Raw genomic sequence first — 72,089 nt, forward strand, 5'->3', positions numbered from 1 at the left:
TCTCACACAACTGTGCTTTAATTTAATCATCACTTAACTGTGCTGATGCTAATGACAATTTGCATGCACTAACCATCAACTTAATGACAGAATTACAGTTGAGCTGCTTGGTACTCACCGACTTGATGTCTGCATAAAGGACGGCCGGTCAGGGAGGCAGGTAAAAAAGGGTCCAGCATCCATTGTCACATCACTTGACTTAATGAAGGGCAGAGACATGAAGAAGAAAATGCATCACAAGACAACAAGAAATTTAATTACTTCTTCTTCTACTACTACTACTACAGCTGAATTAAAGGCCCCCAAAAGTGCACTTGTTTAAGGACTTGTCAAGTACTCCAATGTCAGCTGGTAGCTGCCTGCAATGTGAAAGAGGGATGTAGTAGGAGTAGAGAATGGAAGAAGAAGATCCAAAAGGGTTGATGTGGGTGGGGCCCACATGCCAGCTGGGATCAAGCCCCCTCCCCCTACTGGCTAGATTCCACAGGGAGAAAGCACTGTGGGGCCCTGCTGTGATTAGGATATGGCAACAGATGAAACAATGATTGAGAGTGTGGAGGTGATTAGAGGGGATCCCATGATTAACACTGATCATGTTGTGTGCATCTAGGGGGATCTTGGTTGGAAATGCCAATGCTGGTAAAAGGAAGAAGTTATCTTTTCATTTCATTAGGTTGATGCATTATTGATGTAGTACTACCATTTTGTTGGTTCAAACACTTCAATTGTGTGTTGGTTGTAGGGGGGATTAGCTATGGTTATAGGAAGTGCACAATCGCCGACATGCCTATGAACTATATGGTATTAGTGACACAGGAAACACATGTTTTCCTTTTGCCGATCGATTATTTGGGAGAAGATAAAAATTATTGCATACTCCTCATAGTACATGTGCAGACTCTCTGCAGATATCAATGATGGATCAATTTCTCAAGAAGTCATAACAAAATGCAGATGATGATGGATCCATTTATTAAGACGTCATAACAAAATGCATATGGAGGCCATGGCATCGTTGCGGCTCAATTGGGTATATATCTTTAGTTTATTGATAACAAAAAATTTGCTCCAGTGACAAGGATCAACACAAAAATCTATGGCAAAAACTGGTGAAAGATGAAGTGAATGGGATATATATAACCATAGTAATATTGTCCCTCATCCTCTGATTGTCCCCAAGATTCTAAATCCATCCAGATTATAATGCGGATAACTTTTGACAACCAAAGGATTCTAAACTAACATAAACAACCACATCAAGAATACTAACGACATCGTCGATTATTGTTCAAAGAACATTTCTTGCATGCATGATGATTCCAGTACTCTTGATACAAAACAATGTCCACAAAAAAGGAAGGTGTTTTTCAAAATCCTCTCCAATCTCTACATACATAGTACATACATCCCCATGCATGCCAAATCCTACAAAGCCACTACCACTACTAACATCACTAGCACAATCCTCCTCTTTTTTTTTTCTACAGTTAGGGCATGCAACCAGCACACACAAAGGTCACACAGCTCCCCTGCCTTGCCATTTCCAGACATACTACACATATACTCCTCTGTCCTACAAGCATCACAACATCAAAACAAGTTCTTTGCCTAAACAATATGACACTGCATCTGGAAAAAGTTAAGCCTTGGAAAACCTTCTCCTTCCCTGTGCAGCTGGGCCCCACCTGCAGTGACAGACGGCAGAGGGGTAGAAAAGCGGAAAAAAAGATAGTGGCTTTTGTAGGATCAAGCCAAAGCCATGATCAAAGCCACACACACAGTCACACACAACATCCTCTTCTTTCTTCTTTGATGGCAATGATTGTGAGCTTGGGTTTGCTGCTGCTGGTGATGCTGATGCTGCAGGATGGGAGCAGAAAAGCGGAGTACACGTACGGCGGCTGGGCGTATGTACAGAAGGAGAGGTCGCCGCATTTATTATGGCTCGGCCTTCATGTGGTTTACTGTCGTCCCCTGCTGCTGCTGCCCCCCTGCGCCCAATTACCACCAACAGCGAAACTCAACAAACTTGGACAAACAAACCTACCGTACTGGAGTAGTATGACCACCACCACTCCACTACTGTAGTCCAGTAAAAAAAATAATCTTATTTTTGAACTTTTTTTAAAAAAAAAATTGAGTATTTTTAAAAATTCATGTATAATTTGTTAGGGATGTAAGGAGATGTGGTGGTTCGATTTCACTTACCGTAGAAGCCGTGAAGAGGAGGATGGTGCGGCAATGGCGAGGGAGAGGGTGCCATCGTTGCGATTGGACCGTCTTGGCTGAGTCCGGTGGTGGCTCCCATTTGCATAGCGGTGTGGAGGTCGAGCTCCCAGCAGTTGTAGACGGTGAATGGATCAGCAGTGGCGGGTGAGCCGGTGTAGGAGAACGCGGTGGTGGTGGTCGGATCGCTTGACGGGTATGCGGGTACTGGCATATGGCTCATCTGAAAATGATACCCCGAGTGCGGCGAATATAACATTTGCAAATTGAGGGACAATATCGTAATAGTACTCTGTGTCAACTGTCTCTCTAGATCAGATAAAAGTGTTTTCAGATGCTATACTTACATCTTTGGAAGGCATGTAATGGCTGTCAAAGTCCAGCTGAGGATTCATGGTCGCCAACTTCATGGACAAAAACTGTGAGACACACCAATGTCAAAATTTAGCTTTTGGGCTTAATTTCATACATAACTTCAAATAAGAGCTAGCTAGGACGACAGAAGGAGAACACAACAACATTTTTCTCCAACATATTTATTGTCATTAAAACAAGTTCATTTAGCACACTATTAAAGCAAATGCTTGCATTGGTACCTCGACCTGACGCTGCAGCGACTGCACATAGTTGATGATCTCGTCCAGCATGAGAGCCTTGCCGGTGATCTGCACACCGCAACATTCACATTTATTTGCTAACTAATTAACAAAACAAAAACAATAAACAATCATCTAGAAAAAAACTCAGCAATAAATTTTAAAAAGGTAAGAAAAGTTATCAACCAAATTTAAAATTCAACCCAAATTTGACCACCGGCGGTGGCATCACTACCGTGGCAATAATTGGGGCAACTAAAATAATCGTGCGCACCACCTAAACCACCAGGACCTTGCAATTGATTAGCCGGTTTGATTAGTTTAAGTACAGAGCAAGAGCCTCTCAGATTATTAACTAATCAATTATTATTATATCCTCTTGGACCACTGGGAGCTTAACTTAGGAGTACTACTAGTAGCTTACATGCATTACGGTCAAAATTACTACTGGCTGCATAGACTAACCACCGCAGTTAGTGCTCACACTTTCGGTACAAAAAAGATTATTATTTTTTTACTTAATTTTATCTATCCCAGTAGCAAAAAGTCCAACTCCTAGCTCTAGGCAATACTGAAACTAAAGTAATTGTATATATATTAAACTTAATTATTGCCACACAGGCAAGTCCGTTTTGTACGTTAGGTTACTATTCCCCCTTAATGCGCGTCCTCGAAAATACATTTTTGACCACTAATTTTCAGTACTGCCCCGTATAACGGAATTCTAATATTACAAATTAGTACAACTGCTTTTGATATTAATTAAACTCTAAAACTAGAATTTTAAATTTTGAGTGTAATTTGGAGCGGGAAAAAAAAGAAGCCACTTGTTTGGATACATGAATTTGGAGGAAATTTAAGAATGAGATTAGCCGCTGGAGTGTGTTTGTGTTCATACTACCTTGTTGCAGCCTGGCACGAGCGACTGCAGAAGCTTCATCCTCTCGCTTATCCTCTCCCTCCTCACCTACCAATATTAAACAAAACACAAAGCTAATTAAAATTTTAATAATAATTAAGCGTCCTTGCAACTCAATAAGTAGAGCAATTAGTAACACGGTGCGCAATTAGGGGGTGCCCTCGCATTGTGATTAATTTTGGGATTAGTGTAGTACTTGCAAAAAAGCTAATTAGGATTTAATTAATTAGGTGATTAATTACCCTCTCGGCGAGGCTATGGCTATCGGTGGCTTGCCCCCGCCTCGCCCTCACATGGATGTAGTCTTTGGCTGGCTCCGGCTTCTCCTCCGCCGCGTCGGCGTCGGCGTCGCCGTCGTCTCCGGCGCCGGCGGCGACCTTGGACCGCTTCGGGCTCGCGTTCGTCGTCGCCGTGGCCTGCATTGTGCATGGGGTTGGTGATCAGTGGAGATCGGAGAAGTGATGGAGAGCGGTGGTCGGAGTATGGTGTCGTACCGTGGGTAAGGATGAGGACGAGGCCTTGGGCTTCGCCGACGACTTGCGCTTCCGGGCGGCGGCGGCGGCGGAGGGCTTGGATGGTTGGTCGGCGGCGGCGGCGGTGGTGGGGTTCATGTCGGCCTCGGAGCTGTCCAATGCCGCGGCGGCGCCGCCGAGGGACTTGCTGCTGGAGACACGGGACAGCCTGCCGCCGGCGGCGGCGTAGCCACGGAACGGCGGCGGCGGGGCGGCGCGCGGCGGGGAGCTGAGCGGCGTGCTGTAGCAGGAGTTGTTGGCGCTGGCGCCGCCGTGGCTGCAGATGCTCCCAAGCCGGCCGATGAGGTCGCCGATGGCCGCCATCTCGTCGCCGCCGCCGCCGCCCTGCGGAGACGACACGAGGGAGCTGAGCGCGGAGTCGAACTCCGCCGCGGCCGCCGCCGGCGCCATCATCATCATCTGCTCGGCGGCCGCCACTGCCCACGGCGGCATCATCGTCATCGTCCCGTACGCCGCGGCGGGCAGCAACGCGCCCGCACCGCCCGTGCCGGCGCCGGACGAGGAGGTGGAGAAGTAGTCGCCGGCGGGGAAGAAGTGCTCGTCGGCCATCGTCGTCGTCGGCGGCGTGGGAGAGTGGAGGAGGAGAGAAGAGAGAGAGAGAGGAGAGGGGAGGGGAGGGGAGGAGGCGGTGGTTGACCGTTATATAAGAAAGGAAAAAGTCCGTTTTACTCCCCTCAAGTATGACCCTGGAGCAAATAACCCCCTAACCTTTAATTTGGTTTACTTAACCCCCTAGGTTCCCAAAACCGGATCACTATTCACCTTTCTAATTTAATGCAAACCGCTTTGCTGATGTGGCACATGGATTAGGTGGTTTTGCTTACTAGGTTGGATCCAACGTGGAGAATTTTCACTTGTAGCCAGGTTTTACTTGCCAGGTGATGAGGCTACAAGGAAATTTGCACTTGACGTGGAAAGTGATGACGTGAGGATTTTTCATATGTCAGTTTTGAGACTACTGGAAGATAGCAGCAAGGTAGCAGGAGCAAGGAAGCACACCAGCCTACATGCTAAATTAACGAGTTGACATTCAGACTATTTATAACAAGTTAGACTGAAAGGTAATACCAAAATTTGTTCACCCTAACCAGATTCAATAACTTAAACTCAATCTACCTTACATTACACCTACCATTTCCACCAAATATTTGACAAGTACTTTATTGAAAAATATGTAAAGTATTCCATAAAAACAACACGCCATATGCAACCAAATCTTCACTTCTTTGTTGTGTTTGTTCTTGCAACTTTCATCGTTTGTCCCTTCTTTGTTATTGACAAGCTGCTGCTCTGGGATGGCAAATCAATCTGCACCTTACATGAAAAAAAAGATCATATATTTTGGGCACCTTTATTGTGATGGAATATAGTCTGCAATGTAGTTGCAACTTACATGAACTTTTTGCTGCGAAGTTCCTGCAGCTACAGATGGCCTAAACCTTTTCTGCGGCCTGCTACATTCCTGAACCTGCATTCAATGTAGAGATCAGAATCACATATGTCAATACTCAACCACTTATATATGTAGCATGTAAATTACTTGCCTCTCTTGCTCTCTCTTGTACTGATATCTTTTTTCCTGAATTTCCTTTCATCGGACATGTTCTAATGTTATGGGTAGTTTGCTTGCACTGGCTACATCTTCCTTTAGTGCCAGTTTTGGATAACTTCTTCCCTTTTTTTGCTTCCAATGGATCCCTCCTCCTCTCTTTCCGTGGCCTTCCTGGCATCTTGACATAACCTGGTGGTCCTGGCTTTGGATGACCAGTAATTGGCCACTGCATCATACCCTCCATTGGCATCATGCAATGGTCATATATTTTGTTATACACCTCAACACTGTAGCAATCTGCTATGTAATCTTCAGGTTGCTTTGAGCTCACAAATAATGCAGTAATAGCATGTGCACAAGGAATACCTGCCAATTGCCAATACCTACAGGAACATGTTCTCTTCTCAAGGTCAACTGTGTATCTCTTATCCTTATCAGTGACCTCAAATCCATCTTTTCCATTCCAAATGGCTTCACAGTTTCCAGATAAGTCAATGTACTTGTTCAACTTCTTCAAGATATTTGGACATATCCTACCTAGCCATCCTTTTGCTTTGCTCCTGTTCTGTTGTATCCTGACATAAACCTTGGTCCTTATGCCCTCAAACATAGATATGATTGGATGTGCCCTGATGTCAATTATCCAATTATTGAAGCTCTCACACATATTGTTGTCTACACTATCACAATTGGACCCTATCCTAAACCAAGCTCTACTCCAGTGCATAGGTTCAGTGCTCATCATGTCCTTGGCACCAGCAGGAGTTAGCTGTGCAAGCTTGGCTCTACAAAAGTTGAAAAATGGTCTACAAGATGCCTTGGCACACTTCCAAAATGGCTTCTGGAATGCTTGATCCCTATACTTCTTCCTCCAATTAGCATAGATGTGTCTAGTGCACATCCTGTGCTCAATTTGTGGCAAAAATTCCTCAACTGCACTTACAAGTCCCTACATTGGTAAACGAAACACATGAGGATCAATATTCATGTATTTTTGTTGATCATATAAAAATAAGTAGATATCAAGGATGCATTACCTTTTGTTGATCAGAAATAATAACCCAACCAGCTCCATGAGGATCAATATTCAGATCTTTTTGAAGTAGTCCAATAAACCAACTCCAAGTGTCTTTTGTCTCTTTCTCGACTACTGCCCATGCTATTGGATACATTTGGTTGTTGGGGTCTCTTCCTAATGCACATAGCAGCTCACCATTGCAAGCACCTTTGAAAAAACAACCATCTAGTCCTATAACTTTTCTGCATCCAGCTAAAAAACCTTTCTTGCAAGCATCAAAACATACATACATTCTCTGGAAAACCGGCCAATTGTATTCATGATCCAAACAAATAGCCACCGTGCTACCAGGATTACTCCTAAGAATTTCTGCTTGGTACTCAAACACTTTAGAGTACTCACCTCTACATGCATCATAAATCCTTCTCATGACAATACCCTTAGCTCTCTTAACTTTCGAGATGGACACATCAGCAAACATATCCAGCCTCACTGTCTTCTTCAAACTTTGCAGTTTCCATGATGGATTAGACTTGATGATGTGCTCGTACTTATCAGCAATTCTTCGGCTAGTAACCAATCTGTTATCTCTTCTCTTAGGGCAATTGTGCACATCATTGAAGGTTTTCACCTGAAACCAATCACAGTTTGTTCCATTTGAGGCAAATATGAACCATGGACAATCTTTCCATGAACATCTAGCTCTGATCTTCTTAGCTTCATCCTTGGGGAATCTGATATGCCTGTTGGTTACAAGACCATACTTGATTACTGCTTCCTTAAACTTTGCTCTTCCTGCAAATGTCATGCCTATTTCAAACTTAGGTGTGTGTGCTTTGCTATCATACTTTGGAAATCTACTCTTCCTTCTTATTGCTTCACCATCTTCTGCATCATCATAAGAGGCTTCTTCACTTGAGTCCAGAAATGGTGTATCAGTGTCATCATCCAGTCCCTTATCATCTTGTTTATTTGGTGAGTCACTGACAAGAACAACGTTGTCACTGGTTACAGTAATAGTGGCACATGGATTCTTCTTAACCTTGTTGGCATGCTCTCTATTTTCTTGTGCTTCCTCATCATCTTCAGATCTCTCCTCATCATCTTCAGCTATACCATCTGTTTCACTAGAATCTTCAGCATCACTATGACTGTCATATTCTTCCTCAATGTCATCTTCAACATCACTGTCATCACTGACTCCATTGCTAAGCACAACATTATCATCTTCGTTGTGCTTGAGTATTTCAGCATATATTTCAGCTACATCACCCATGATTATGCATTGAGCCATATATAAGCATTCCTTATCATCTGATAGTGCTTTCAGGCCATTGTTTAGTTCAGCACCCGGAAATAACCAATGGAAAATCACTTCATCTTCTTCACTTAGTGAAACATGGTCTCCAAGGTATCCTCTGATCTCTGGCAATGCCACCTTGTCCCTCTCTATGTATGACATCTCAGTTTGACCACCATTATAAACCACAGAATATCCATCATAATCAAATTCCCCACCAAAGTGAAACCGGATACAAAGTACATCCAAATTATCCATTACACCTAACATGGCAACAATGAGATCATCAGTAAACTTATCTTAAAAAATGAAACATTAATCAAGCAGCAATTATCTACCAAATCCTAAACAACTCATCCCAAGATAAAATAAAAATCAACCAAAAAACAGTCCCTTATACAGTATGAAGTGAGATAGCTGATGAACAACAACTTATGAAGTGAGCCACCCTCGCCGGGCGTCGGCTGCCACCCATGCTACATCGTCGATGGCAATGATTTGCTCCATTTCAGCATTTCCACTAGGTATGATGCCTGCGGTGCATGTGCCATCGCTCGCGACGGCTTCAAGACGCACACGCCGAGCGCCGGCATCTGACGATGGATAATGAGCTCGCAAGAAAAAAAAACAGCAAGGGATAGCAACAACCTAACCCTCAGTAGTGCCCTACCACCAACGAAATCAACCAAAAAAATTTCATCAACCAACTGCCACACGCACTTATTATCCCCTTCTAGAACAACCCTAAACCTAAAGCATGCCAAGATCGAGTGGGGAGGAGGGAGGGAGGAAGGGAGGGAGGGGGAGGGACACACCACGGGGCTGCGATCTCACGGATCAGCACCGCCTATCTGAGACGATCATCACCTGGATTCTCCGCCGTCGGAAGGGAGAGAGGAGATGATGAGAGGACTTGTGAGGGAGAAGAGTCCAACGCATGGAGGAGAATACGACGTGTGATTAATCTCCCAGGTTCTCTTTCTCCACGTTAGATCCAACCTAGTAAGCAAAACCACCTAATCCATGTGCCACATCAGCAAAGCGGTTTGTATTAGATTAGAAAGGTGAATAGTGATCCGGTTTTAAGAATCTAGGGGGTTAAGTAAACCAAATTAAAGGTTAGGGGGTTATTTGCTCCAGGGTCATACTTGAGGGGAGTAAAACTGACTTTTTCCTTAAATTAATCTCATCTCTCGCTTTGAGAAATTTAACAAAAGCTATAGCTAGGTCATCAGGATGAACTTGAAAATTCCTGCAGGATCGACTAATTCTTCTCAATTGATCTGCCACACTCGAAGAACCATGAATCATGCCCAACAGAGACTGAATCAAATTAAGCGTTCAATGCGTACAATTGAGTGCGTAGCTGGCTAGCACGATACCAACAACAATTCCAAAGACTCCACAAACAAATTAAACTTAAAGATTTTTTTTAGAAAATATAACTATGTTCACATATATACATATTTGACTTGGACAAACTTACAATAAATAATTTGATACAGAATGAGTACTTTTGTTCAAAATGTAAGCATTTCGATCTCTTATCTATTTTAATTTGGACCAGAGGTATAGCTAACTCGAAATTAGCTAGCTCAGGCAACCAAGAAACACACCCAAACTTAAAAAACTCCCTATGGCAAAAATAGCATATATACACAGGTGGCTAGAGAGAATCCTGCTTTGCATATCTGCACACTGCACTTCAACGTACGACGGCGACGAGTTGATCAATGACGAAGACGGTGAAGGCGATGTTGCAGGTTGCTCCTTTTCGATCTTTGTGCATATTGTTTTTTAGCATTTTTAATTTGAAATATTAAAAATAAACCATCTAAAAATCTTATCTATCTATCTATCTATCTATTATATACTAAAAGTCCATGAAACTTCTTACAATCGCTCCTAAGCCGCCACATGGCATCTCTACAAACGCTCCTAGACTGCCAAGTGGCATTTAAAGCATCTAGCCATTGATTTTTATTTAATCTGGTGGACCCATATTTTTAACCGTTAGATCTAAAATACCAAATATATTTAATTCATCTTTAGAATTCAGAAAGCCACACGTCCACGTCGATCGATCGCTCGTGTACTTGTACGTTCATGCACGTATACTTCGTTAGTGTACGTCCTCCCCCCTCCCTTTCTTTTATTTTTTCTTTTTCTTTTTCACACTCATGAGATAAAAACCAAATAAATAATTTCAACCAAATAAATAGGGAGTAGCTAATCCTATAAGCACTTTACAACATTGTCTTAAATTTATCACTTAGGTATTAAAAACTTTAATATGTAGTATGCAATATACTTGGCCAATCCTAGCCTAAAATATCAATCGTATATCCTCACTGATCCCTATATATGAAAGTTATATATATATATCACTATTTACTAATCACCAAGTCATATTACTTACAAGGTATTCGTGTACAATGCACCTAACGGCCGGTTAGCTAATATCTAATGAGCACATATGTCATCAAACACTGAATATAAAGAGCAATTCTAAGTGTGTAACGATCAACAAATTATAGGTAAGTAGAGGATGCAACCAATCCACCGCAAACAATAGTTGACTACAGGTAGATTGTGACTATGAGTAATAGCATTTCTATACTCCTACAAACGCTTCTAAGATGTCATGTGATGCTCTAATTAGAACTAATCTAAGAAAAACTGTAAAATAAAATAAAAATAACTATTCATCGATTTACACTCAAAATCGGTGATCCATTATTTTTCAACCATCTATAATAATAGTCCCTCTGTCTAAAAACCATCTAATCCCTCCTTACGTACATACACAACTCCTATGTACATACCTACACAAGATATATAAAAAAGAAAAAAAAGAAGAGTGTGTATATGATTTGTCATATATGGTTGTTTTCTCTTTGTTTCCGGATTAAGGTGTTTTTCTAAATTGAGGATATATGTAGTGATCACTCCTTGCCACGGCACAGTCTCATGCCACCCTCTTCCCATCAAATTTTTAAAAATACTTTTTTTACTAACAATTTAAAAGGTAATCGCAGGAGCTCACATAAATGCGTGCAGACGCGCATTATGAATACAAATACGCAAACCCTATTTCTATGATAGACAAATATTTATCCAAAAAGAAAAAAAAGAAAAAAAACAAACGTCCATACGAGAAACTACGTTTCGCTAGAAAAAAACATACATATAACTACATTTATCTCTTTTTTTATGTCGTCCCCATCAAAATAGTGTTAACATTTAGCACAAATAATTTTAATAAATTTCATCGAATATTAATCCCCACAAACATGAATTGGTGAATTAGATGTATAATACACGAAAAAAATAAAAATATATATTAACTTGTATGTTTGCAAAGGATCACAGTTTGAGAAAAAAAAAATTACGTGGTCCTCACCATCGAAGCTATTAGATTTTTCGAAGTAGAGTCCAATGATCAACCCTGCTAATTTTTAAAAGAGAAAATTATATATATACCACTAAAATGTAGTACTATCGATTAACACCACAAACAAACTATGTATACTCTATATAATAAATCAACTCAAGACATAAAAAAAATATTTTCATCTACCTTATTTTAAACTGTCTACCTTATTTTAAATTGTTAGATCTGTATATTAAAAAAACCTACTGATCGATCAGGTCGTCAGACTGCGTATGTACAGCACATGTATCCAGTTCCCTCCTCACGGACTAAACGAACCCACTGGATCTCGCCTCTTTGTTTTCCTTACAACAATTAAGTTAACCACTGAATAAAAGATCCTAAAAATTACCCCGAAAAAATATCCACCATAATTTTTTAATAAAATTGGTAGACTAATTACTTCATACCATTAGACATCTAACGACTTTCTACCAACTTAATTATATTTCCCAACTTGTATACCAGGTCTATTTAAGCTAAATCAATCTATAAGGTACAAATAAATCCGTCTATGAATGAAGCTCTTTTTTATTACTATATATCTCCATCTTATAATGGATCCTAAAATTTTATACCCCCTCCATCCCAAAATATAACAACTTTTAGCACTTACGGTACATTACCACCAACATTCATGTCCCAACCAATCACAATCCTCCACCTTTCACTTTTCTCACATACACTTGATTTCTCAAACCAATATAACATCTCCCTATTAATTCTACCTACTTTCTTAATAATTGTATCCAACTCTAAAACTTCTTATATTCTGGGACGGAGGGAGTAGAAATCAAGGAGGAATGAAAAAAATACTAAGATACCCATCATTAAATAAGGCTCATTAAATAAGGGGTATGTAGAGAGTTAGAAATTGGTTAGAGTAATGTTGGATAAAAATTAAAAGAAGAATGGCTAGATGGAACGAGTAGTATTAATAATTCCTTATATTTTAGGATATAAAATTTAAATCCTTCGATTTATGGATGCAGGTAGTAGAAGTAAATAGAAGTACGTGAGTATTTGTTTAATTAGATAAAGAAGTCATATTATCATATTTTTAATAGAAAAATTCTTATATTAATATATCGTAAAATCTACAAAGGCATATTTTGTATACAAGAAAAAATATTACTTAAAAGTTTAAATTAAGATGCTAAATATTTTTAAAAATAAAAACATGTAGTATAAAAACGATATTTTCATATGAACCAGCTCCATTATTGCGACATATTTTTCTCATAAATTTAAGACGACATGATACAAGTAATTTTAGTTTACAATTTGTAACAGCCCATCCTTCAGAAGAAGGCAGCCCAGCCTCCATCCAATTGGCAAGCTTACTTATAAATATCACCTCACTTACACTTTTATTCTCGCTTCGCATAAAATAGTCAACCCAAAAATGATATGGTTGGAGGGACAATGCCTTACAAGTTGACTACACTCTTGCTTAAATAGTACTACTAAGCAAATCCTTTCAATAAAAAAACATAGACCACATCATAATTGCACTAGGATGTCTAAGACACCCCCTCAAAGGATCTGACATTCCCATCGGTCCAACTTACCTCTATAGTTACATATGCATATAGACAAATGTCCAAAAACATGTTCCCTCTTAACGCAATTCCCATCGGTCCAACTTACCTCTATAGTTAGATATGCATATAGACAAATGTCCAAAAACATGTTCCCTCTTAACGCACGCCCGTACGTCAAGTGATCGAAACAAACTTCCAAAACAATCCAAAAAAATATTGATAAACATAGATTTAGAAGAGTATAAAAATATTTTTTTTGAAAAAAAATCCTATACATAAACATTCATCACAAAATTTCAAACACCATTAAATAAGGTGCCAGCGCATTTGCGCGGACTACCTTCCTAGTTATATACTAAAAGTCCATTAAACTTCCTACAAACGCTCCTATATCGCCATGTGGCACTCTACAAACGCTCCTAAACCACCACGTGGTACTCTAAAAAAGTAGTAAAAAATAAAAAAATATCCTACCTTAATTTAAGTAAATTGGTGGGTCCAATAATATTCCAAAACATCAGATCTATCTTATAATTAAAAACGAATCCCAATTTCCTATCGTTTGTTTTGCCATGTACGTGTACGGCCTCCGCACGTACGATCTACACCCAACCTCCCTTTCCTTCTCTCTTGATTTTCTAAGAAACTCTCACTTTTTATGTATGGTAACTAAAAAGATGTCTAATCCCAACTTTATTTCTACTCGGTTAGACGCATAAATTAGATCATTCGTTGTAGTATAAAAAATTATGTAATTATAATAGGAAATCCCAGAAATTCCGAGAAAAATACAAAACATAACTAACCCTTAATTTTCACTTAAATCGGTAGACTACTTATTTTATACCACTAGATCAGATCTATTGAGAAAATAACGCTTTATTAACAAACCGAAACAAAATCCCGTGTACTTATAAATACATACTACTGTTCACTGTGTGAGATGTGTACGTACATACTCCTACTATTCGCCGAAAAAAATAGTTCTACTGTGTGAGATGTGCTTGGATGCCCCTAAGAAAAAACTACATGGATTTTAAAGAAGATGAATCGACTAGATTACAAGGCACCTAACATCCTAACACTACTATAGAAGATGTCGTATCTGCCAGTTCGTAAAGGATCATATGTGTCAGATTTTCATTGGCACCAATTTATCATTACCAATACCAGCAACCGACACCTATGAGAAAAATAGAACTCACCAACCACACCACCACTGCCATCATCCTCCTGGATCCATTGTCGGCTCCCTCAAGCCTAATTCCCTGCCGCCAACGTCTCCCGGATTTTACAGCGAAAACAAAGAGGCCAAGAGGGAGAGGGAGAGGGAGAGGGAGATGGGGAGGGAAGGCTGTCACCACACCATCGCCGCTGTCCCCATGCTGTACCTCCACCATCGCTGCACCGCCCCGACAAAACAACTTCCACCGTGTCCCCGCCGTCGCTGCACCATATCCCCGATGTCATTGCGCCGCGCCGAGGAAATGACTTCCGTTCTGTACCCTTGCCATCGCCACGCTGTGACGCGAAACATACGGCTGCCGCGCCATGCTAGCGAAACAGGAAGGGGAGGGTGAGAGAGGGATGTGACCGCATATGGGGGAGGGAGAAAGCGGAGGGGGCAGAGGGGATTTGGTGGAGGGGTGATGCACGGGGGTGGAGGACAGGGTGGATTATGATTCTTACCACCGAAATATTTTAGGGAAATTACTGGACAATTGAATTGAATAAATTTTCACCTTTCTTAAAAAAAAACTCATGTTATTGTTTTGATTAAAAAGAGACACGTGGGACTACATTGTAGCCCTTAATCTACATATTATCCAAATGTTAAAAAAAATTAGAAAGAAACTTAACATAAATTATACCGTCATAAATTAGTAAAAAGATGCGCCGTTAAATTAACTCGATCTATCACAAGAATATTTCTTTATTGGGATGATAACTCTAAAAAGAGAGATTTCCTATCTTTTCTAATTTCCTATCTTTTCTTTCAACTTAGGAGAAATACAATGGGGTTTAGTTCATTTTTAATTAAGTTAAGCCATTTAGTTATGTGAAGTCGAACAAATGTTTTATATGCCAACACGTAACACTTATACAAATGCTTCTAAACTTTCACATGATGGAAATGATTTTGTTGTTGTATTCCTTATGTATTATGCTTATTTTTATCATATAGATTAGTTTCATATATAAAGAGAGACTTAAATTTCAAGATAATGATAATAAATAATCGTGATTGGCCAGTGTAGATGTAATCGGGACAAAGTGATTTTAGTTTAATATGAGTGACATTCAATATATCAAAGTCTATAATCTATTTCATAGTATAGAATATTATTTTTCAATTTCCCTGATTATAACGTAATTTATTGTACTTATAACGAATACGATGAGGAAGGATTACTTTTAGCATTGTTTTTACGATCAATAAATAACATGCCCGCGCAGATGCGCGGGCTTCGTTCCTAGTTATTAAAATATATAAACCGATGGGCCATTCTTGCTGCACTATGATTTTTTATCAGTCGTACCAACTGAAATGGCATGGCTAGAAAGGTTTAAAACTAAATAATGTTTTCGAGGATTTATTTTAAAATTTTAAAATTTTTAAGAAATATAAAAAATCAAAGGTAACCGTTAAGTTATCAGCTTTATTGAGCCAAGATCGAGGAACCAGAGTGGTAAATAGGTTGAGTTTTTGTAAGAAAAGATAAAATAAAGTTTAAATTTTGAGTCAATGGACTGTATATGCGTGAGCTACGATAACAAATTTTGTTTTAAACCCATTTTGTGGGGAGGCACTATGATTCGATTATATATGGTTCTTGGATTTTTTTTTATGAAAGGTTGACAATATTGATTTGTACAACTGCTTGGTCTCTTGTACAACATGACGCTCGTAAATTGCAAAACTATCTGGTGCTATATGCAACTCAAACTGATGTACTGATCTCTGTTTGGAACGCATGCCAGGATACTTTATTTCTATAACATTTGATAATTAAATTGTATATATATCATTGTGAAAATTGTATGTTCCTAATTAGTAAGGCCAACAAGGACACATTTTCTGCGAATTTCGCATTACACATGCATGAACGCAGAGCGCTTTATACTGAAAAAGAATTAACAAATGCATAATAATTAATTGCAGTGATACATATATCGCTCGAGCTTTTTTACTGGAAAAGAATTAACAAATCCATATATCACAAAGTCTCAACATATATAGTTGCACAGTTCGTGCATCCATGATCATCCATATCTCGGAATGGAGCTAACTAGCTAGTAACCTTATCTAGCAGGAAGACGGCGGATGCTCGAGCCTTCACTACTGGTAATAGAATCATGGAAGCTCTTACGAAGCCTTGCTAAATTTTTTTTTGATAACATATATGCGTACGGAGGATATATATATATTCAGACTACTACTATTTCTTCGTGAATCTGTCCCTAATTAAACTAGATATAGCTAGCAGCAGGTGCCGCTGCCATTTCCGCCGGACTTGGAGCCGACGAGCATCTCCACCACCGTCCGTACGACGCCGCCGGCCTCCGGCATCAGCCACTCCTCCCCAGGCAGCGTCCTCGCCGCCGCCGCCAGCACGCCGGAGACATGCAGCAGCACCACCACCACCAGCACAAGCTTCGTCATCGTCGTCGTCGCCGCCGCCGCCGCCATCGCCGTTAATTGCTGTGTGTCGCGAAAAGGGGAGACAGATCGAGATGAAAGGTTTTCGCTAGCTAAGCCGAAATTAAGCGCTAAGTGAGATGTTAATTAGCTTAATCAATTGCATGGCGAGACGAAGCAGCTAGCTGCGTATTTATAGCCGGCCGGCCGCGGTTTGAGCTTAGTTTGAAGCTGTCAGAGTCTCTTCTGTAATGGAGACAATGTTTTGAAGTCAGCAAATGCGTACGTCTTTAATTATTATTATACAGCAAATGAGCAAATGCAGTAAATTAATTACGTGCTAGGTTTTGATTAAGCCGTTCCTTCCTGGATTCTGTTCAATTCGTTTCTCTTGATGCTGACCAAGAATTCGTACGTTGAGAGTGACTGCATGCTATTTTTCTTTTCTCCCACACGGATTTAAATTTGGATTTGGACCGAGGAATTATTCATCAAATTTAGAGAATTTTGATTTAGTACAAAATTAAAACGTGTATTATTTCCTCCGTTTAACAATGTAAGTCATTCTAGTATTTCTCACATTCATATTGATGTTAATGAATCTAGATAGATATATATGTCTAGATTCATTAACATCAATATGAATGTGAAAAATACCAAATGACTTACATCGTAAAACGGAGGGAGTACATTTTATAATGCATTGAGTCGTCATGTCTAAAAATCAATAACACCACATATTTAAAAAGGACGTATGACATGAATATTCTGGACATCGATCCCTGATTTACATGTGCCACTACATTTTGTAATTATATATTTATAAAAAAATGTATTTGTAGAATATATTTCTTAAAAAAATAATACATTGATGATTTCAGATTCTGAGGTTTAACCGCACGCAGTGACGCAGTGGAGTCAGACAGTGTCCATGTAGACCAATGACAACCCTCTATTTTGACCATAATAAGAAAAATATATATTAAGAGACCCATAAAAAAAACAAACCCTTAATTTTGATCAAGAAACCTCCTAAAAAAAATCAAACTAGCCGTTGGTTATATATACTAATTTCTCATTAATCTTGTTGATTTACAGAGGTTAATTGGTTCTACCAATTTCTTGCTGGCTATCGATGTGATCGAGTGCATACACAACAAATAAATATGTGTACTTGACTTGCACTATTTCTTGTTGAACAAATATTCATATTCTTTGGCTTGACCAGAATCAATTCATCAGAGCTAGCTAGACGCCGTAGAATTCAAAAGCTTGCGTCCATTTATTTCGTAATACTGGACCTTAATTACAAGTTCTGTGACCTTTCCTACAGTGACGCACTGGCGCTTTACTTAGCTAATTAGCCTACTAGCTTGATGCACAAGCAGGATTATGCAGGAAGTGCATGCCATGAACCATTCAAACTCTGAAGACTGAGTAGCTAGCTAAACCTAACTCGGAAGGCAGAGATGATTTTGTAGTTTCAGACACACGCCAACAAACGCGTGCGTGGAAAAACTGACCGAATTAATTAGTAAATTAATCTCTCGCGCGCTTTGAGAAGTTTAAACGAAGCTATGTATATGTAGGCAGATCAGGATGAACTTGAAAAGTCCCGCAGGATCGATGAATATAATTCTTCTTAATTTGTTGTTACACTTAAATTAAAGAATCATGCATGAATCATGTCCAACAGAGACTGAAACAAAGCGTTCAATGCGTACTATACAGAAAAAACGCTAAACATGAAAGGGGTTTATTAAGAGGAGTGAGGCTCGATCTTGGCTGACTACCTACCATCTTGTGATGTTTGCCAGAAGAGACCTTTGGATCTTTCTTAGTGCACCGTTCTCGCTATGCTATGACTTTTTTTATCGGTTATACCAATTAAAATGCCGTGGCTAAAAAGGTTTAGAACTGAATAATTTTTCAGAGGATTTATTTTTAAAATTTACTTTTAAAAAAATCATTAAGTTATCAACCGAGCCAGTACAGATAGGAACCACACTCGGTAAACAGGTTGAGTTTTTTTTTAAAAAAAAAAAGAAGTTAAGATTAAAGCTTAAATTTTGAGTCAATGATATGCGTGAGCTATACTATAACAAATTTGGTTTTAAGCCCATTTTGTGGAGAAGAAATATGATTCTATACGGTTCGTGGATTTTTTTTAAAGGTTGATGATGATTTCTACAGCTGCTTGGGCTTGTACATTCTACTAAAATTGTACAGCTGAAACTGGGATCTTAATTATACCATAACACACTCATAAATTGCAAAACTATCTGGTGCTATGCAACCGATCAAACTCAGACTGATGTATCGAGGTTTGTTTGGAACGCACACCATGCAGGACACTTTTTTATAAAGCATTTGATAATTGAATTGCATGTTCCGAAAATTGTGCGTTCCTAATTAATATGGCTGAAAATAACATTTTCTGCGTATTTCGCATATATACACATGCATTTAGTGAGCTTAATTGGTAATCCCTCCATCCCATAATATAAGGGATTTTGAGTTTTTGTTTGCACTGTTTGACTATTTATCTTATTCAAAAAATTTTGGAATTATTATTTATTTATTTTACTTACTTTATTACCTAAAGTATTTTAAGCATAACTTTTCGTTTTTTATATTTGCACAAATTTTATAATAAGACGAGTGGTTCAACAGTGTAAGTAAAAACTCAAAATCCCTTATATTATAAGACGAAGGGAATATAAAACAGAGGGAGTAGTACCTTAATAAATAACAGTATAATTAATAATATATAAAGAAAACACCGGATATGAGAACTTTTATATCAAAATTTGTTAGGAGGGGAGTGAGGCCCGAATTAACCTAGATCGGCTAGCCCATATCATGTAGTGCTAGCCGTAAGACCCCACGTCTATCCCCCATAATATATCATGGGGGAAGTCATTTCATCTTTGTAACAAAAAGGAATTGAGAATTAACTAACAAATCCATATATATATATAGACATCACAAGTTCTCCACTATCTATATACAGAAGTATCAAGCTGCTAGTAGCATGCATCATCTGCTAATTCGTCAGTTCGACCAGTTAGCACACAGCTCGTGCAAACCATGGTCCATCTTGGAACGACGGAGCTAGCAGCAATGGCCGCCACCACTTCCGTTGGACTTGGAGCCGACCAGCATCTCCACCACCGTCCGTACGACGACGCCGGCCTCCGGCATCAGCCACTCCTCCCCAGGCAGCGTCCTCGCCGCCGCCGCCAGCACGCCGGAGACATGCAGCAGCAGCACCACCACCAGCACAAGCTTCGTCACCGTCGTCGCCGCCGCCGCCATCGCCGTTAATTGCTGTGTCGCGCAAACGGGGAGACAGATCGAGATGAAAGCGGCTAAGCTAAGCTAAAATTAAGCGCTAAGAGAGATGTTAATTAGCTTAATCAATTGCATGGCGAGACGAAGCAGGTAGCTACGTATATATAGCCGGCCGGCCGCGGTTTGAGCTTAGGTTGAAGCTGTCAGATCAGTCTTCTGCAAATGGAGGCAAATGTTTTGAAGTCAGCAAATGCGTACGTGTTTAAATTTAATTATTATTATTATTATTATTATGCAGCATATAAACTCAGTCTAATTAATTACGTGCTAGGTTTTGATTAAGCAGTTCATTCCTGGATTCTGTTCAAATTCGTTTCTCTTGATGCTGACCAAGAATTCGTACGTTGAGATTGACTGCATGCTAAAAAATATTTTTCCTCCCACACGGGTTTAAATTTGGATTTGGACCGATGAATTATGCCCGGTCTTCAATATAATAGTTGAGTAGTGATATTGACTCGGTTTTACTTGACGCCGTAATATTTTGGGCGACGGTTTTTATTTTTTATTTTTTATTTTGTTAATTTTACGGTCGAAGAGTAGTCGAACTTACGTGCCTCGGTGTTCAGGTCAAAGGAAAAGGGCACTGTCATGTTCAGCATGTCATGGTCCATGGAAAGAAAGAATTAATCGAAGTAGTCATCAATTGCTGTCACCCTGGCATATGATGTGTCATTATCAGGGATCAACATTAAGCACTGTGTCGCACAAATTAATCCTGTGCTTTCGGAAGAGAAAAAAATAAGTAGCATAATATTTTGCAAACTAAATATTATATTATTATGTACCGTATATTGGTTATTTCTATACTTGAAAATTTCTGGCATCGATCTGTATCTACTATTTTCTAATTATATATTCATTCATGAAAAATATTTCCAAAAATAAATATTTAAGTTATTTTCATAGAGATTAACTAATACCATTTTCACATATTAAATAGAAGTTTTTTACTTGTTAAGGATTTCATATTTTGAAATTTGATTGACATAGTTGAAGAGTAGTAGTCCGTTTCGGCCCAGGAAAACTCTTATATTTTGGCCCAAGTGAGCAAACTAGCACCCATTCCAGGCCCTTCACTAGTCAAAAGATCCTACTGCCTGATCGACTAGTGTGGCATCAAATCAAACTTTGCCTTCTCTGAACGCGACTTTAATTTTGTATCGGTAACTGGCACCAAATTTGTAGGCAATTATTAGTCCCCTAAACTAAAACTTATAACTAAGCTTCCCCGCAAAGGAAAATCTTATAAATAAGCTGTTAGTCCCTAGTTTGATGATTGGTGACACCGGTTAATTAGGGATGCAAGTGAAATGGACAAGTGGAGTTTTTTTTTCGCTTATCGAAATTTTAGTTTCTCTCTTTCTTTATTCCTTAAAGAAAAGTTTTTTCTTTCAAGTTTTATACTAGGTAGGAAATTAACTATAAAGAGGATATTTACGTGGGTAGCGGGATTGGCGCTTACCGGTGCGCACCAAGTACATCAAGAAGAGGAGAGAGGACACTGAAATGCTGTAAAAGTGTAAAATTTGCATCTACTAACTATAATTAGATTTTATGAAAATAACAACAATAATTAGATGGATGACCTGAAGGAGAGGAACAACTAAACCTTTGAAGATAAAATCAGATTATTCACTCACCTCATGGCAGCTATCAGCTATGGCCTGACGAGGCTGAGCTTTGGGAAAAAGAGCAGGAGCGTCTCTGACTCTCAGGGGTTCAGACTTCAGACCAAAGTAGACCAGAACGTGTGAGAACTGACAAGGCGGACCCGAAAATCTCGCTGAAAGAAATTTGACGAGGCTAACGATTCGTCTTAAATTATTCAGCTATCACGCACTTGAATCATGCCTGCCAAACATGGTGGAATTCTGAAACTAAAAGGCGCACCGGCGCGTGTTGAATGTACCGTAGATAGGACGATACAACCAAGGCAACGACAATGCAAAAAGGAATCCTGAAATAAATTCAAAGACATGTTGGGTCTTTGGAAAAAAAATAAATAGAAACTCCTGAAATGTTGCAATATTCTGATGAGTTTGATGACTAGGATGATGAACGCGCGTGATGCTGTTAGCGCACTAATTGCAGCTTTTATTTCATCTTAAGAGTATACTGCCCGCTAAGTCTCACTATAAGTGTAATTCTAAATTTTTTTCTAAAATAAGTGCAATCCTAACATACTTATTATCATATCAATCAATATCATTTAAATTTATCTCCATCTTATTCTTAACTATGCTCTCGCTACAGGGGCGCTGATCCGCGACTGGTCGCGCGGCCGCGCACGCCCGTGATCAGCAGCCCCCCTCTAGTCTCTGCTCCTATATAGGAGTACTATATATACATATTATGTGTATACTATATGCACATACGTATAAACTTTATATTAATATTTATGTATACAAAGTTTATACGTATGTATATATAGTATATAATATATATAATTATATATATATACATTGTATTGTATACAAAATATAAAAAAATATACACACGTATATAAAGTTTGTATGCGTATGTATAAAAAACAAAAAAAATATATGTATACAAACTTTGTATACATGTATACCAAGTTTGTGTACATAGGTATAAAACTCAAAAAATACACTTATACAAAGTTTGTATACACGTATGCAAAATTTGTATACGTTTATACAAAATTTGTATTTATACATGTATAACGTATTAAAAAACAGAAAAAAAACTAATAATGATACGGAAAGAAAAAACAGAAAAGAAAAAAAAAAGGAAACCGTAAACTACGGAATGAAAAAACAGAAAAAAAAAAGAAAATCACAAACTACATACGGAAAGAAAAACATAAAAGAAAATGAAACCGCTCCCAAAAAAAATCACGCGTCGTCCGCCGCCCCCCCCCCCCTCCACGCGCAACACGCATCCAAGTCGCGTGGGGGAGGGGGCACGCGCAACTGGCCGCGGATTAACTTTCTCGCTCGCTACATACCACCTCTTGCTTAATAAGGGTGTTTAGGTAATTTTGTCTTCCTCTTACTTTTTTCCCTCTCTCCTAAAAGTAAACTTATGAGGGACGGAGGGAGTTTGATTTTTACGTGATATTAGAGTAGAATTGATTTTTAGTGGAAATCATTATCTATAAATAAATAATTAAAGCGGTCAAAATACACAGCGCTGTTGTCCAAGCACTATGGTTTGTTCTGGGCTCTGTTTTCTTCTTATTAGCGCCGATAATAAGTTTCTCCTGAGATTTTTCCGTTTACAAAGAAAAAACAAAATGTTTCCTTCTTATCTGAGCTGTACATTTTTCCTTTTACGAAGAAAAAGCAAAAGTAATCTGAGCAGGACTTTTTCCTGCGAATACATACCACGTACAGATGCACACATAGATCGAGCTTAATAATTTTTACCCAAAAAGAATTACCAAATGCCTCCAGTATACACATATATCCTGATCGATTAAGGAATTATATTAAACTAATTGAATACTACATCCGTCCTAAAATGTAAGCATTTTTAAAAACTGCTATATTTTGGGACAGAGGGAGTGTATATTTACAGTGATGCATGCCATCATCCGCCCTAACTCGTCAGATGAGCTTTGCTGCACATTTCGTGCATCCAAATAAATAAATAAATTTTTATAGCTCTTGGAAACTGAGAGGAGCTAGAGCTAAGCTAGCAGCAGTGGGTGCCACCGCCGCCTCCGCCGGACTTGGAGCCGACGAGCATCTCCACCACCGCCCGTACGACGCCGCCGCCCTCCGGCAGCAGCCACTCCTCCCCCGGCAGCGTCCTCGCCGCCGTGAGCACGCCGGAGAACTGCAACAACACCGCCAGAAGCAGCACAAGCTTCGCCGTCGCCGCCACTACCGCCATCGTCATGCTGTCGAGTAAACGGGAGACAGAAAATGGAGAACACTTTAGCTAAAGAGAGCAGCAAGAGAGGTGTCAGCTTCATGGCGAGGAGGTAGCCGCATATATATAGGTAGATAGCAGGTTGGCTACTGTTTGAACTTTGAATTCGTCTCAGCAGTGTGTTGATTTTAAAGTCTGCTCGTGCGTGTTTAAGTTTAAGCTAAGACCGCAGTTAATTACGTACTATGTTCTACTACCTTTGTACGGACCAAGAATTCGCATGTTTGTGATTGACTGCATGCAGCATGCTTTTGGTCCCCAACATGGACACGGGTTCTAATTTGGAATTTGGACCGATGAATTTTCAATCCCCAATAAAATAGCAACAGTTTAGGATGAAAGAACTATATCTCTGTCTGTTTTTAGTTTACACCCTGAAATTTGTGCAGCCAATTTCACTAAAGTTATGCTTAGAATTATCATATGGGTTTATTTTCTAAATATATATCATTAAATTTATAACCAAAAATGATTTCAAAATATTGTTTTGATTTATTGCCAAAGGTTTTTAAAAACGTCAAGTTAAAAATAACTAAAAATTAGTAGCTAGAGTACTAGCAGAGTGGCAGCTGTCTGAGTAGTACTCCACTTTGGGTGTGTTTAGTTCACGTTAAATTTGGAAGTTTGATTAAAATTGGAACGATGTGATGAAAAAGTTGGAAGTTTATGTGTGTAGAAAAGTTTTGATGTGATGGAAAAATTGGAAGTTTGAAGAAAAAGTTGGAAACTAAACCAGGCCTTTGTTAATTTTACTAGCAAAAAGAGTCCTCGAACCTACGTGCCTTTGTGTTCAGGTCAAAGGTAGGAAAAGAGTGATACCTGTTCAGGTTTGTTCAACAAGAATATATGTGAACAAGATGGATGATTCATTGAAGAATCGAAGAATAGGCCAGATTTTGCTGTCAGCTGCATGGTGGCTGCTTGGAGGAGTGGCCTGGAAATAGTCCATGGAAGAACTATTGAGGTCTTGCTTCAGTTACAGCAACATCAGTTAGGGCCTGTTTGGTACAGCTCCAACTCCTAAATTTAGTTTCAGGAGTTGGGTCTGGAGTGGAGTTGTGGAGCTGCATAAACCCAGCTCCACAACTCTAGTTCATTTTGTGTGAGAGCTCCACCCAGCTCCACTCCCAGTTTTGGTGGAGCTGAAACTGTTTGGCTGAGCTCCAGCTCCAGGAGGGCCGGAGCTGGAGCTGGAGCTGTGCCAAACAGGCCCTTAATCATCCCTGGAAAATTTCAGTACAAAAAGGGAAAGAGAATCATAAACAGGTAGTGATCCCTATCCATGCAGATTTATATGGTCACAAGTGCAATTCTGAAAGAGAGAACAGAATGTGAGCCTTGGACAGATGTAATTGTAAGTTGACCAACGTTCAGAAATATTCATGTCACATTTTGTGACCAAAACCAGCTGATTAATTCAGACCTCAAACCCAAGCCAGTTAGAGAAATTATTATTGCAGCTATGTTGTCAGCGCTTCGATTTTCAGGTCTGCAGTACTTATGTTTCTTGCATCTAAACCTACATGCACAATATCCAAACCATGATGAAACTATTAGTTGGTTTTTCTAAAATAACGATGAAACTGTCCACACTCCATATAAGTTGGCTTCGATAATTTCTTATACCTTAACTAAGCAGTAAGCAACATTGCCTGAACTGAAAACGTAGATGATGAATGTCACAGCTCTAACAAGTTTCAGGAGAATTTAAGAAGGAGAAAAATGTGAACGATATGCAAAAATAAGACATCAAAAGCACCAACACTACCTGCAAAATAATTTCTTCTACCTACCGCAATCATGGGAAAGCACTTCCATCTTCAACTCAATGGCGAATCTCCCTCTTCGCTACCTCCAGCCTTTCCCTGAGTGAATCGTAAACACAACGCTGAACCTCATCGCATGCAGCAACTCAATTTTCCATTTCTGTTACAGGAGAAGACTAGGTCATTTACCACGGAGCAGGAGGCAACCAAGATGCAAACAATGATAAAAACTTGTTAGCAGAATGTTTTTAAATTTTTACCGAGTGATTACCCCTCCTTTAAATGGCAGTCCCTACATTGCCAATATATTTTGTATGTTTAATACTTCGTTAAATAAATATAGAAACCAAGCAGTTGAAATTTTAACATAGCAAGTTTTCATCAGAAGAATGAAAACATAGCATTACTCATCTCACCTTTATGCAAGTATAACTTGATGGGCATTCATCTTGTCTGCTGATAGTGAAAAATTTTATCAGCGTGTTCAAAAATCCTGCTTCCACACGACTTCAATGTATCAAAAGTAATAAGCCCATCCATATCACGAAGTTCACTAGCTAGCTAGGATTGTATCTGCCAAAGATATGCTTATGAAAAAAGTAATTGTTTTGAATCAGGGTCCAGAAAGATAGCCACGAAACATAGGAAATGGCTTTCTCTGCTCTGAACTGTCTGAAATAAAGGCGATCACCAGATCAGCCAGTTGAACATTTGAGGATCGAGTATTGTCCAAACGAAACTATAGCTGATCTGACCATTATGCAACAACCTCCTACTGATAAAGTGTCGTTGGAAATTTGTCGAAGAATAAACAATATTCAGTCTTCAAAGGACCTTTTGTGCTGAAATGAAGATAATATCCTTCAAGCAAAAGTAATCAAGTAGTCGCTTATAAGCAGAAGATCGCCAAGAATAACATCAACTAAAACATAAGAATATAAAGGTAAGTTAGTTCCTATCTTCACAAATATCTTCACAATGCATACACCTACCTGTGCTACCTTTTTCATCAGAAGTTGTCGTATTAAAAATGCAACAGTTTATTTTGAACTCCGCTGTCTAGCTTCTCATTCAATAACAACAGATAAAAGGTATGCAGAGCAATTGACAAGCTCACGATTTCAACACAAACAACACATTACTGACAACAACAATAAAATAATCAATGCCAGAATTTTGGGGGACAGGTTATTTTCCTTCCCGTGGGAGCAGAAGAAACTCTAGAGTGCAACATGTTGAAACAATTTCAGATACAACAATGTATTAATCTTGCCAGGCTCCCTCAAAAAACTGATACTTTGCAGGGAGCAATTTTATATGCTCCCGATATTTACCTTCCCTTGAGAAGAGAGAAGCCAGTAAAGAAATAGTTGAAGCTTCAAGAGTGAGGTTATTCTCGCCAATTATAGACAGATAATTACTAGCCTTGGCAACCTCAGCTTTATTGAGTAACATCCTGACGATATGATTAAGAAGACGAGAGTCAGAAGCATGGCCACTCTTCTCCACTGATATAAAGAGATTGTCAGCCTCTTCGTATGACTCTTCTTTTATAAGATTTGTTATCATCATGCTGTAGGTTTGTATATTTGGCACCAACCCATAAGTAGAGATTGCATCAAACAATTCCTTAGCCTCTTGCCTTCTGCCAACTTTGAACATTGCACTAATCACAATATTGAAAGTAATAATATCAAATTTTACATTCATAGCAAATAATTTCTCCAACAGCATATTTGCTTCATCGGTGCAATTGTTTCTACAAAGTCCCCCAAGCACAACACCGTATGTGTGAATGCTCACGGTTGTTCCACTTTCAATCATCTCATGGAACATTTTCTTTGCAGCAGTTGTCCTCCTGGCCTGAAATAACCCATGGAGAATGATGCTATATAAAACACTTGTAGGCTTGACTCCCTTGTGCAACATGTCTCTGAATACAGTCAATGCATCATCAATCCTTCCATTTTTACAATAGCCATCAACAAGCGTACCATATATGTAACAATTCGGTTCAATGCCAATTGATGCCATAGCATCAAGTAATGCAAATGCCTCCTCCATATTACCAACTAAGCAATATCCCTCCATCAATGAATTAAAAGTAACAACATTAGGCCTTTGCCCCGTTTGTACCATCATGTCCATGATATCTTTCCCTTCTGCTACCCTTCCCTCTTTGCACAGGTTGTTTATTATTGAACTGAAATACTTGACACCAGGAGGAGGAATATCCTTGTTCATCATTTCAGAAATCAATTCCTTGGCTTTTACCAACTCACCATGATTACAACAACCCTGGATCAGACAGCCGTAAACAGCCTCACTCGGTGGTACACCAATATCAACCATGTGGTTGAATTTGTGCAGAGCATCATCCAACCTGCCAATTCTGCAAAGAGAAGATATCACGGTTGCAAATGTGACAGTGTCAGGGATCATTCCTTTGTTCTGCATGTCTTCAAATATAAGCATAGCCTTATCCATCATCCCACAACGAGCATATGCATTAATCAGTATGTTGAAAACATGTTTGTTGGGTGCAATACCTTTAGTTAGCATCAAATTGAAGATATTATGCACATCAGCCAAACAACTGTCAGTAGCAGTAGCATACCCATGAAGCATCGTAGAGTAGGAGATAATATCAGGTTTGGGGCCCTTCAGAACCATTGAGTCAAAAATACATTTTGCTTCGTTGGTTCTACCGTGTTTGAAGAGAGCGTGAATGAATGAGTTGCAATTATCAACAGTCGGGATGACACCACAACTTGACATTTGTTTGAACACTCTAACCGATTCGTTCCACATCCCCGAAATGGAATATCCATGGATTAAGCTATTGTATGTTATACTGTTAGGTCGAGTACCAGCCTCAACCATCTGCTCCAAAACCCTCTCAGCCTTGTCCATTGCCTTTGACTTGCACAGCCCGTCAATAATCAAGCTATAAGTAAACAAGTCCGGTGCAATACCCGAATCGACCATCTTCTGCACAATGCTCTCGGCCTTGTCCATTTCCTTCATCTTGCAAAGCTCTTTGATAATTGAGTTACAAATCAGTATCTTCGGCAATACGCCCTGCTCCATCATCTCAAGGAACAAGCAGTGAGCTTTGTCCACCTCCCCATCCTTAACGAAACCGTAGATGAGCGAGTACGAGAAATCATCCGGCCCCAGGCCGTTCTTGAGCAAGCGGCCGACGATGGCGAGCCCTAGGTCGGGGCGGTGCACGCGGCGGTAGCAGTCGATGAGGATGTTGTAGGTGTGGATGGTGGGAGGAGAGTGGCGGGGGCAGGCCCATCGGTCCATCCGCTTGAAGAGCTCGATGGCGAGGGCGGGGGCGTCACCGCAGGCGGCGGAAGGCGGGGCGCGGGCGAGCGCGGCGAGGATCCCGTTGAGGGCGCGCGCCGGGACCGGGGCCGAGCCGTCGCCGTCGCCGCAGGGGTGCGCGCGCCGACGGCGAGGCCGCGGGGGCCGGGGCCGGCGCCGTGGAGGTGGCCGCGCCGGCGAAGATGGTGGAGAGACGGGGGCGTGGCATCGCTGCGTCCCGGAGCGCAGGCGGCGGGGCCAATGCGATTTGCGGCGTAGGTACGTCGGGGCAGGAGGGAGCTCGCTTGCGTGGCGCCAGGAGGAGGGGAGGCGGCAGCGAGGAGATCGCGGTGGTGTATCGCTGCGGACGGCGGTGAGGGGCTGAGGGCTGGACCTTTTTTCTTTGGAATAAGTTCACCGGAGCTCCCTCAACTTTACAGTGTGATTTTTTTGGAATAAGTTCACCTGAGGTCCCTTAATTTTACACCGAATCCGATTTTCGTCCTTAAACCCCAAAACCAGATACAACCGGTCCCCAAACTATCAAAACCGATGCAAAAGAGGTCCTTGGCGGTTTTGAAGGCGGTTTTAGCTGACGTGGCGCCTACGTGGCTGGTTTGACAAGGTCTCCGTTCCACGTGACATTGACGTGGCAATGACATGGCAATTATATCTCGGAAAAATAATAAAAATCATGGGCCCACATGTCCGCCACACAAACAAAATCTAAAAATAATGGGGCCCACATGTCAGCTAAAAAAAATATGATAGGGCCCGTGGGCCCCACATGTCATCTCCCTCTCCCCACTCGGCTCTCCCTCTTCTTGCTCATCACGCCGCAGCTTGCCGACGACGACGGCGGCGGCCGAAGCATACCGGCGGAGCGGCGGCTGCGGCAGGCCACGGGCGAAGGGGCCCACGAGGAGCGGAGGGGCAGGCGGAGCGGCGGCGGCGGCGGCGGCAGGGCGCGGGCGGCGGAGGTGGCCAGAGGAGGAGGTCGCCGCCGAGTTTCGCCGCCTAAAGGACGGCAACGAGGTCGGCCTCTTCGCCGTGTTCGACGGCCACTCCGACACCTACGTCGCCACCTACATCCGGCCCCACAAGTCATCTCCCTCTCCACACATGTCCTCCTGTGCGGCCGCCGTCCTTCGCCCCAGTCCACGCCACCTCCTCTCGCCCTCCCATGGCATCACCCTCCCCTTGTCGAATTTCGCAAGTGAAACTTAAACAATTAAATGTACCATAAATCTTGGTTTACCTGGCCCCTGTAATTCCTGAGGTTGATCTCGACTTCGGATTCGAGCAACAGAGAAACAATCTGAACATGCAAGCAACAGAAAATGTGAATGCAGTATTGCAGTTCTTTTACCCATCTATACAGAAACACTGATACTTCAGCTAGTTTGGCAGACAAATGGCATCACCTCATGGTGACCCTGCGCGGCGGCGTAGTGCAGCGGCGAGTTGCGGCCACCGAAAGTGGAGTACCAGGCGAGCCGCGGGTTGTACTCGAGCAGCGCGCGCGCCTCCTGCAGGTCGCCGTCCCTGTCCGCCGAGACGAGCCGCTCGCCGGAAGCCGAGCACCCAATGGAGTTGCCCACAAGGTTGAGGAACCCCATGGATGCTCAAAGCTGAGGGATCTCCTCACGGCACATCGCCCTTTCTTGCATGCACGGGAAGGACTCGAATCGAAGACTTCACCCTGAAATTTCCCAATCCACCAGGCCGGGTTGACGAGGTTGTAGGTGCGGGACGTCAGCGCCGTGGTGGCCATCTGGAAGCTGAACCACCGGCCGGAGTCCACCGTCGAGACGTCGGACTCGTCGCACTCCGGTATCGTGTCCGGGTGCTCAAGGCGGCGGCCGCGGGTCGGGCTCGCCGGCGCGGAGACCGCGAAGAAGGGGTGCTAGAAGGGGTCGACGTCCCAGTCCAGCTTCCTGATCTTTGGCGGCTGCGACACCGTCGGCGACGAGAGCGGCGGCGTGACGGGAGCGCTGCTGGAGACGCGAAGCGGCGGGAGGTTGGGGAGCCCCCGGAGGAACGGGAGGAGGCGGGAGGCGCTCCGCCCGCGCCATGCCGCTGCCGCCGCTCCGCCCTCCCCTCCGCTCCTCGTGGGCCCCTTCGCCCATGGCCTGCCGCAGCTGCCGCTCCGTCGGCATGCTTCGGCCGCCGTCGTCGGCGGCGGCTTGTTGCGGCGTGACGAGGAAGAAGGGTGAGAGCCGAGTGGGGAGAGAGACCCAATATATAATTTTTTCCAATATATAATTGCCATGTCATCGCCACGTCAATGCCACGTAGGATAGAGACCTAGTCAAACCAGCCACGTAGGCGCCACGTCAGCTAAAACCGCCTTCAAAACCGCCAAGGGACCTCGTTTGCACCGGTTTTGACAGTTCGGGATCGGTTGTATCTGGTTTTGGGGTTCAAGGACGAAAATCGGATTCGGTGTAAAATTAAGGGACCTCAGATGAACTTATTCCCTTTTTTTAGACCCTTAACCACAAAATCAGAAATTGGTACCCCTAAACTCACTCAAACCATTTACAGTAGCTGCAAAGCGTCGGCGGCGGCAGGCGATGGGCGAGTGCGGCCGCAGAGGGCGAGCGGCAGCGGGCGGCAGCGTGTGGCCGGAGCAGGCGGAGGGGCGGCATCTGTGCGTGACCGGAGCAAGCAGAGCGGCGGCGTCAGCGGGCGAGCGTGGCTGCAGCGGCGGCAAGCGACGGGCGAGGACGGCGCAGCAAGCAGCGGCGAGGCGCTGTCTCTTTCCCCCTCTCCCGTTGGCCTCATCTTCCCCCACTTCACCCGGCCTCCCTTCCCCTCTCCGGCCGGGCGCGGGAATAAGGGTGGTCACCTGCGGGCGCCATGTAGCGCAACGGTGATGAGGAGTACAGCCGTCGCCGTGAAGCCGCTCATGCAGGGGTCGATAGCTGGCGGCGGGTGAGAGAGACGGTGGTGGCGGCGGGGGTTGGCCGCTCCACTCGCAGCCCGCCGCCGCTCCGCTCGCCACGCGCCGACCGCTATCGAGCTCACTTGCCGCTAGCCTCCTAGGCCCACTGGCTCTCCGCCCGCCGCCCGCATCCCGCGTTCGCCCATTGCCGCCCGCCGCTAGGGAAGAGAGAAGGGAAAAAAGAGAGGCGAAGAAGAAAAGAGGAGAAAAAAAATGTGTAGCTGACATGTGGGTCTCACGTAATTTTTAAAATTTTTTTGTTGACTAGGATGCCACGTCAGCAAATCTGGGGCAAAAATATTGTCATGGGATCTTCTGTTAACGGTTTGAGTGAGTTTAGAGGTACACATTTCTAATTTTGTGGTTAAACGAGCTAAAAAATCTTGCTGTACACATTTTTAGTTCTGTGGTTAAAGGATCTCACAAAATCTCGCTGTTAAGTTTGACAGACCTGGTGAACTTATTCCTTTTTCTTTCGACCGCACACGCACACGGCCTTTTTTCAGTCCAGCTAGATTGGGCCTCCAGGCACTTCGTTGTCAGGCCTTACGGCCCACAAATACGGGCCCATGATTGCTTGCTATGATTGCTACTCGCCGAGTCGCCGCCGTGTGGAACAGAGAACTAAAGATGGACGACAAAACGGAAGCTAACATCAGGTGATGATGATCCATCGATCTATTGATCCTTCTCCTCACTGATTAAAAATTTGAAAATGATTATATTCCTTCAGTTCAGCGAATCTTATTTCTTTTTCCCATCCTATTGCCTTAGGGTTTAGAGTTCATGGCTGAACTCTATTTTCTTCTAATCTTCTTCTCATTCGATCATCCCTCATAAGCTAAAGGTATGTGATGAAATCATGTATATTTAGTTTTCAATATATAGATTTTTTTCCCTCACTTCCGTTATCAAACAAAAAAGGAATTTTTCCCTCACCAGTTTTAGGTCGTTACATGTTCTTGACTCATTGTTTAGATATTGGTGTTCAGTGTTCTTTTCTTGGATTGATCTTTAGCTAGAGCTTAAAAAATGTTGCCTATGAAGCACTTTTCCGGTAGTACACCACAAAAAGGAAGAACAGGAAACATGAAGACCAGTTTATTGAATCGTAAAAGGGTGCTATATATATGTAAGTTTTTCTTAAGTAATGTTGTTACAAATAATAATCAAGTCAACTTAAGTATACATGGTTATTTATAAAGTATATATTACAATTAAAAAACTTTTAGCCTTAAGGGCCTAGAGCGTCGATTTTGTCTAGGGCCCTCGAAAATATAGAGCCGGCCCTGCGTCGTAGAATACATACGGTCAATCCCGATACTTTACATCATTACTAGACAAGAAATATTAGAGTTTAATTTGTGGAAATGACATTGATTAATATATTTGTCATCAAACACTTTCATAAGGTTTTTTTTAAAATTGTGGTAGGGTGGTCTAAAAAATTGCTATAATGGTAAAACAAAGTGAAAAGAAAACATGGACCAAAATACAATTCATGTATTTTTTCCTAACGCAATATAAACTCATGCATGCGCTTATTACACATGTGCATACTCATTCTATGAACTAGTTGATAGCCCGTGTGTTACTACCAATATTATCTGATCGTCCGATTAATCGCAATTAATCGTCTTGATCGCTCCCCTACCTCCCATCAGGCACAAGTAAGTCGATTAGCCAATCAGAAAGCTGATCGTTTGATTAATCGACGATTAGTCGCGATTAATCATCTGATCAAGGTGGAAAACGATCAGTTTTCGTTCATGGGCTGCCTCCCTGAGAAAATATAATTTTGGGCTTGCCAGCTCAGCCCATGTTCCATTTTGGGCAGATGATGGGCAGCAAACGATGCTTCTTCTTCTTTGATAAAATGATATGCTTACTTTTTACCATATACTACAGACTAGAGTATTTAGTACATAATATATACTCCCTCCGTTTTGAAATATTTGACACCGTTGACTTTTTAGCACATGTTTGACCGTTCGTCTTATTCAAAAACTTTTGTGAGATATGTAAAATTATATGCCTACATAAAAATATATTTAACAACGAATCAAATGATAGGAAAAAAAATTAATAATTAATTAAATTTTTTAAATAAAACGAATGGTCAAACATGTGATAAAAAATCAACGGCGTCAAACATTTCAAAACGGAAGGAGTAGCATATATGGCCTGCTAGACACTCCTGCTATATACTAACCGATCAGCCTCGATTAATCGCCCTGATCGGTGCCTAGGCGATCAGGGCTGATCGCCCAATCAGAGAGAACATTGGTTGCTATGGGCAGAGATTCCATAGATTGAATTAGACAACTAAAACATATGATGCGTTAGAAATGTTGGTTTTATTTTAGTGTATCATCAATTAACATATATTTATATGATAAAACACTCGTGGTAGAAAAATGTTTTTTACAACATTCTAAGACGTAGATGTAATACAAGGGATATCAATCACATAGTCTAATAGGGGAACTAATATAGGACAACATTATAATACGAGAAAAATAAATTGATAAATATTAGAGCATATAATGCAATGGAAAAACTAATGAATCAAGGACTATTCAATTCAAGTTTCTCTATTTAGAAAAACACAAATGCAAATCAAATTGAATGGGAGAGGAAGGAATATAGGATTTGATGGATATATGTTGAAATATTATGAAAATAATGTAAGGATTATTGATATGCTTGTATGTTGAGCTCTTAAATTGTAGATTTGGATGTTTACATTGTTAGAGACATTACAAGATGAGCATGACAGGGAGAGCATAATCCTATTCAGAAACTACACAATCATGTAATATCTCTAATATGCATGTTAAGATGTAATAATTACTGGCGGATGATGATGTAGTATGTTTGCATGTTAAGTTTTAGGATACAGTGGGTTATAACTCTATAGAAGATATAGATACACAAACGCACACCATATCCTGATAACAACATTTGAGAGACCTTGCTGAAATATGTTAAAGCTAACGAAGTTATTATAGATTTCTTCCTGTCGATAAATACTTTATCTACCACTGAATTTCCGCCTGCAATTACTCCTTATTAATTTCTGCCCTCTTGAGATTACTCATAAATTATTTGTCAAGCTAACCCCATCCTATGCAGGCATACCACATGGATCTATATATAGTTCTATACACAGTTCAATCATGGAGCACACAGTAGTTTCCAAGCAAGCAAGAAGCATCTTCATGCTCTCTAAATGCATACTAATTTATCATATCATATTTTTCTCACCTCCTTAGTTGTTAGTCTCATCTTAGAAATATATTGTATAGGGGAACTAGTTCGATCGAAAGGATAATAGAGCCAACGAGATGTGGTTGGTAGATCTTGACCGGATGCCCCCGTGTAAACTGACTTTGGAGCAATGCATGCATATATAGATTTTATATGCTTGATGAAGAAGCATTAGAGATGAGCATATCAAATTGTCAATGCACTTGATCTATGCTTGCATGGATTAGATGACATTAAAATATTAGTGTTTTTTTATTCGTGGTAATAATGGCCAGAGTGCTAATTAACTAGCAAGGCCAAGGCATATATGTAAGAGTTACCAAATTTTAGCAGGTAACAAACTGAATATACTCATGTCATTGTCTCTCTACCAAAATTTGACATTTACGGAAATTTCTTTAGATGAAAATATTACCAAAATTTGATAAGGCTACAACCCAAACACATTCAATGCCACCAAATCGTATTAAAATTTGGCATTAGGTTATTTCAAAAACGAACTGAACAAACCCATTGTCTGCAAGTATTAAGAGAGAGTCAAACAAATATAGCCTAATTGCCAAAATTAAAAATGAAGATCCACATATATTAAGCCAAACTGAAGCGATATGTTTACCAGCAAGGTCTGACGTACAGAAGCTCTGTTGATGCTGAACCAAGTAATTAACACGTATGTAACCAACGTAGAGTACATTGTTAGCCCCTCAGGCACCCGATCAAGATTATTAAACTTAATAATAATTAATTCTGGATTCCTCAGATTATTGTAGAACAGCACATTGGTATATATATAAGTATATGGTATGGAATTAGTATATAGTAATACGCACTTGTACTTTAGCGCTGCTTGTTTGGGTGTTAATTTAATTTAGCTGGTTGGTCGGGTGACCAACCAATAGCGACAGAGGTACAGCTTGTCCGGTTAAATTATAATCCCCCGTTTCTAAATATTTGACATCGTTAACTTTTTAACACATATTTAACCGTTCGTCTTATTCAAAAACTTTTGTAAAATATGTAAAACTATATTATACGTATAAGTATACTTAAGAATGAATAAAATGATAGGAAAATAATTAATAATTAAAATTTGAATAAGACGAACGATCAAACATATTTAAAAAAGTCAACGGTGTCAAATATTTAGAAACGGAGGGAGTATATTATAAAGTGAGCGTAACACAACTAGTAATTAGTTTCCGTGTGACAGAACCGGCTCATCAGGTTCAAGTTCTAGACTTAATATAGGTGCTCGTATTCAACGGCGAGACGTCCGTGGTATAAGGGTTTAAGTTCTAGACTTAATACGGGTGCGGTCGACGGTGAGTCACCCGTGTATAAAGTGTATGCGCGTTTGTATTTTGTTTCTTAAAAAAATTATCTACATATCAATATACGTAGTACTAGTAGTATCATTTTGCCAAAATTTACTAGGTAAATCAAGTCAGAGTTGCGTCAAAAAAATCAGTACGTCTAGCTCTCTTGTCTCATCACGGTTTCCATAATTGATTTACAAAGTTTGTGGGTTTCCAAGAAGGATGGACTCAACACTTTGATGTTGTGTGTTCAAATTAACTTAGATTATGTTAATTTCTAGTAAAAATGGAGCGTATGATTAATTAAGCCTTAATTATTACAAACTTTAATACGGAAAGGTTTTTTTTACGAAATGTACTGCTTTAACCGTTTGAAAAACATGCTAATAATAATCTGAGGTGAAATCTGCAGTAACTTAGGCCTGGTTTACTTCCCAACTTTTTTTCAAACTTTCAATTTTTCCATCACATCAAAACTTTTCTACACACGCAAACTTCCAACTTCTTCGTCACATCGTTCCAATTTCAATCAAACTTCTAATTTTAGCGTGAACTAAACACACCCTCGATAAAAAGAAATAACATGGCCTTGCTAATATCGAAAGAGAGGGAACGTGCGCGGAGCAAGCGGTAGGCAGGACAAGGGCTGTGGCGGTAGCTCGCGATGGTCCAAACCAAACCAGAGGCCTTTGTCTTCTCTGAGATCCGTCTATCGGGCCGGGGATTCGGGGCGCAGCCGGCCGGTGCCCAATGCGCGCGCGGAGCAGCCAGAACTAGAAACCTACTACTAGCTAGTTCGAAGGTTTAGCTCCTCTGACATATATTTGAAATTGGGTTATGAAATTTCTTTGTTTTTAGTAGCGACAAAATCAAACATTGAATTGATATTTGTACGTTTGTACAGTGATTTAATTATATGTCTTTACTCCATCCGTTGCTTTATATTTGAGCTTGTTACTGTTTTAGCTTCGACCATTAATATTTTTTTCCACAGATTAGATTAGAAAAAGAGAAGGACGGGTAGTGTGGTTGGTACGTCGGCCATGAGTTTCACCGTGCGTCTCCGGTGATGAGGAACCTGTTTTTCATGAACTTGTTGATGGAAGTGCTGCTTGAGTGGTTGGTGGTGGTGGAGTTTGATATTGAGTAGAGGCATGGCCATGGACAAGAACGAAGCGAAGGCCCCCTGTGCTGTGTAACGGATGAGTCAGCCCTGCACCTACTGGCCAAATGTAGAGTCACTAAGAGAATCTGGGCCGAAATCCAACAATAGACACAAACTGACCTCCAATTGAGTAAATAGAATGACTGCCCCTCCGTCGAACTTTGGTGGAACCTTGTTGCTGAACCCCCTAATACTCCACGAGCCCCTCTGCGAACTCTACTGATGCTTGTGTCCGGTGAGATTTGGGGGGAACGTAATGCAAGAATCTTTCGGAGCACAGCCTCCACCCCTGCCTCAGTTATAGCAAAAATCAAAGAGGAAGGGAGTGGCTGGGTTAAAGCCGGAGCGACAAAGCTACAGGAGTTTGAAATTTTGGGAGATATCACCTAGTGTTTTTTTTCCGTTTGCGGGTTGGCTTTTGGCTGACCCTGTACATATTTTCTCTTGTTTTCCTGCCCTTCTATTAATATACGAGGCAAAAGCTTTTGTCCTCCTTTCAAAAAAAAAAAAGAACGAAGCGAAGGGGAAGAAGAAAGAAGACACCAATTTTTTTCTCATGCAGATCGATTCGATTCACTATCTCTTAGAAAGATTTACTCTGTTTTCTACCAAACAATACCTATATCCAGGTAGATTATTCATAAGAACTACTCCAATTAATTACCCTGCCTCCATCATTTACAATTATTTTGGTTATTTTGTATCTTGTCTCTCTAGTGATCAATAGTTTCAATACTTGCAACGTACATCGCAAACACGGTAAAAATTCACATAACTTTTTTACTCTTTACCGAGTAAGTATCACATTCCCTGTTCGGTCGGTGGGGAAAACAAAAAGAAAAAACACAGCATGACGCATGTAATGGTTTGGTTCAAACTTCCCCACTACCAACCGTGGGAACCAGCAGCAGTAGCAGCAGCATGTGCATCCTCGCGCTCACGCCGCCGCCGGCGCCGCCCGTGTCAGCCTCAGCCCTCAGCGCCATGCAAAATGGACGGCGTCTCCGGCCGGCCGCCTCCCGCATTGCTCGTCGTCATCCTCGCCGGCCACCGCGTGTACAAACGTACGACGTTCCGCTCCTCCCACGCCGCCGATCGCTGTGTTGGAAATAGTCCCCACATTGATTATTTAGGAGAAGTTGAAAGTGAGGAGAGTGGATTTTAAGCTTTTTTTTTCTCCAATAAAAACTGGATAAACTTTTAGATAAAAGTGGCATGCTTTTTAAACTGCTAAACGGTGCGTTTCGTGTGAAAACTTTCAATATGAAAGTTGCTATAAAATATAAGATTAATCTATTTTCCAGTTTGTAACAATTAAAACTCAATTAATCACATGTTATTATCACCTTGTTTTACGTGAAACACTTAATTTTTATCTTCATCTTTGTCTTCAGGAAATTTAAACACCACCAGAAATTCAAACACTTAATCTTTCTCTATTAAGCTAGCTTTTAGGATACAACAAGATTATTTTTTCCGGTTAGACCAACATATCTCGGTTTTGGGTCAACTTGCTGCGCAATACAGCAGTGGGATTGATCATGGCTGTTGCTGAGGCTAATCGCTGCTGCGACCGCGGCGAAACTGGCCGGCCGGCACAGCATTAAAGAGTTAGCTTAGCTTCCTCCGATGGGTGTAGCTACCGGCCGGCCGCCGGGAGGTCCCCCATCTGCCTGCCGCCAAAGCCTTTTAATTATGCTCACTGTTTGAGTGTGTTGGTTTCGTATGCTTGCACAATTAAGGCTAAACATGAACCCATCGATCGGTCGTTGCCCTCAGCTTCTCTCTCATTTTTTTCATGGCAGTCGGCTGTGTTTTTTTTACGGGTTTGGAAACATTTCTCCTCGGCGCATAAAACGGAGGATGGATTAACGCATGATTGATTAAGTATTTAGTTTTAAAAACTTTTAAAACCGCAATGTTTAGGCTGTGTTCGAGAGGTAAGGTTGGGAACCTTTCCTCCTAATACGGAAAACGAAGCATACGATTATAGTGAGATTAATTAAGTATTAGCTTAAAAAACTTTAGAAATAGATTAATATGATCTTTTAAAACAACTTTCACATAAAAAAACTTTTGTTAAAAATACACCGTTTAGTAGTTTGAAAAGCGTGCGCATGAAAAACGAGGGAAGTGAGTTGGGAAAGAGGAAAAAAGAACACGGCGTTAGCAGTTCGGAAAACATACGCGCAAAAAAGAGAGTAAAAGTTTAAAATGAGAAGAAAAAGAACACATCCTTAAGAGCATAAAATGTTTTATAGGTGAGGGTTACCTCTACCTTTGTCTACATCATCTATTTATAAATTTAAAACTAGCCTACATCAATACACCTCTAATACACTAGTCCCAGTACATTTTTCACCAGTCTACTTCTCTATTCTCTTTCAATCTTTAAAGTTTGTGTAGATGTTACCCTTATATGAGGGGTGATTTGTCCTCTCTTATCTTCTCTCCTACACATCACCATTTAAACCTACATAACACCTTGTGTCTACTATTAAGAAGCTTATAGTACTTTCTCTACCAACAAGATACTCCATTCGTCCTAAAATATAAATATTTCTAAAAAATTTTTTAAAAAAATTAAGCATGTATATGAAATTATAGGTTGAAAGTTATGATTGATTTGAGAAGAGAAGATAGATGAAGAAACTAAATGAGAAAATGTTGTGATTGGTTAAGATGGGGTAAGTGGAGAAAATGGGACGGAGGACTAAGACATTATTGGTTTTAGATATTACGTTTGACAATTCATTTCCATTAAAAAAAATTATATTATCATTTTTATTGTAACTTGTTTTACAACTAATCATGCTCTAGATGTGACTTATCTTTTCGTATTTGTGCTAAATTTTTAATAAAATAAATAGTCAAAATGTTATGTCTACAAATCAGCAGCATATCATACATTTATAAATAATGGGAGTACATTTATAAATAATGGGAGTACAAGGAAAGATAATTTATTGTTCAATGCAACCTTCCATTACCTTAAAAAAAATCATTTGCCATATGTACTTCCATCTAGAACACTCCTGCTTCTTTTTACCTTCAGCCTGGTCAGAGTGATTTTCTATGTAACGTGATCAGAGGCCAAACTAGCTTTGTCCCCCCGCCAATATTTAACATTTTAGTTCAAATAAAACAACCCACCCACCAAATCCAAATTATTAAGAATGCCTCTTCCCCCTCTAAAAACAGCATTCATCCTCGGGCAACATATGCAAATTAATTCGTGATTTCTATATAATTCTTTCGTTATACCCATAACTTTGATTTGATCATGCAAGAACGTACTGTGTGTCAATAAAACAAATGGCACGGGGGTAGCTTAGAGCATTATTGGAGTACTCTTATATAGGAGTTAGTAGTGAGTGATATATCTGTTCTAATTAAGCTCCTTCATCTTATTGGGTTAAGGGTTTTTATTTTTGGTAAACTGGTCACTAAAATACACTGATACAGACTAGTCCTAATAATTCATAAGCACATTGATGATGCAGAGGAGGCCATATGTAGGGGCATGGGCAAAAGTGCTTTGACAGTGGCAGAGCAGTTAAGAAAGTTAAAGTCTAGGAGAACTTGTGAACGAATGCTGAGGCCCAATCAGGCTGAAGATCGATGTGTGTTCTGACTTTGGCTAGTTTCTGCTTCCCCTTTGCAGACAGCTTATTAATCAGATCCCCCACAGTCTCATAGTTGCATAGGGTCGCTAGTGGTGGGCTTGATCTGCCTCTGCCTCTGGAAACAATGGAGGAGTAGATCCGATGTGTTTTATGGAACATGATCGATTGATCATATATCAAAGGCGGCTTGGATATGGGTGTGCAAGGCAATCAGAGATCCTGTACTATGGTTCACGTATCAGTGGCACAATTGCAAACTATACAAAATGACAATCAGATAAGCCACATCCACAAACGTAAGGATGGCGATTTTTCAAGTGCGGTCGTTTAGATGGGCCGCTGATAGAAATATATTTTTCACCGGGGATACTTTGAAAGGGCCGTCTGTTTAAAAATCAATTTCCCTTAACCTATTTTGCTGATGTATTTTCACATTCTTAACCAGACTATCCCGACGTATTTACATATATAGACGTGCATGTTTTAATCCGCCTCTAAAAATACAAAGGGTGTCACTAAAATTGATTTTTTTTAACAGTGTTGGCCACTAATACTAGTAAGTACATGCTAATTTATATAAGCACATTGATGTAGAGAGGGACCATAAACAAAAGGGGCTTTGGCAACGGAGGGTTGCGGCGTGGACTGTAGCGTAGCAACAAAGTTACTAAGTCTAGGCCAAACTTGTGAAAGGGCGAGGCCCAACTAGGCTAAAGATTGGCCTTTTTGCTTACGCGTTTGTTGTGTTCCTCTTTGTATTTAGCTTAATTAGATCCCATGCATATGGTTCAATTGTCAGCGATCTCCCAATAGTTGCGCAGGGTTGCTGCTGGTGGCTCTGCCTCTGCGTCAGGAAAGAGTGGAAAAGAGAACATCGGGACATGCAACTTCACTGAAAATAAATATCAAATATGGATATGTAAAATAAAAAAACTACTAATTAAGTTTTAATAATTTCAAACTTGAAAAATGTTTTATCTGATATTTTAAAGCATCTTCTATTTATATATAAAGTTTTCGCATAAAATACACTATTTAACAATTTAAAAAACATGCTAACGGAAACCGATGTAAGATCTATACGTTAAACAGAACGAACAAGGTATTAAAAATGAGTAGATATGATGTGCATGTACGAGTGAGAATCATATAAAGATGCGAAGAAATGTGACAGTGACCTGCACTAATAGAAAAAACATTTTTGTGACGTTGGGTATTTATTTTTGCAGGCAGACATGATCTTTGGAGCTAAATGGCAACCTAAAAAATGCAAACCGGGGTGAAGCTCGCTGTCCACTTGTAAAAATCTATTTTCACAGGCGGACCACTTAAGCGGTCCGCCTGCAAAAGTACCCTTTATTTTTGCAGGCAAATCTCTTATGTGCCCCGTCTACAAAAATAAACTTGGAATATAAATAGAGGCGACATAGGGGAGATTTTTTCTAAGTCCTCTCTCTTTCTCCCTCACTCCTCTCCTGCGTCCCTCACCTTCGGCCCTTCCCCCTCCCCTCCCCTCCCCTCCCCGGCGTGCTCCCGGCAGCGGGCGGCGGCGACTCCCGGCCCCTTCCTCCCAGATCTGGCTAGAGGGGGCAGGGGGAGGGCGGTGGCTGGCAGTGCTCCCCTCCCTCGCGACATGGCGGCGGCGGCCTCCGGCAGCTGGGCGGTGGTGGCGGCCGCATGCGGAGGCGGCGTGGAGGCGGGAGGTCGGCGGCAGTGGCGGCGTCCCCACCTCCCACATCCGGCAGCTCCCCTCTCCTCCCTCTCTCTCTCCAAAAACACTAACCGAGAGTGGAGGGCAGCGGTGGGTAGGGCTAGGGCACCGAATTTTTTTTTACGCTTAAAAATATTTTTGCAGGCGGGTGGATTTAGCTGCCTGTAAAAGTCATTAATTTTCGCAGGCGTTTGGTTGCAGGCGGAGGCTATGGACGCCTGCAAAAATGTGTTTTAGCCGCCAGTAAAAACGTGTTTTCTAGTAGTGCTAGAAGGACATTACATACCATCAAAGATAATTTAGATAAGAGTGAGAATAGGATCGAGGTGTGTTTGTGAAGACTTTGTTTGGTTAATCCCATCAAAAGGGAATTAATTTCATACCTATCTTTCTTAGAGATTAACTGAACAAGGTCTAATGGAAGATGATAGATGATCAAAGGCATATATAAATACTACGCCTCATACATAGATCTTGAGCAAGGGTGAGAGAGAAGTAACTAAGGACATAACGCTGATATTAATGTCAATATAAATACTACTCCACATGCATAGATGTCGTTGTATTAGCAAAACAATGTACACAGTTATCCGGTTTCATAATTGGAGGCCAAACTTTAGACCATGTTAATAGACTGGACATGTAAAAGATAAATATAACCGCCGCATACAATTTTTAACATTTCATATCCTTTTCTCTGGTTGATTTTCGACTATGGTGCGACATCAACACTATTGTAGCAAAACCACAAACAACTTAACTCGATCAACATTTTAACTTGCACAGTGAATAAGAGATACTCAAATTAGAGACCATAGAAATTATACATAATTATTATCAAATCAACATGTATATAAGAGTAAACCAGGATACCCTTCAAAGAAACCAAAAGAAATAAAGAAGAATGTCCGTCGTGATTTCAAAGGAAAAAGAGAGAGGGGAAGGTTGGGTGCGATCCTTCACCTCTCTTTTTAAAAGAAAGTTCATCGCTCTCCACGTGCACGCTTCTTAAACTGATAAACTGTATTTTTTTTAAACAAGAAGTTATATAGAAAATTATTTTGAAAATCATATTAATTTATTTTTATATCTAAAATAATTATATCTAATTAATTGTACGCAAGTGGCTCATCTCATTTTCCTTTTATCTACTCGTTTCTCCTTGCGTCAATCACACACTTACAAAAAAAAAACTTGGGGGTATCTGTGGTTTCCATTTTACGTTTTACCCACTAGAAAGCGTATTCCACCGCGCTGTCCATCCACTGACTCCTATATATATTTTCTTGCGCGTTATTTACCGTGCTCGTGCCGGCATCTCTTCCCACCCACCAATACGGTTACTTCCCTCCCCCTTTCCTGACTTATAGGAAAAAGTCAGTTTTACTCCCCTCAAGTATGACCCTGGAGCAAATAACCCCCTAACCTTTAATTTGGTTTACTTAACCCCCTAGATTCTTAAAACCGGATCACTATTCACCTTTCTAATCTAATACAAACCGCTTTGCTGATGTGGCACATGGATTAGGTGGTTTTGCTTACTAGGTTGGATCTAACGTGGAGAAAGAGAACCTGGGAGATTAATCACACGTCGTATTCTCCTCCATGCGTTGGACTCTTCTCCCTCACAAGTCCTCTCATCATCTCCTCTCTCCCTTCCGACGGCGGAGAATCCAGGTGATGATCGTCTCAGATAGGCGGTGCTGATCCGTGAGATCGCAGCCCCGTGGTGTGTCCCTCCCCCTCCCTCCCTTCCTCCCTCCCTCCTCCCCACTCGATCTTGGCATGCTTTAGGTTTAGGGTTGTTCTAGAAGGGGATAATAAGTGCGTGTGGCAGTTGGTTGATGAAATTTTTTTGGTTGATTTCGTTGGTGGTAGGGCACTACTGAGGGTTAGGTTGTTGCTATCCCTTGCTGTTTTTTTTTCTTGCGAGCTCATTATCCATCGTCAGATGCCGGCGCTCGGCGTGTGCGTCTTGAAGCCGTCGCGAGCGATGGCACATGCACCGCAGGCATCATACCTAGTGGAAATGCTGAAATGGAGCAAATCATTGCCATCGACGATGTAGCATGGGTGGCAGCCGACGCCCGGCGAGGGTGGCTCACTTCATAAGTTGTTGTTCATCAGCTATCTCACTTCATACTGTATAAGGGACTGTTTTTTGGTTGATTTTTATTTTATCTTGGGATGAGTTGTTTAGGATTTGGTAGATAATTGCTGCTTGATTAATGTTTCATTTTTTAAGATAAGTTTACTGATGATCTCATTGTTGCCATGTTAGGTGTAATGGATAATTTGGATGTACTTTGTATCCGGTTTCACTTTGGTGGGGAATTTGATTATGATGGATATTCTGTGGTTTATAATGGTGGTCAAACTGAGATGTCATACATAGAGAGGGACAAGGTGGCATTGCCAGAGATCAGAGGATACCTTGGAGACCATGTTTCACTAAGTGAAGAAGATGAAGTGATTTTCCATTGGTTATTTCCGGGTGCTGAACTAAACAATGGCCTGAAAGCACTATCAGATGATAAGGAATGCTTATATATGGCTCAATGCATAATCATGGGTGATGTAGCTGAAATATATGCTGAAATACTCAAGCACAACGAAGATGATAATGTTGTGCTTAGCAATGGAGTCAGTGATGACAGTGATGTTGAAGATGACATTGAGGAAGAATATGACAGTCATAGTGATGCTGAAGATTCTAGTGAAACAGATGGTATAGCTGAAGATGATGAGGAGAGATCTGAAGATGATGAGGAAGCACAAGAAAATAGAGAGCATGCCAACAAGGTTAAGAAGAATCCATGTGCCACTATTACTGTAACCAGTGACAACGTTGTTCTTGTCAGTGACTCACCAAATAAACAAGATGATAAGGGACTGGATGATGACACTGATACACCATTTCTGGACTCAAGTGAAGAAGCCTCTTATGATGATGCAGAAGATGGTGAAGCAATAAGAAGGAAGAGTAGATTTCCAAAGTATGATAGCAAAGCACACACACCTAAGTTTGAAATAGGCATGACATTTGCAGGAAGAGCAAAGTTTAAGGAAGCAGTAATCAAGTATGGTCTTGTAACCAACAGGCATATCAGATTCCCCAAGGATGAAGCTAAGAAGATCAGAGCTAGATGTTCATGGAAAGATTGTCCATGGTTCATATTTGCCTCAAATGGAACAAACTGTGATTGGTTTCAGGTGAAAACCTTCAATGATGTGCACAATTGCCCTAAGAGAAGAGATAACAGATTGGTTACTAGCCGAAGAATTGCTGATAAGTACGAGCACATCATCAAGTCTAATCCATCATGGAAACTGCAAAGTTTGAAGAAGACAGTGAGGCTGGATATGTTTGCTGATGTGTCCATCTCGAAAGTTAAGAGAGCTAAGGGTATTGTCATGAGAAGGATTTATGATGCATGTAGAGGTGAGTACTCTAAAGTGTTTGAGTACCAAGCAGAAATTCTTAGGAGTAATCCTGGTAGCACGGTGGCTATTTGTTTGGATCATGAATACAATTGGCCGGTTTTCCAGAGAATGTATGTATGTTTTGATGCTTGCAAGAAAGGTTTTTTAGCTGGATGCAGAAAAGTTATAGGACTAGATGGTTGTTTTTTCAAAGGTGCTTGCAATGGTGAGCTGCTATGTGCATTAGGAAGAGACCCCAACAACCAAATGTATCCAATAGCATGGGCAGTAGTCGAGAAAGAGACAAAAGACACTTGGAGTTGGTTTATTGGACTACTTCAAAAAGATCTGAATATTGATCCTCATGGAGCTGGTTGGGTTATTATTTCTGATCAACAAAAGGTAATGCATCCTTGATATCTACTTATTTTTATATGATCAACAAAAATACATGAATATTGATCCTCATGTGTTTCGTTTACCAATGTAGGGACTTGTAAGTGCAGTTGAGGAATTTTTGCCACAAATTGAGCACAGGATGTGCACTAGACACATCTATGCTAATTGGAGGAAGAAGTATAGGGATCAAGCATTCCAGAAGCCATTTTGGAAGTGTGCCAAGGCATCTTGTAGACCATTTTTCAACTTTTGTAGAGCCAAGCTTGCACAGCTAACTCCTGCTGGTGCCAAGGACATGATGAGCACTGAACCTATGCACTGGAGTAGAGCTTGGTTTAGGATAGGGTCCAATTGTGATAGTGTAGACAACAATATGTGTGAGAGCTTCAATAATTGGATAATTGACATCAGGGCACATCCAATCATATCTATGTTTGAGGGCATAAGGACCAAGGTTTATGTCAGGATACAACAGAACAGGAGCAAAGCAAAAGGATGGCTAGGTAGGATATGTCCAAATATCTTGAAGAAGTTGAACAAGTACATTGACTTATCTGGAAACTGTGAAGCCATTTGGAATGGAAAAGATGGATTTGAGGTCACTGATAAGGATAAGAGATACACAGTTGACCTTGAGAAGAGAACATGTTCCTGTAGGTATTGGCAATTGGCAGGTATTCCTTGTGCACATGCTATTACTGCATTATTTGTGAGCTCAAAGCAACCTGAAGATTACATAGCAGATTGCTACAGTGTTGAGGTGTATAACAAAATATATGACCATTGCATGATGCCAATGGAGGGTATGATGCAGTGGCCAATTACTGGTCATCCAAAGCCAGGACCACCAGGTTATGTCAAGATGCCAGGAAGGCCACGGAAAGAGAGGAGGAGGGATCCATTGGAAGCAAAAAAAGGGAAGAAGTTATCCAAAACTGGCACTAAAGGAAGATGTAGCCAGTGCAAGCAAACTACCCATAACATTAGAACATGTCCGATGAAAGGAAATTCAGGAAAAAAGATATCAGTACAAGAGAGAGCAAGAGAGGCAAGTAATTTACATGCTACATATATAAGTGGTTGAGTATTGACATATGTGATTCTGATCTCTACATTGAATGCAGGTTCAGGAATGTAGCAGGCCGCAGAAAAGGTTTAGGCCATCTGTAGCTGCAGGAACTTCGCAGCAAAAAGTTCATGTAAGTTGCAACTACATTGCAGACTATATTCCATCACAATAAAGGTGCCCAAAATATATGATCTTTTTTTTCATGTAAGGTGCAGATTGATTTGCCATCCCAGAGCAGCAGCTTGTCAATAACAAAGAAGGGACAAACGATGAAAGTTGCAAGAACAAACACAACAAAGAAGTGAAGATTTGGTTGCATATGGCGTGTTGTTTTTATGGAATACTTTACATATTTTTCAATAAAGTACTTGTCAAATATTTGGTGGAAATGGTAGGTGTAATGTAAGGTAGATTGAGTTTTAAGTTATTGAATCTGGTTAGGGTGAACAAATTTTGGTATTACCTTTCAGTCTAACTTGTTATAAATAGTCTGAATGTCAACTCGTTAATTTAGCATGTAGGCTGGTGTGCTTCCTTGCTCCTGCTACCTTGCTGCTATCTTCCAGTAGTCTCAAAACTGACATATGAAAAATCCTCACGTCATCACTTTCCACGTCAAGTGCAAATTTCCTTGTAGCCTCATCACCTGGCAAGTAAAACCTGGCTACAAGTGAAAATTCTCCACGTTGGATCCAACCTAGTAAGCAAAACCACCTAATCCATGTGCCACATCAGCAAAGCGGTTTGCATTAAATTAGAAAGGTGAATAGTGATCCGGTTTTGGGAACCTAGGGGGTTAAGTAAACCAAATTAAAGGTTAGGGGGTTATTTGCTCCAGGGTCATACTTGAGGGGAGTAAAACGGACTTTTTCCTTAATTTAATAATTAATTCGGTCAGTTTTCCATGCACGCGCGCGTTTGTTGGTGTGTGACTGAAACTCCAAATCATCTCTTACAGACAGTCTTCAGAGTTTGAATAGTTCGTGGCACACTTCCTGCAAATCCTGCTTGTGCATCAAGTAAGCGCGTCTCTGTGTGTGTGTTAGCACTTACTAATATCCCATTTAACGAGAGTATGCTTTTCAAACTACTAATCATAAATAAAATACTACTTCCGTCCTAAAATATTAGGATTTGATTCATTCTTGGAAAAACAATTGGACACTACCATATAATTGATTTTTTCATGCGGTTAAAATCGATTTTCGCAGACGGGCCGGTGGCCCGTCTACACCCAGGTGTTTGCGAAAATTATATTTTTGTATGCGGGTAGAGCAACCATCATGAAGGCGCTTAAGCCTCTGATTGCAAAAAGAAAAAAATGCTAAAATTATTTTTTCTAAAGCCCCAAAACTCTAGCTAGATTCACCCAGCCGGATTCACTGCCTACTATTACTGCTGGATCCACCCGGCCGAGCCCGCGGTCGATTCGCCGCCTCCCATCGCCGTGGTCGCCCACCGCCCCACCCGCCCCATGCCACCAGTAGATCCCACGCTCGACGGTTGCTCAAGAGAGAGGGAGAGGTAGAGACTGGATAGAGGCCAGGAGTGGGAGGGAAGTGAGGAGAGTGGGGAGTGGGAGGGTTGGATAGGGAGTGGGCAGGAGAAGAGAGGAATGGACTTATGGGAAGAAAGGGAGGAGGGGAGAAAGAAGAGTGGGATATTTTTCGCATGCGGACCTCTTAAAATATCCACATGCGAAAATAGGTTTACTTTTTTATGCAGGCTTGTTAACACACCCGATTTTTGCAAGAGGTCATCGGATCGTCCTTGGGGGAGCAATTTTTATATATGGGATAGTTATGATCCGTCTATAATATAAAGGGGTCTCGTTGGTAAAATCAATTTTATAATAGTGACAGAGGTCAAATCACATTCTAGAGAGCAACACACATTTTGTAACAAAGAAAGTATAAAAGTTTGTTTTTTTAAAAAAATAGTTTTAAGTTTTTTTTTTTAAAAAAATAGTTTTTAAGTTTGCAAAGGTTAATACTTAATTAATCATATACTAGTAATAATTCATCTCGTTTCACGTGACACGATCAGCTCACCAGACGCAGCTGAATCGAACGCAGCTACTACTAGTATCGTCAGTGCGACTTAACTGCTGTGCAGTTGAGTTACTGACATATGGGCCATAGTAAGGTGGGACCCACATATCAGTGACTCAACTGTATGTGCAGTTAAGTTAGAGGATCTGCTTCCGTCCCTGTAGATACTGTGTAACACCCTAAAAATTAGACCGACAAAAATCTAAACTCCAAAAAATTGGGCCTTCAAAAACTTTTTAAATAAATTGCATCATGCCGATTTTATTCGATTAGTTTATTGGATTTTGATTTCGGAGTTTATAAATCACGAATAATGGAATAATTAATTAGGAATAAACCCTAAAAGTAAATTGACAGGGTAAATAATTAAAGTGCAATTTAAAATAAGATTTGGGGAGGACAGAAATGAGTAAAATATTATTACGACCATATTTGTATCAATTAAATCTAAATGTGATGGAATAAGAATTAACTCTAATTAAATTCAAGAAAATTATATAAAAATAAAATATGGGTGCTATCAATCTAGAGTGAATTTTTCGATTAAAATAAACACAAGTATATGTAAACGTCATTTGTGGAAAAATTAGGAATTAAAGGACAAGATTTATAAAGAATAGGTTAAATTAGGCTAGCACTGTTCATTGCACTCTAGGTGCTCGACGAGGTTCCCTAGCCCTAACCCTCCTTGCCGCGCACGCCCGGCCGCCTCAAGCCCCGCGCCGCCGTCGCGTTGCCGCTACCACACCGCGCCAACGTCGCTGTCGCTGCCTCGCGCCGTGCGCCGCCGCTGCCGGGCCGTCGAGTCGCCGTCCAGCGCCCGCGCGCCGGGCCGCCGTCGCATCGCCGCCTTGCGCCCCGAGCCGCCGCGCGCCGTCGCCCTCGCCGCCTGTCGCCGCGCCGTCCCGTCGCCTCGCGCCGTGTGCCCGCGCCTCGCGCCCCGCACCGCGCCGCGCGCTGTCGCCGTCGCCCTCGCCGCGCGCGCATCCCATCGTCGCCTCGCGCCGCGCGCCACCACTGCCGCGCCGTCGCCGTCGCCATCCTGTCGCCGCGCGCGCATCCCATTGCCGCCTCGCGCCGCGCGCCGCCGCTGCCGCCCGCCCGTCGCCTCGCTGCCGCGCCGTCGCTCGCGCCGCACAGCCGTCGCGTCTCCTCGCGCCGCGCGCCCCCACCTCGCGCCCCACGCCACCGTCGCGTCACCACCCCTCTCCCCTCTCCTCTCTCCCCCCTTATCTCTTCCCCTCTCCCCTATATAAGCTTCACCACTCCCCACTCTCCCCTCTATCCTCACCTCCTCTCCTCTACCCACTCCACCGCGCCGCCACCTCCACGCCGCCGCGCCGCCGCATTAGGCCGCCGCGCTGCCGCTTTGAGCCGCCGCGCCGCTTGCGCCACCGTCGCCGTCGCCGCCGTCGGTAAGCCGTCGCCCCCCCCTCCCTGCGTCCATCGTCGTCGCCGCCGGGAGAGCAAGAAGCCGAGAGAGGGAGAGGAAGGGAGGAGCCGGGAGGGGAAAAGAAAAGAGAGAGAGAAAAGAAAAAGAAAAAAAGAAGAGAGAGAGAAGAAAGAGAAAAGAGAAGAGAGAGAGAGGAAGAAAAGAAAAGAAAAGAGAGAGAGAAAAGAAAGGGAAAAATTAGGGGGAGATTTAAAATATTTAAAAATATTAGAAATTAATTATAGGATTAATGAAAATATAATTAGATGAATTCTTACAGATTGTTATAGATTATTTTTAGTAATCTCCATAAGGAATCAATTTCGCGGTAGTAATTTAGATGTAATTAAGAACTAAATAATTAGATGAAGTCTAGGACGTAATTTTAAATTACAAAATTTCTTAGGAAACGCAAAACATCTTAGGAGGAGGAATAATTCCACTTCGCGAATAAAATAGCCGATATAGAATTCACCTCTCGCGCTCGTTTTTCAATTCGGTCATTATTTGGATTTTGTTTGAATTCTAATCGAATTCAAATTGTTCTTACGCACGTAACTATAGAGACCGAGGGAGCCGCGGATCCGGGTGAAGGCCAAGACCCGCAAGACCTTGAGCAAGGCAAGTCATCACTATTCTTTGATCACGTTGATCCCAATTGCGAAATTAATTTTTGTTTACAAATAAGATTGCATGCAATGATGAACATCCTATTTGTGATTATGCCATGCCTTGTTTATTGTTCACCTTTAAATCCTTGTAACCATGATTACGTATGAGTCTCTAGTCAATTATGACACTTGCTTAGAAATGCTACTTTAGAATCTTGCATACTCATATTTATCAAATATTATATGCTTGGGCAATTACCTTTGGGTAGGTAATTGAAATGCGGTATGTGGAGACATGAGCGCCACATTGCCATGATAATGGTGACATGAAAGGAATTAAACATTTGTTTTAGACCGGGGCGGACGGTGGATTTGGGTGGTATCCGGGAAAGGCTAGTACCGTCCCCGGTCAATTAAGAACCGAGCCATGAAGTTAAGCATGAAACGACCCCGTACAACCACACTTCTCGAATGGGGATAGACCTAGCGGAGTAAATAGCCGAGCGGAGGCAGTATCCATGCATAGTGGTTTCTCATGTGTAAGGCAGGGGCTCTACAATGGTGTCGCCATTGCTAGGACTGTCGTGTGTGGAGTTGAACCTAGTGATAACTTAATACTTGGGTGTAAATCTTTCCTTCTCGGGTGCGCCAGAACTCCTCTCACTGCTAGAAACTGTGTACGCCTAGAGTGCATGAGGATGCAAAGTTCATGGAGCGGGTACTACCAATGCGAGGTTATCGAAAAGCTTTGCCGTGACGTGTCTCATGTGTTGAGACAAGGCTCATGTGTTGGGTAGTCACGGAGTGTGGGTAAAGTGTACATCCACTGCAGTGTGAGTAAACCAAATCTATTCGAATAGCCGCGCTCGCGGTTATTGAGCACCGGGACATGTATTACACTTGGCTAGTCTCTAAATTCTTAACTTGTGTGGGATGGGTTATTGCATGATGAATTTTTATGCTGTTGGAGCCACTTCCTGAGAAGGGGGAAGGTGGGCGTCCTCAGAAAACCATAACGACTCAATGGCGGGAAGCTATCCTTGGGATCACAATGGATGGTGGACAGAACCGTCGTTGTTTAAATACAAACACTGGTACTAAAATTTGATCAGTCAATGCTAGGTCTTAGGCTTGTGAAAAGAATTACAAAATTTACTTTGTGCAAAAGAACCATAGCCATCCTTTGAAATACCCCTATCATATGCATTGTTGATGTGGTGGCTTGCTGAGTACGGTTGGTACTCACCCTTGCAAATATAAACTTAATCAGAAGCGGAAGATGAATCTCCGGAGGATCCCTATGCCTACTACCAGGAGGGAGATGAAGACGATGGCGCTCAGTAGGTCTTAGTACGGTCGTTGCCTGTGGCAATGGCATGCCGCTGCCTTAATTCCGCTGCCTTATCTATTTCTGCTTTTGGATGTATTCCGGACCGCTTGGTCCGATGATTTAAGACAATGCCTGCGGGCTTGTGATGTAATAACTCGCACTAGACTCTCGTGTATGTGCATTTGGTATTTCAGCTATGAACTCGTGTGTACCAGACTACTTGATCCAGGGAAATGGTACCGTTTACGGAGGGTCCACGTACTGTCACAGAACTCGCATGGCCACCAGTGCAACGAAATATATGGATGCTGGCTTTTGAATTCTACTGCGGCTAGCCTAGCTAGCTCAGACGAATTTATCCTGGTCAAGTCAAAGAATATGAATATGAATATTTGTTCAACAAAAAATGTAAGTCAAGTGCACACATATCTCTGTTGTACGCACTGACATTTATGACCAACAAGAAATTAGTATAACTAACTTCTGTAAAACCAATCATATAAAAAGAACTTATGTAAATCAATGAGATTAATGAGAAGTTAATTAATATAACCAATGGGTAATGGCTAGTTTGTTTTTTTTCTTTAGCCGGGGTGCGCGTGTTGGGGGGGGGGGGGTGGTCTCTGGTCAAAATTGAGGGCAGTTGTAGGTCTAAGTGCATTGTGCCACGGCGTGTGGTTAAACATGAAAATCTAGAGTCACTAATATATATACAATTTTTTTTATTTAATATGTTAAAATGCTATTAGTTAATCTATAAAAATACTTTAAACATTTGCATTTTAAGTATATTTTATTTAATATATAACTATTTTGAAAAAAAGTAGTGGTACATGTACATATCAGAAATGGATATCCAGAATTTTCCAGCACTAGGTTTTTAAGTATAATATTATCATGTAATTTATTTTAGTTCTATCATAATTAAGCCAAAGCACTATAAATTTATGAACTTTATAGAAAAAATAATTAGCATATAGAATAGGAAATAAATACACGATTTTGAGAAACTAATTTAATTTAATGTTTTGGATGTTATGCATTTTTATAAACTTGATTAAAGTTAGAGAAGTTTTATTTAAGAAAAAACTAAAACACTTACATTTTAGAATGGAGTATGTGATAATTTTTAAGAATTTTGTGAATTTATTTTTTAAAGAAAATCGAAAGTCTCTTTAGCCTTGAAAAGAGGTGGCATGCATGTCATCAAATCAATTTGACCCTGGTTAAAGGACAAAAGGTAAACGGTTTGGATAGGTATTGACTGAGCAATATCCGGTTTTCATGTTTAGGATGGATTTTACACATTTAGTAAAGTTTAGTATTCTAAAATGAAACCCTAAAAAGATTGCAAAATGATTTTTCATTCTAAAATTAACGGCGCGTATGAGTCAGACAACACCGGCCAGCTAATTCCCGATAGCTACTGCTTTTCTTCATTTTTTTTTTATTTTCGTGGTGACCCAGTATAACTTTGACCAATATATATTTTTATTTTTGCGGTGATTGAGATACAATAATAACATTATGATATTACAATAGCATTATTTCTAATAAAAATCTAATGATACAAAATACATAAATCTAAATATATTGGTGATCAAACTTCAGGGCCGCAAGGATTTTACGGCGTCAAGTGAAAAACAACCGAGTCAATACTATCACTAGTTCATTGAAGACCGGAAATTCATCGGTCTAAAAACCGAAATTAAAACTCTCGTCTGGGGAGAATTTCCTTTCAGCAGTCAATCTTCTTGGTCAGCATCATATGAAATCGAATTGAACTGATTGAATCGATCAGGAACTGCTTAATATATATAAACACGATACTACATATATATATACCCATAGCACGTAATTAATTAATTAACTGCGTTTAATTTAATTTGCTTAGCAAAGTTATAGCATATAAACACACGCACTTGCTGACTTCAAATTAACACACTGACACTGACTCTCCCGCCGTTGCACAAGACGCGACGGCTTCAAACTTCAAAATTAACGCGGCTTCCCGGGCTATATATATACTACCTCTCCCCATGCAATTAGCACACACATCTTTTCCCTGTCTCTCCATCTGTCCGACAAGAACACGGCGGGCGACGATGGCGGTGCCGGCGAGGACGACGGCGAAGCTTGTGCTGGTGGTGGTGGTGCTGATGCATGTCTCCAGCGTGCTGGCGGCGGCGGCGAGGAGTCTGAGCGGGGAGGAGTGGCTGCTGACGGATGGCGGTGGCGTTGTACGGACGGTGGTGGAGATGCTCGTCGGCTCCAAGTCCGGCGGAAATGGAAGAGGCACCTGCTGCTAGCTAGCTAGCTCCTCTAGCTAGAGCTAAGCTTAATTACCATCCGTTCCGAAATATAACAATTTGGAGCATTCAAGATTTGTTCTAAAATATATATAACTTCTCTACCAATATTTTCTTCTCAACCAAACACAACTCTTCACCATTCAATTTTATTACCAAACTTCTCGACCAATCATAATCTTCTTCCTTTTAATTTTACCTATTTTTTTAATACCCATATTTCAACCGTATGTATATATTTTAGAATGAAGGTAGTAGTTATCCTTTTTCCCGGCTACCGATTGAGTGGCCGAGATTGATTGATTGATTCTAGTTGATTGTGACCCGAAAAGTTATGGGGCTAAGCATGTTACATCATATGTGACCCGAAAAATTATGGGACAGATGGTGTAACATGCTTGGCAGGAATGTGTTGTATACTAGTTTGATTGTGATATGTCAATGTGAAAATGTACTCCTCCTATTTGATTAGTTCTGTCTTGTATATATAATCAATATATTAACATGCTAGTATGCATTACTGGGGCATATTAATTCGCTATTTTCTTTTGAGTGCAAGCATGTTTACTTCTTAATTAATCGAAGAAAAAGTCCTAAGCACTGTTAATTCTTTTCAAAAGCAAAAAATGTAATACCTCTATCTTAAATTATAAGAGATCCTATCTACAGCATCACTTAGGCTGTCTTCGCAAGTTTTGGTTCTCAACCTTCCCTCTATAGTTTCTTGCGTATATGCTTCACAAACTATAGAACTACCTGGTTTTGCGTATATATATATATATCGATTCAAGCGAACTCCCACAGTGAATTTTATTTTAACTAAATCATATAATAATAATAAACTAAAATAGACTTTACCCGTTACAATGCACGGGTATTTTTTCTAGTCTCTTTAAAGGTAATAAACTAGAGTCAGGGTGGATCATATCCAAGGCCAGGCCACCTCGGGCAAGCTGGGGCTCGCTAGCAGATCACCATACTAATATTCAATAACGTTTAAAATCATTTGTCCATGCGTTTGTCTAGGCTCGAAGAAATTTCTAGATCCGCAAAGCTGATAATACGCAACAGTGTTTTATTTCATTTGAACAAACAACAATTTTTTAAAAAAAAACATTCTCGATCTGTTTTTATGCAGTCCACAATGAGAGCTTCAAAAGAAAATCTCTTAAACGTGAGACATCTCCTTAACGCCTTATTCGTTTAATTCCTCCCACAAAGGGGATTGAGTAGGATTTGGAGAAGATTTATTACACACCTATTATAGTGTGGAATTATATCTTCTCAATCCGCTCTATTCTGGCCCTCTCTCTCGGGGATTAAACGAACAAGCTAGGCGTCCGAAGTTGTTACACACAAGAAAATGGTTAACAGATTTTCACTAACTCGATCACAGCCTCTAACTAATAAGACCCCGTTCAAAACAGATTATTCACTAGATTATATATTGACGATGATTATTTACTTAATTAGAGATGAATTAAAAATGTTTAAAAAACTTTAAAAAATAGCTCCAAACAAGTAGTATAGCAAGCACTTCATTCAACGCCAGGTTTCAGCTTCTGTTGGGCATGATTCAAGTGTAATGAACACATTAAGACGAATTCATCAATGCTGGCTGGACATTTCAAGTTCGTACTGATGTCCTAGTTTGTTAATTTTCTTGCAGCCAGAGAATTAAGGTCTTGTTTTTTTTCAGATTATTCGTCTGATTATTGAAACATATTATTTACTCCATGCTTAGGAAAATAAGTTTTTTTAATATTGTATTACATTGCTTAAACCAGATGTTTGTTCAGTTTATTTTCTGAAATATCTACCACTTAAATCGAGTACACAATCCACGATTCCACAGCAATAATTCCTTCAATTAATAATCTGGGATTGGTCTTTCCCATGTATGTGGGTTATTTTGGTTTGAAACTCTGAATCATCAAGCTAGACTTGTACGTGCACTTGGGAGATTGAATGGTTATTTCCTGCTGCTTGTGCATCAAGTAGCTAGGCTTATTTAGTGTCAGTGTGTCACTGTATGAAATGTCACGGAAGTTGCTCGAGCGTGCGAAATATGGCTGTGATTAGATCCAAAGTTTGGATCCAAACTTCAGTCTTTTCCATCACATTAACCTATCATACACATACAACTTTTCAGTCACATCATCTCCAATTTCAACTAAAATCCAAACTTTGCGCTGAACTAAACACAGCCTATATGGATGCCAGCGTTTTGAATTCTACTGCAGCTACGTTCTGGTCAAGCCAAAGAATATGAATATTTGTTCAAAAGAAATATAAAGTCAAGTGCACACATATGACATATCTCTGTTCTACGCACTGACATTTTAATCTATGACCAGCAAGAAATCAACCAGATTAATCGATAAACAATTTAGTTGACATTATTTGTCATTGCCTCCTTACAACCTTCATTTGGAAGTAGCTGATTGCACTTGCAAGAAAAAGTACTCTTGTGAAGCACGAAAATTTAGTTGTTTTTTGTTGCAGACTGAAAGTTCAAGAGAGACCAGAGTTCATAAAGTAGAATGGAGAATGGATCAAGAGCTTAGCCCGTTAGCCGAGTCAATCATAACAAGTTTGATCTTGATTAATTAGTCTGGTCCAACCGATGGACGAATAGCATGAAGAACAAATCAGGAACCACGGCGTCAGCTAAGCATAAAGGTAAAATATGACTCGTAATTAATCGACTGCACGCGTACGCTAATCACCAAGAACATGCACAAAGTGACCTCAACCAAAAATGCAGAGGACGACTATTAAGTGGGCCCTTTTGCACCGTTCAAATCAGAAACCGAAATTTAACTCCAGGAAAAAGAAAATGGTTTAATCTACATTGGATCAATTAAACCATAGACTTTTTTTTTCCATTTTAACTCCGAACTATTGAAAATGGTTTAATCTACTACCTCCGTCCCCTAATATAAGGGATAATTATTTTTTGTAACGTTTGACCACTCGTCTTATTCAAAAAATTTGTGCAAATATAAAAAACAAAAAGTTGTGCTTAAAATACTTTGAATAATAAATTAAGTCACAAATAAAATAAATAATAATTCTAAAATTTTTTGAATAAGACGAATGGTCAAACATTACAAGCAAAATATCAAAATTTCTTATATTAGAGGACGGAGGGAGTACATCTTAATAACATTTTACTTTTTCCCTCTTTGTATTTTAAGCTAAAACTTTTAGAACCATATAGATGACACCATTATCAAGTTCAAAATTGTTCTCAATTTTTTTATGAGCGTTTGCTTGAACTTGAATGCCTTGATGTTTAAATTAGTCTTAGGTGCTTCCAACCATGTAAACTATGATAAAAAGTCCAAAATAATTATTGAGAAGTAATCTGTAATGCATTTAACATTCTACCAAAATTAGTGTGAACTAGAGCTTACATAGAGAGAGAGAGAGAGAGAGAGAGAGAGAAGAAAATAACGTTAGAGAGTAAAGTGAATCATTTTAAATAGTTCACGATGGAGAATCAGTATAAAATTAATTTGAGGGTTGGGGGTGTTAAAATGGACCTTTTTTCAAAAGAAAAATTCAGGTGAATTTCCAACTTTCATATTATGAGTGCCAACTTAACTTGAGATTGAATGCATTTCCAGTTGGAATTTGAGAGCTTTTGTTCAGAAAATAACGTGATGATGAATCAAACTTTCAACGTGATCTTGAACAGTTACTCAGTAGAAATGTTTCGATCGTATAAAAAATGAGATTCGCCAAACACAGTAGAATGGCCTCTGGTCTTCCAACAAAACAGAGGATGCAAGGCATCAGCCACGTATTTGTTCTCATAATGCACAAGAAATCTATGTGTCATAAAGTGAGGAAAATAAATTTGGTTGAATTTTATTCTGATCCCCTTCCTGTTACCCTTATTGTACAGTGGAACATCTTTTTACCTTGCATATTCGTAGATAGCACTCCAAATTTATCCCAAAGGGTTTTGGTTAATTTGGGCCAGCGTATATATATATATATTCCACGGTGGCTTATTTGGCACATCGTATATATATCCTGGAAAAATGCCCAGCTTTTTTTTGGTGTGGTAACATTACTTATTTGGCTTTTGTTTTCATTTTTATTGCTTTGCTTGTTTAAATATTTTTCTTCCAATTAACTTGTACTGTACTGTATTTGTATTGTATATTTGAGCTAGTGGTTGGTATATACGAAGTAGTCATGACTCATGAGGCCGTGTAGGTAGTTGCTACAAAACGAGTTGTCAAAGTCTTTGACCCTAGTCAGAACAGCATGCGTACGCGTGGATAGTGTTTTTTTTTAAAGAAAAAGAATTTCTCAGTGGTACAACGTTTGTGTAGGACTTTCTACTTTTGTTTGAACTCCGGAACTTTTGAAGCGTTTTAAACGTTTTTAAAACGTTTAACGCCCCCTACGTACTCGTAAAGAAAGTCGTCTAGGATAGCGACACAGCATTCAAAACATAACTTTGACTTCTTATTTCTATAAAAATATTTATTGAAAAGTGATATATGTATATTTTTATGAAAGTATTTTTCAAGACAAATCTATTCGTATAATTTTGCATTTTCAAACTCAACAACTTAAGAGTTATTCATGATTTATATTTCTAAGGTTTGACTTAAACATTGTCCTAAACGACTTCTTTTATGATTATAGAGAGGGTACATAGATCACCCAATCTATTCCTACAGTTTACAAATCCAGACAAGCTTCGTTCTTTAATAGTAGCTGTGATGTTGACTGAGCTATGTGAATGTTTGACTGCATATTTTTCAATGACTAATTAACGCGCGTACTTAATGGAGCTCTACTTTGTGAAAGTATGATCCAAAAATGAATTTATCGTTTATTTGAGTATGTGTTAATTGGATCATACATTTGCATCTGTATGAGATCCACATACATTTGTGCAGGACCGGTCTTCACTTTTCAGGCCCCCGACGTAACCTTATCATACTGTATAATAATAATCAGTAGATACGTATAATTTATATATAGGATTATATGAATTATTGCCATAAACATTTCAATTACATGTTACTAAAAAATTCCTTCACACATTTCTTTTAAGTCATCCACCCTTTTCGTTTTTTTTTCCTTTTCTCGCTACCCAATGTATACTTTCTCGACGACAGCTACCCAATGTATACTTTCTCAACGACATGACGACATTGTCGTCGTCGTCAAGCTCTGTTCTAGCTTTAATTCAGAGTGCTGAGTAGAGCATCAGAAGTTTTTTCTTTTTTTTTTTTGAGAAAACGTAGTTTTAAGAGGTGTAGAACAAATAATCTATTGCAATAATCCAGTAATGAAGTAGTTGAAAATAAAAGGGGCCGGGACGTGTCGACAGAGATCAACTGAACTCTGGTAAATTCCGAACTATTTCCAGCAGGCTCTGAACATGCACGAATATATATGAAATGGAAGAAGTAGCTAACAGCAACTAAATATATAAGTATTATTAATTGAGAAAAACAATTATATTCTTCTACCCAGAATTTAATTTTTTTAGATAATGACCCAGAATTTAATTATAAGGAAGCAGCTTTGCACCGTGGTCTCGTTTTTACGCATAGACGATCCATGGTCCATGAATGTGCATGCAGACTAATTGCAAATGGGTTTCAGGATTCTCCGAATTGTACTACTGACTACTGTTTCATTCAACGCCGGGTTTCAGATTCTGTTGGGCATGATTCCAGCGTAATTGAACACATTAAGACGAATTCATCAATGCTATTTGTACTTTTCAAGTCCGTCATGATATCCTACTAGTTTGTTAAATATCTTTGAGCGACAAATTTAAAGCCCTGCTTTTTCGAATTATTCATTATTTGCTCTACGCTTCGAAAAAGATGTTTAATTTTATCCTAAAAAAATATTCTACTGGACCATTTATTTAAGCTATTTTTCAAATTATTTTTTAAAATATTTAATGTACAATCCGCGGTAATAACCCGCTCAATAATATAGGCATTTCCCATATGAGGGCTATTTTACTTGTACATGCATTTTGGAGATTGAATGGTTCCTGCTGCTTGTGCATCAAGTACTTAGCGTCAGTGTACGAGTCACTGTATGAAATGTTACAGAACTTGCTCGAGAGTAACAAAATATATGGATGCAAAGCTTTTGAATTCTGCTGTGGCTAGCTTTTGTTCTGGTCAAGCCAAAGAATATGAATATTTGTTCAACAAGAAAATATAAGTCAAGTGCACGCATATGACATATATATCTCTGTTCTACACACTGACATTTAAATCTATGACCAGCAAGAAATCAACTGGATTAATCGATAAACAATTCAGTTGACATTATTTGTCATTGTCTCCTTACAACCTTCATTTGGAAGTATAGCTGTCTGCACTTGCAAGGAAGTACGGTTGTGAAGAACGAAAATCTAGTTTATTTTAGACTGAAGATTCAAGAGAGACCAGAGTTCATAGAGTCGAATGGAGAATGGATCAAGAGCTTGGCCGAGTCAATCATAACGAGTTTGATCTTGATTAATTAGTCTGGTCCAAAAAATGGACGAATTACGTTGAGAGCAAATCAGGAACAACGCCAGCTATGCATAAAGGTAAAATATGACACGTACCAAAGAACATGAACAAGCTGACCTCGAACAAAAGTACAGAAGGACGACTATTAAGTGGGGATTTTTGCACCAATCAAAATCAGAAACTCAAATTCAACTTTAGGGCAACAAATTTCAGCCGAATTTACCAATTAATTAAAAAATATCCAACTTTTAAATTAGGAGTGGCAGTGTGGCACCTCGCAATTGAATACATTTTCAACTTGATTCTTTCGTAGGGATATTTGTGTATGACTGCACCTGCCATAATTCAAACTCTAGTATCCTGGTTAGGCCGTGTTTAGTTCTTTTACAATTTTTTTTAAGTATACGGACACACATTTAAAGTTTTAAATATACACTAATAACAAAACAAATTACAGATTCCGCCTGTAAACTACGAGACGAATCTATTAAGCCTAATTAATCCATTATTAGCAAATATTTACTGTACCACCACATTGTCGAATCATGACATAATTATGCTCAAAAGATTCGTCTCACAATTTACATGCAAACTGTGCAATTGGTTTTTTTCATCCATATTTAGTGTTCCATACATGTGTCTAAACATATGATGTAACGAAAAAGTTAGAAGTTTGAAGGGAACTAAACACAGCCTTAGTGTAAAGGCTGAAAGTTATACTATTTTCTCTGTCCAAGAAGTTACTCAATAGAAATTTTTCAGAACTATAGAATATGATATTTGCCAAGCAAAGAAAAATGACCTCTGGTGTTCCAATAAAACAGAGGTTGCAAGGCATCAGTCACATATTTGCTTTCTAATTAATAGTGCATAACAAATCTATGTGTCATAAAGGAGGAAAAATTTTTCTTAGTATATTTAATGAAATTGTCACATTCTAAGGCCCGGTTCGTTAAGAAAAAAGGAGGAAAAATAAATTTTACTGAAATTTTATTTGAGCACTTTTTACTACCCTTATTGCACAATAGAACATTGTTTACCTTGCATATTCTCACGTAGCACTCCAAATTGACCCCAAAAGGTTTTTGGTTTTGGACCAACGTATACTAATTCCTCGGTGGCGTATGCCCATTGTATCCATGGGGAAAATGCCGAGTTATTTTTGGTGTGCTAACATCAGTTATTTGACTTTTATTTCCATTTTACTGATTTGCTTGTTTAAATATTTTTCTTGTTATTTCATTTTGTTCCAGTTAATTAATTTATATTGTATATTTGGGCTAAGGGGGTTGGTACAGAGTCATGTGGGGTAGTTGCTACAAAACGAGTGGTTAAAATCCTTGACCCTAGTCAGAACAGCTAGCATGGATAGTGTTTTTTTTAAAACAAAAAGAAAACATCATTTTTGGCAGGGTACGTTTGTGTACTTTCTACTTTTGTTTGAACCCCGGACCTTTGAAGCGTTAAACGTGTAAAACAACCCCAAAAGCATATACATAAAAAAGACTTTGCCCACTACTTATTATTATATTATATATAGAAATATAAAAATATATGATTTTATTGAGTATCTTTTAAAATTAATCTATACATATAGTCTCCATATTTTTTAAGATAAATATTTTTAAAATCACTTATACTAAAATATTTTTAAAGTTCGACACCAGTCTTATCCAAAACGACAAGTATTATCAATTTTAAAGTTTAACATCAATCTTATCTGAAAACGATGAGCGAGTATCGTCAACCAAGAGGGAGCAGCTGCAATGTTGACTTAGTTATGTGATTTTTTTTTACTGCATATATATGTATATATTATTTTTCAATGACAAATTAACACGCATACTTGCATTGGAGCTCTACTTTGTGAAAGTATGGCCCAAAATGAATATATCGTTTATTTGAGTATGTGTTAAGTTGCATTGATATTTGAGTACAGTGGATGCATCTGTGTTGTGTGCGACGCACAATGATGCACACTCATTTGCGTCTTTTATGTAATGGATCCAGGAAAAAAATGATCTTCAACATATAAAACACAATAATATTATCTTCATCAAACTAAAACTATTAAACTACAACTACTTATCCAGTTGTATAGCTCGAAATAAAGTCTTTATGAAAGGGGGATTAAAAAAAATTATATTAGTCAAAGTTAACGTTATTAGTTATAAAGAAGAACGAGTTATATATTACATATTGATCTCTGTAATAAATGAAGGAATCAAAATGAATTCTGTACATATATATCCTCCCAGCTAAAAGTTCTAAAGAAAACTATGTATATTTTCCTGAAGTACAAAGTAAACTAATCCAAGAGCAAATTATGCTCCGTTAATCAACTAATCAAGTGGCTCGAGCCATCGCTGCCAATGCTTAGGCTAGCTAGCTGCTCAAAAAAAAAAAAAAAAGAAAGAAAAAAGGACTGAATCAATATTCAGGAACAGTTCGTCGTCGTCTTCTTGTAGCTATCTAGCAGCAGTGCGTGCGCAGGTTGCCCCTCGATTTCGCGCCGCCGAGCATCTCCGTCACCATGCCGATCACGGCGCCGCCGTCTGCCTGCAGCAGCAGCGGCCTCGCCGCCGCCGCGCCGCCGCCGATGACGCTCATGACCTGCACCAAGAACAGCAGCAGCAGCGCCACGTTCGCCATCGTCGCCGCCGCCATTATCGTCGTCAGGCTATGATCGTAATTAGCTTCAATTTGGAGTGCTGAGCTGAGCATCGGAGCAATGGATCGAGCTTGGAGAGAACTCTGCCATGGCGTGCTCGTTTATATATAGACGATGCATACTTTGGAATTTGGATGGATATGGTCGGTGTGTGCGCACTGTCTGCATGCATGTTTTGAACTTTGAAGTCTTCTTCTGTGGCGTCCATTCAATTCTTGGCTGCGTACTGCTTTTTATTATGGTTGAGATTAGGCCTAGTTTCTGATCTCGTTTGTTTGTGGCTGCACACACACGGTTCAAACTTCAAACGCGCGCAGAGAAAAGAAAGGGAGGATTAATATTCAGTTTTGCAGGACTCGTTCAAATCTGAATTAATCTCGCTCCACTGATCGATCAGAGTCATTTATATGCGTTTTTGTCTCCCACGAGGAACGATTTTCTTTTTTTTTTGGGCGCGTCCGACACATTTCAACTTTTTGAACAGTTCGTGCTTGTAGCTTGTGGGACTGGTAAGCAGAGCATGCAGCAATCTGGGCAGAGTCAACTGGATTATTCCCTCCGGTAAAGGTTTTAAAATATTAATCATGTTTTTCTAAAAAAAATTAAATCATATGTTTAATCATAAAATAAATTATAACAAAATAAATACTACCTCTGTTTTTTTAATATATAACACCGTTGACTTCTCTATATACGTCTCACTATATATTCGTCTTATTAAATCTATTAATTTAATTATTATTTATTTTATTTTGACTTGATTTTATCTTCAAATGTTTTTTAATCATGAACTAATCTTTTTATATTTATATAGAATTTAGGGTAAATTGCACCCACGGTGCATCAACTTGGCAGGTCGGTGCAACTTGATACAAGAACTTGACAAATGAGCGTTTTAGTGCAACAACTTAGCATATAATTGCAATTAATTTTGTACAAGAACTTTATAAGTGATCGCATAAATGCAACAACTTGTAAGATATGTACGATTTTGATATAATAAGTTAAGTTTAATTATTTGGAACACTTTTTTTATACATATTCAATTTCTAAGTAATTTTGATAATATACTAACGTGGATTTGTATATAAGCATATTTATATTTTTATCTTAATAATTAATAACTGATAGTCAATTAAATTGGATGTATAAATTATTATATTTCGGTTGAGATTTGGGAAGGTGAAGAAAACAAAAATTCTTGAAGGCAATTGGATGTGCGGTATGATTATTAAAGATTAAGTTCAATATTATAAAGTAATATCCGTAGGATTGCTATGTAATAGCATATTGATATCATGAAAAAAAAAACTCACCAAGCATATGCTTAGCTAAGTTGATGTGCACCAAAATACTAAATTGTCAAGTTATTATGCTAGATTGCACCCACTTGTCAAGTAGTTATACTCGAACGCTTAATTCTCAAATTCTTATTTTTAAAGATAAATCCAACCTTTAAATTAGGAGTGGCAACTTAACTTGAGATCTCAGGACCATCAGCACGCACCTTTATCCTTCATCCCTATAAAAAATGATTCAGTACAAGCTACTCCCTCCGTCCCATAATATAAGGGATTTTGAGTTTTTACTTGTATCGTTTGACCACTCGTCTTATTCAAAAATTTTTAAAATTATTATTTATTTTATTTGTGACTTACTTTATTATCTACAGTAAGCATAACTTTTCGTTTTTTATATTTGCAAAAAAAATTTGAATAAGACGAGTGGTCAAACGTTACAAGTAAAAACCCAAAATCCCTTATATTGTGGGACGGAGGGAGTATGTGTATTAGGCCATTGGAGGATTCTTTCATGTTACCGCTCTCTTATCAAGTTTATTGTGAGTATCTCAACCTTCAAGATGAACTGGCACATTTTAACCTTCACCAAGGAAGTGGAGATTCATGGAGTTTCATTTGGAATAACAGTTGTTATACCCCTAAAAGGTTCTACAAACTCAATTTTGCTACCATCCAAACACCCAGACCTCTGATCTGGATTTGGAAAACCAAGTGCGTAATGAAAATAAAAGTTTTTGCTTGGTTATTCTTCTGGGATAGACTAAATACAAGAGATATGTTAGACAAGAGACATTGTGACAAAGAAGATGATGATTTATCATGTGTACTGTGCAACACTAACCAAAGGGAAACCAGAGATAATCTTTTCTTTAACTATCCTTTTAGCACTGCTTGTTGGCAGTTTCTGGGAATCTCATGGAATACTAATCTTGAATTTTACCAAAGGATAGCTTTTACAAGATGGCAGTTCAATCAGACTGGTTTTCTGGAGATCTTCTTATTGGCTACTTGGCACATCTGGAAGCAACGAAATGGCCTCATCTTCAAGAATTTGCAGCCAACCTTCCAGTCTTGGAAGTCTCTCTTTATAAATGAAGTTCTTCTTGCATCTCTGCAGAATGAAGGACCTCCTCAAGCAATCTGTTCTTAATTTGTTGCAAACTCTATAGGGTTTTCATCTCTCTTGTAATTTCTTGTAAATATTCCTTCAATAAATAAAAATCACACTGCAGGGCTAAGCCCTGACAGCACTTTCAGTCAAAAACTTAACTTGAGATCGTATACATTTCCATCGGGATATTTTGGTAGGGACTTTTCCAATTGGAATTTGAGAGCTGTTGTTCAGAACATTACTTAATGATCAATTTTTCAATGTCATTGCTAACACTTACACAATAGAAAATTTTAAATTCTATATACAGGATATGAGATTTGCCAAACAATTAAAAGCAAATTAATGACCTCCGGCGTTCCAACAAAAACAAATACAGGAGGTAAGGCATCAGTCACGTACTTGTTTTTTTAATAATGCACAAGAAATCTATGTGTCATAGAGAAGAAAAAAAATGATTGAATTTTATTTTGAACCCCTTTTTGTTACCCTTATTGTACAATGGAACATTACACCCCATATCCATCCCAATTAAAAGGTTTTACGCAAGGTAAAGAAAATTAAAAGGTTTTATTTTTAAGGGTCACAAAAAGGGGTTCAAAATAAAAAAAGGTTCACTATATTCTCACACTACACCCCATATTCATCCCAATTAAAAGGTTTTACGCAAGGTAAAAAAAATTAAAAGGTATTACGGTACAACCAACTATTCCATGGTAGCTTATTTGGCCAATCCATGTGAAGTTTTCGTGCTAGCTGGTTGAGTCTACTCCCTTCGTTCATAGATTTAATCACTTCTAGATTATTTTAGAGAGATTAAGTTTGAATGAGAAACACTATATGTGACACCCCTCTCAAATGAGGGGTGGTTGAGAGTGAGCTTTTTTTTTTAGATCTTTTTATTTTTTTTAATTTTAATAATAGACATTTTCAAAAAATAAATATTCAAAAACTGAACTTTTGGCCACGCCAGTCAAAGTGCATGGCAAGGGCTGGCGTACGCGTGACAGGCCAGCACTGCTACACCAGCTGCGTGTGGTACGACAGACTTATATGGCCACGCCAGGTGGACTGGCGTGGCCAAAAGGTTCGGATTGGAAATTATTTTTTGGAAAGGTCAATTAATAAAACTGAAAATAGAAAAGGTCTAAACAATAAAAAAAATTCGTTGAGAGTAGAGGATGGTTCGGGCCTTAGGTAATGTTGGTTGAAAAATCGAGGATGGTTAGTTGAGGAAAAGAGTGGTATAAACTCCATTTCGTTTTATAAAAAAATATGTATTATTTATGTTGCTATAATTTACTGTTGCATTTAAAAATATTATATTCATTATAGATAATTTTTTAAAATAACACGGATGATCAAATATACTTTGAAAATTCAACAGCAACGAATATTAAAAAGGAGAGTAGTACATGCAAGTATTACTAGTAGTTGTACTATTCTCTCCATATCTATGAACATGCTAGTAGTTGTACACGCGGACACGCCTCTCTTCGACACTCTTTACGTGCAAGTGACAATGTTCGTAGCAAGCTTCAAATGAATTTTGTTTTTCTTGAATTACTTATCTGATCTTGCATCTGATTAAATATTTATATTTTTTAATTAAATTTTTATACTATAATCTCTCATGATTAAAGTATAATAAAATATATATATATTTGAACCGTTAAAATTTAGTATTTTATATGTGAGAAGTGAATATTTTAACTATATTTCGAGTATGTTGCATGTTTTATTTATTTTTTATATTTCAATCATTAATACTTAAGTTTTAATGTTCCAGGTAGTGGGTTGTCAGTGTACAATCAATTTTTATTAAATATTGTATTTCTTTTAAACATTTAACCAACTGACAAAATATTTTTTCCTTGATCGATGGAACAACACCCTGTTTTTTTTATACTACTCCATCCAAAAAAAAAATAATCCTAGCAATGAAGCTGTACCGTATGTGTGTTTTTTTGATTGGTTGCTTGGATTGGATTTTATGGGACGGACGGGGTATGTATGTTAGGAGGGGTATGTAACATACTGAATATAAGATGTCTCGTGTAAATGAAACAAAGTGAATTATGTACATTTTTTTCTTCCTAAAAAGTTGGAAAGAACTATGTCCTTTTTCCCCTAAAGTACAAAGTAAACTACTAAATTGATCCAAGAGCGAATTATGCTCCGGAACTAGGTGCAGTGGCGATCGAGTCCTCGATCTCTGCCGATGCTTCAAGGAATCAAGGCTGCTCGATCCCAAATCTGAACCAACAATGTTCAGGAATTTACAGTTCGTCGGAATTATTGATTTTGATCTCTGCTCCCTCCCTCTAGGGGAAGTGCGTGCCTGGGTTGCCGTTCGATTTCACGCCGCCGAGCATCATCTCCGTCACCATGCCGACGGCGCCGCCGTCTGCTGCTACCTCCAGCAGCGGCCTCGCCGCCGCGCCGCCGCCGCCGAGGACGCTCATCATGATCTGCACCAAGAACATCAGCAGCAACGCCACCTTCGCCATTGTCCGTCGTCGTCAAGCTTAATTTGCTCTACACCGACGGCAGAGACGACAGTCAGCTGATGCAGGTTCTCAGACAGACAATTTGTGCGTGAGAAATTGAGAGCTGATCAGCTGATCTGAGCTTAATTTGGAGATTGTATTAACCCCTGCAATGGCGAGCTTATATATAGATGATGAGTTGATTTTGCACACATGTATTGGTTGGTGTGTGCATTTTTTCTGAAAACATGGTTTTGAACTTTGAAGTCTTTCGTCCCGTTCAATTCTTGGCACGCATGCTTACCATTGTCATCATTGAAATTTAGACCTAAGGGTCTGTGTAGATTATAGCCAAAATAAACCTGGCCAATATTAACAAGTTGGCAATATTGCAAAATTTTAGCATGATTTCTTATGTATTACCAAATTTAGCAACAAACTAAACGTAGATAATTTTTTTATAACTTTGTTAAAAAAATGGTATGGTTAAAAATAACATTAATCTGAACAGCCCCTAAGTTTCTGATCTCCTTTGTGGCTACACACTGCACACATACACACGGTTCAGACTTCTGATCTCCGTCCAAGACTCGTTCAGTCTGAATTTTCTTTTCTTTTTTTCCTCCCACGAGTTCTTGAACCGTTTGTGCAGTCGTAGCAGGCAGCTAAATTGGATTACTGCATACTAATGGAAATGCACGACCTTTTTTGAATTACATTGTGGGTGATGATGGCTTACTATAAGTTTCATGGTCAAACAAAAGAAAATGAATATTATGTACGTACGTTAATTTGATTTTCAACGGGAGGTTGCTAGGGTTCAAAAAATGTGTTCAACGAGGGCGTGAAATCCGATGGATGGATGGATGCATGCGTGGGGTTGTTTGGTCTTGGTCATGAAAGGGAGGGAACCGGGAAAGTTGCAGTATGCCAGTATGTATGCATGCAGTATGCCGTGCCTGCTGCTGCGTACAGAAACGGTCTTTCTCTGCAGCTCTGCTATGATAAATATAACAAGTCAATAGATCGTTAATATCATTGGAAAAAATCTCATGCACTGTAGTTCTTGATGTGTCAAAAAAAAACTTGCATTAGTATTGGTTAAGAGTTTAATTCCTATATTTATGTCTATGAAGTTTTTTTTTGTAATTAAGAGTTAAGTTCCTATATTTGTCTAAGTATTAGTTCTTGGATAAGAGTTTAAAAAATACTTCATGATCTTAAGTTCCTGATTGGCCGAAGAAAGATTTTTTTTTTTTTTTTGCAATTCTGCTAGTATTAATTACAGTCTGATTCGTACAATTTTGTCCATGCATGAATATTAATAATTATTTTTTGTGAGGGAATATTCATAGGTTTGACATATATATAAGCATGCATGAGAAAGGTCGACGTCGTAACTCAAAAGTCACCTGCCGGTCTGCTGGTTTTGGCGAAAATCAAAGCTGCTATACCCAATAATATTTTAGCCGTCAAAAAAATCAAAAGAGGTCAAAGATTTGGAACATGTCGTACGACTCGGAAACAGCGACTGTTTCCACACGACCAAACCCAAAACACGTAATATCTCAACTCTAGCTAGCTACTTCGCCTAATCTAACCCATCACCTATATATATATCTCACCAATTCATCCAGAATTCTTCAGCTCATCAAGCAGCAAAACCAATCAAGAACAACGAAAGCTATTCTGAACTTCTGAAGAACCCAACTCAAGCTCGACAGCAACCAATCAAGATCATCCCTGTTGATCTCTCTCTTCTCATCGATCGTTAATTTCTGTCCGATATATATCAATGGCGATGACAGCAGCGAGGGCGATGGCGATGGCGAGGGCGGTGGTGGCGGTGCTGCTGCTGGTGCAGATCTTGGGCGCCATGGCCGTCTCGGCGAGGACGATGAAGGGGGAAGGGTGGCTGGAGGACGGGATCGGCATGGTGGTCGACATGCTCGGCGAGCTCAAGTCTGGGGGCAACTCTCCCACACACTGCTGCTAACTGAGCAGGGTGTAGTCAGCTACCAGCATGTGTGGTAGAACAAGAGAGATGATGCACATACGGTGGTGTACAGAAATTAATTTCTGGATGATTTGTTTCTTGATCAATTTGGAGGTATAGGGTAGGAAAGATGCAGAGATTTGAGGCAAATTTCTCGAGTCTGTGCTTCGATTTTTATCTGTACATTTTGTTTTTTGACATCTTGAGAAGAAAATCAAAGGTGTATTGTGATGGTTTTGATGATAGGGACATGA

General features: G+C 39.8%; 5 protein-coding genes across 5 annotated transcripts; 1 reads left to right on the forward strand and 4 right to left on the reverse strand.

Annotated features, from left to right (window-relative positions):
• Positions 1 to 1,281: 1,281 nt before the first annotated feature.
• Positions 1,282 to 4,887, reverse strand: LOC4335553 (transcription factor BHLH089-like). The gene is made up of 7 exons (XM_015780179.3): positions 4,236 to 4,887; positions 3,984 to 4,157; positions 3,724 to 3,789; positions 2,823 to 2,891; positions 2,574 to 2,645; positions 2,209 to 2,449; positions 1,282 to 1,991 (listed from the first exon to the last, which is right to left on the reverse strand). Exons 1-7 carry the CDS (start codon positions 4,821 to 4,823, stop codon positions 1,939 to 1,941), a joined length of 1,263 nt encoding a protein of 420 aa, XP_015635665.3. The 5' UTR covers positions 4,824 to 4,887; the 3' UTR covers positions 1,282 to 1,938.
• A 605-nt stretch (positions 4,888 to 5,492) lies between these two features.
• LOC136356031 (uncharacterized) lies at positions 5,493 to 8,402 on the reverse strand. The gene is made up of 4 exons (XM_066309412.1): positions 6,864 to 8,402; positions 5,819 to 6,775; positions 5,668 to 5,742; positions 5,493 to 5,582 (listed from the first exon to the last, which is right to left on the reverse strand). The coding sequence occupies exons 1-4, from the start codon at positions 8,400 to 8,402 to the stop codon at positions 5,493 to 5,495; spliced, it is 2,661 nt and encodes an 886-aa protein (XP_066165509.1).
• A 15,083-nt stretch (positions 8,403 to 23,485) lies between these two features.
• LOC9271155 (protein Rf1, mitochondrial) lies at positions 23,486 to 29,462 on the reverse strand. The gene is made up of 6 exons (XM_066310153.1): positions 27,116 to 29,462; positions 26,198 to 26,703; positions 26,042 to 26,073; positions 25,784 to 25,941; positions 24,835 to 25,238; positions 23,486 to 23,983 (listed from the first exon to the last, which is right to left on the reverse strand). Exons 1-2 carry the CDS (start codon positions 29,091 to 29,093, stop codon positions 26,645 to 26,647), a joined length of 2,037 nt encoding a protein of 678 aa, XP_066166250.1. The 5' UTR covers positions 29,094 to 29,462; the 3' UTR covers positions 23,486 to 23,983; positions 24,835 to 25,238; positions 25,784 to 25,941; positions 26,042 to 26,073; positions 26,198 to 26,644.
• Positions 29,463 to 30,197: 735 nt separating this feature from the next.
• Positions 30,198 to 30,845, reverse strand: LOC112938724 (probable E3 ubiquitin-protein ligase XBOS32). The gene is made up of 2 exons (XM_066310154.1): positions 30,518 to 30,845; positions 30,198 to 30,411 (listed from the first exon to the last, which is right to left on the reverse strand). Exons 1-2 carry the CDS (start codon positions 30,710 to 30,712, stop codon positions 30,325 to 30,327), a joined length of 282 nt encoding a protein of 93 aa, XP_066166251.1. The 5' UTR covers positions 30,713 to 30,845; the 3' UTR covers positions 30,198 to 30,324.
• Positions 30,846 to 45,414: 14,569 nt separating this feature from the next.
• Positions 45,415 to 48,324, forward strand: LOC136356037 (uncharacterized). The gene is made up of 4 exons (XM_066309433.1): positions 45,415 to 46,953; positions 47,042 to 47,998; positions 48,075 to 48,149; positions 48,235 to 48,324. Exons 1-4 carry the CDS (start codon positions 45,415 to 45,417, stop codon positions 48,322 to 48,324), a joined length of 2,661 nt encoding a protein of 886 aa, XP_066165530.1.
• Positions 48,325 to 72,089: the final 23,765 nt, after the last annotated feature.

The sequence above is a fragment of the Oryza sativa genome, chromosome 4 (assembly GCF_034140825.1).
Source record: "Oryza sativa Japonica Group chromosome 4, ASM3414082v1".
Taxonomy (NCBI): domain Eukaryota; kingdom Viridiplantae; phylum Streptophyta; class Magnoliopsida; order Poales; family Poaceae; genus Oryza; species Oryza sativa.

Coding starts and splice junctions, on each gene's coding strand:
- LOC9271155 (XM_066310153.1), bottom strand. CDS start 29,093: ATGGACCGATGGGCCTGCCCCCGCCACTCTCCTCCCACCATCCACACC. Junction 26,704..27,115: donor TTCTCTCTTCTCAAGGGAAG/GTAAATATCGGG, acceptor CTTATGTTTTAG/TTGATGTTATTCTTGGCGAT.
- LOC4335553 (XM_015780179.3), bottom strand. CDS start 4,823: ATGGCCGACGAGCACTTCTTCCCCGCCGGCGACTACTTCTCCACCTCC. Junction 4,158..4,235: donor CGTCCTCATCCTTACCCACG/GTACGACACCAT, acceptor TGCACAATGCAG/GCCACGGCGACGACGAACGC. Junction 2,892..3,723: donor TCGTGCCAGGCTGCAACAAG/GTAGTATGAACA, acceptor TGCGGTGTGCAG/ATCACCGGCAAGGCTCTCAT.
- LOC136356031 (XM_066309412.1), bottom strand. CDS start 8,402: ATGGATAATTTGGATGTACTTTGTATCCGGTTTCACTTTGGTGGGGAA. Junction 6,776..6,863: donor TTATTTCTGATCAACAAAAG/GTAATGCATCCT, acceptor TTACCAATGTAG/GGACTTGTAAGTGCAGTTGA. Junction 5,583..5,667: donor CTTCGCAGCAAAAAGTTCAT/GTAAGTTGCAAC, acceptor TGTAAGGTGCAG/ATTGATTTGCCATCCCAGAG.
- LOC112938724 (XM_066310154.1), bottom strand. CDS start 30,712: ATGGGGTTCCTCAACCTTGTGGGCAACTCCATTGGGTGCTCGGCTTCC. Junction 30,412..30,517: donor CCGCGCAGGGTCACCATGAG/GTGATGCCATTT, acceptor TTGCATGTTCAG/ATTGTTTCTCTGTTGCTCGA.
- LOC136356037 (XM_066309433.1), top strand. CDS start 45,415: ATGGATAATTTGGATGTACTTTGTATCCGGTTTCACTTTGGTGGGGAA. Junction 47,999..48,074: donor TACAAGAGAGAGCAAGAGAG/GCAAGTAATTTA, acceptor CATTGAATGCAG/GTTCAGGAATGTAGCAGGCC. Junction 48,150..48,234: donor CTTCGCAGCAAAAAGTTCAT/GTAAGTTGCAAC, acceptor TGTAAGGTGCAG/ATTGATTTGCCATCCCAGAG.